Source organism: Schistocerca piceifrons, chromosome 1 (assembly GCF_021461385.2).
Source record: "Schistocerca piceifrons isolate TAMUIC-IGC-003096 chromosome 1, iqSchPice1.1, whole genome shotgun sequence".
In the NCBI taxonomy this organism is placed as follows: domain Eukaryota; kingdom Metazoa; phylum Arthropoda; class Insecta; order Orthoptera; family Acrididae; genus Schistocerca; species Schistocerca piceifrons.
Genome location: NC_060138.1, coordinates 714,108,771 through 714,180,859, shown reverse-complemented (window position 1 = coordinate 714,180,859; position 72,089 = coordinate 714,108,771).

Genomic DNA, 72,089 nt, shown 5'->3' with positions numbered 1-72,089 from the left:
TATCAGTGACGTAAGTAATTTAAGTAAATCAGTGCAATAAAATTTTACTTGTGTGATGTCAAAGACTGCTGTGATGAAACCTGTACTGGCTAATAATACAAAAACGCAATTTCATTTTTAGTCTCATACTCTCGTGTTCGTCGTTCATATATTAAAGAATCCACAGCAGCTTTTTCGTCTAGCGAACATAGCATACTGTAACTTCTGTACGTATAATAAGAGTAATTTTCAGTGCATTTCAGAGATGAAAGTAGCGAAGGACATGTTTAATTTCGTAATTAGTTACAGTAATGATACAGTGTTCCATTTCTAACAAGCCAGGTTAGGGTTACATAAAAATAGTTTGCAAATTAAAGATCATACGTGCACAGCGGGAAATCATTTAGTGTTGTGCGAATCCTCACGTAATAGATCAAGGCGCACGAAGTTAAAATATTTTCAACTGCAGAAACTAATAGTGACAATCGCATTTTATCTGTTGTGCTCGCAGCAATAAGCAATATACAGTTACTTAAAATATCATGCCATATAAACTGCACATAAAGTCAAAACTGCGGTGGGGGTTACGCGACATACGGCATTACGGTGTTTTCCGTGGTTGGGGTCTGCTCCCCTTACTACGCCTGAGAAAGTTCTAAATGCGGGAGGATACGAACACATTTTACAGAACTGTGGGTACAGAAGAGATGATGATTATTTATATCAGCACGAAAATGCATTGTGGCTTAAAACAGCATTTGTGAGGCATTAGCCTGTGGACAGTAACAGTCCTGAAATGGACTGACTTGCCCGGGACAGAAGACCTTTCGGAGGAGTGAGAACGTCGGCTGCGTTCCAGGTCTCAGCGTCCAGTAACACTACATTCTCTCGTTTCGGCTCTTGAGACAGAATGGGCTACCATTTCTCAATAAACTTTCGGACACCTCACCGAAAGTGTCACAAAGGCGTCACAAGGGCGAAGGGTGTACACAACCCACATTAATGTCCACTAATAGGCGTCCAAATACTTTTGACAGAATAGTTTGTACAATAACAGAAACAGAACGTTCCATCAAATATGGGTCGTGAATGTTTTTTCACAGGCCGCGACCTGCTTCTTTGTAAAATATTGTCCAGGTTAGTACACATGTACTTGAAATGTGAACTTTTGACCAAGTTGCCTTCTAACTCCCTACCTTAACAAAAAAAAATACAATCATCGTCCTCGCATGTGGTTGCACTACAGCACTCGTCAATGCAGTCACTTCCGAATTCTTTCAAACACTCCAGATTAACGCGTAAGCATTAATAATAATGGAATTCGCTGCTTCAGTTCTTCAACACATCAACGTCAGTGCTCTACACTTGGCTTCTGCGGTGACCACGGAGAGAAAGATCCTGAGGATTGGTTCGTTAGACAGTCCGCATCAGCAGCAAAATGTAGCGGTGTCCCTTCGTGCGTGTAACATATTCCCCAAAACATAGGGCATGAATGAAATTTGAGTCCAGTTATCTGCGGACGTATTCTAAAAGTTTACGTTTCAAATACGTTCGTACTAACTAGGACAATATTCCATATTTAAGTTAGTGGCAGATCGTAAGAAGACGTTCGGACCCATGTACGCTACAACTTTTTTTCTTCTGTTATCGCACACTTCCACCCGTATCAGTTTTCTATATTAATTATGAGACACTTTGTAGATACAAATTCCATCTTCAGTTACAGAGTTTCTTTGGGTTAAACCACACACAGTTACATTTTCGGCGCCATGGAACACGGCATGGTGTTGAGAGGTACAAGAAAACGCGTAAACGTAGCGAGTGATTCGAAAAGAACTGATTTATTTACTACAGACAAACCATAAAAGAAACATATTCCGCTCGTCATTAGATAGAGGAAAGGACAAAGTTTTCTCACAGATGCGCTATAGTTTATTTGAAGCAATATGGGGACTATACCGCAAGAGAAATCAGTTTGTGTGTTGGAATATGCTCTTCAAATGGCTCTGAGCACTATGGGACTTAACTTCTAAGGTCATCAGTCCCCTAGAACTTAGAACTACTTAAACCTAACTAACCTAAGGACATCACACACGTCCATGCCCGAGGCAGGATTCGAACCTGCGACCGTAGCGGCCACGCGGTTCCAGACTGTAGCGCCTTTAACCGCTTGGCCACACCGGCCGGCGAATATGCTCTAAGTCAGCCCATTGTTCAAGTGCAACATCCATTCCACCGTCGATTCAACGAGAAGCTCCCTTTTCACAAGCTGATTTATGACTGACGTACAAAATTATTAATCATCGGAAGTTGGTAGCATTCGCAAAGGGGAGAGCACTGGTCGGCCACGTAAAACACTCCGTCTTCAGGCCACAAGTAGCCCATCGGAACCATCCAACCGCCGTGTCATCCTTAGATGAGGATGCAGATAGGAGGGGCGTGTGATCAGCACACCGCTCTCCCGGTCGTTATGATAGTTTTCTTTGATCGGAGTCGCTACTATTCGGTCGAGTAGCTCCTCAATTGGCATCACGAGGCTGAGTGCACCCCGAAAAACGGCAACAGCTCATGGCGGCCCGGATGGTCAGCCAACCAAGTGCCGGCCACGCCCGACAGCGCTTAACCTCGGTGACCTGACGGGAACCGGTGTATCCACTGCGGCAAGGCCGTTGTGTCGGCCTCGTACGTTATATGAAAATGACGAGCATATACGAGATGCGTTCACATGGAGCCCTCGAAGTCACAAGACGGGCAGGCAAGGAACTTCAACTTCCTAAAATAGCCGTGTGCATATGAAGCCTTACACCGTGCAGATACTGTAGAAATTGCGTCCCAGCGACCAAAACAGAAACTAATAATTTTGCATTTCAATTTTCGAGGATACAGCAGACGTGACATTTTCCGAACGACTCATCTTTTCGGACGTTTCATCTGTCGAGCAAAGTAAACTGCCATAATTTACGAATTTGGGAGTCATAAAATCCTAGCGTCGTCGTCGAAATTGGAAGAGACGAAACTTAATGTAGCTTGTGCTGTTTCTGTTCACAAACATTGTGGACCTCTCTTTTTTGCGGAAGAAATTGTGACACGGATGCCGTAAACGGACACGCTGCAAAATTGGTTGTGTCAACAACTTCACAGAGATTCCAGTGGTTTAATTTTTATGCATGACGATGTCATGCATCACTTTCACCTTGAGGTGTGGCGTTATCTTGACACCAACATCCCATAAAGTTGGACTGGAACAGGCGAGCAACAAGATCTGGTTCATTGCTTTTGACCTCCCAGGTCACCAGACCTCACACCTTGTGATTTTTTTTCTGCGGGGGTTCATAAAAGAGTTTTGTTACTCCCATGGCAGTTAGACTTCAAGACCTGAAAAATGGAGTTGTTGAAGCTATCTGTTCAGTGCCATGTACAATGTGCTTGTGTCTTTCATAATTCGTCTGTAATAAACAACTGAAATCAGTTGCTTCTTTTTGAAGCACCCTGTATTTTCGAGTCGACAGTACTTCGTGGTGAACCCGTAACGCAAAAAAGAATGTCAGTGTACGCGATTTTAGATTATGATGTCCTGTGACTAAAGGCAACTTTTGTAGCCCATAGTTCAGGTTTTTGAATTGTTTGGCGATTTCCTAGTGGGAACTGTGTCGATTTGTTAAATAGTCTAGCCCAAAAATGTTTAGTAGCTTGTAACCGTTCTATCTAAATCTGCATTTGATGTATGGAAGCAGGTGAAGACATAGTTCTTTGCTTAGGTAAGTCATCAATGTCGTAGAGAAACGTAGCAAAGAAGTGATACACTGTGCGACATGAATGTCACCAGAAATGTACATTCAACCATCTTGTAGCGTCTCATGTTAGACCACAGAAGTTCATTTGCACAGTGACTTATTCGAATTCTGCGACGATGGCTTTACGAATTCTGCCCCGCAGCTGTCCGGGTTGAGCACCTGTCTCGCGTCTGGCTGGCAACGCTACAAAGAAAACATTCCCGACGGGCTCCGCCAGTGTCGGTCGGGCAACAGCCGGCAGAAGCTCAGCACTACCACCACTACCAGCCCAGCTATTTTCGCCAATCAGACACACCGAGTGGCAATGACCCGTCGCAGCCATTTTGTGCGAACTTAAAGACCGAAGGGTTTGGGATTTCTAGTTGGCACTTGCTTGCAGGTGGGTTGCGGGCATTTCTCTCAGCAGTAGGAGGAATCCTAAGTTCAAATGGTTCTAAGCACTATGGGACTTAACATCTGAGGTCATCAGTTCCCTAGACTTAGAAGTACTTCAACCTAACTAACTTAAGGACATCACACACATCCATGCCCGAAGCAGGAGTCGAACCTGAGACCGTAGCAGCAGCGCAGTACCGGACTGAAGCGCCTAGAACCGCGAATCCTAAGTGAAGACCAGATGGGTGACAAACGTAACGTCATTCACATTCTGTTATTAACCACCATCATTCTATCATTCGAACCATCACTCCACATTTCACTTCGACACATTCACCGAATTTCACGGTAGTAACCGAACAAAGACAAAAATATTGAAGAGTAGTAAACTAATGTTAGCGAGAAAACTTCAAAAATGGAAACCATGTAGTAGAACTGAAGGCACTTTACCACCTCAGAATCAAAATAACATACGACATACACAGCAATATTCCCTCATATCGTGCTGGACGTCCTTTATTTGGGCGTAGTCCAGCTACTCAAAGTAGCGTGGACTCAACAATTCATTGGAAGTCCCCTGCAGAAATACTAGGCCATGCTCCCTCTATAGCCGTCCATAACAGCCGAAGTGTTGCAGGTGAAGTATTTTGTGCACGAACTGACCTCTCGATTATGTCCCACAAATGTTTCATGGGATTCATGTCGGGCGAACTTGGTGGCTGGATAGTTCGCTTGACTTGTGCAGAATATTGTTCACACCAACCATGTACAATTATGCCCCCTGACATGGTGTGTTATCAACCAAAAAAATTGCATCGTTGTTTGGGAACAGGAAGTCCATGTGAATGGTTATGGTTAGGTGGTTCCGTGGTTTCTTGTTCTATGACTGAACACAACTCTGTGAGCGATAATGACATTGTTTAATATTGCAATCTTGTCACGGAAATGCACGCATTTACACTGTCTACAAAGTGACAATGTTACAACAGTTGTCAAACGAACGCATCTCGTCCTCAGAAAGTGAAATAATCCTAAACATAACACTGATAAATTTTAACTAGAAGTTCCAAAATTTTTCTTACGACTATGTCACGATGTTAGCCAGTACTACGATAAATCATACAATTCTGCAATTCTGGTTCAAAGTTTGGTACTATTTAGGAAGACAATCAAGTCTACAGAGGATGGTTGGTTTTGTGACAGTTGAGCAAAAGATTACCCAAGGTCACTCGAGTTTACGGTGGACGCAAGCTGGTGAACCAACAAATTTACGTCTCTGCACGTGGTATTTACCTCAGCTGTGATGAGCTGTCGTCTGCATGGCTTCTCTCGCCCTTTGAAACTCCTATAAAATCTAATTAACCCTTTGCTGATTTTATCTTCAGCAGAAATTCTCGTAATGCTAGAAAACATGCACTCATCCATAGTCTTGGAATATGGCGATATGCATGCACATGGCTGGAGCAGCGTGCATATTAAAATTCCCTCTCAGTCCTCGCAAGGGCAATTAACTAACTGGCTGGTTCATTTCTCCACAGTGGGACCTTAATGATGCTACGGCTAATATCTAGCTGAATGTCAGCCGCAGTGAACGCAGGGTTCACTCAAATTTCTCCTCAGCGTCGTACAGAACGTTATGTGCCCCATTCTGCAATTGACGCCAGTTCAGAGAAGAGTCCCCAAAAACTTCGCTCTCATCTTTCTTGTAGCCAAACTCTCTCTCCACCTGGGTTCTTTCATTCTCCATGTCACGGCTTTTTTCGACTAATAGGAACGTTCCTCTTATTTTGTGGAAACTCTATCTACCAATCGCAAGGGCCATACCGTTGAACTTCTTCGAAATCTCGGCACTTTACTCTTTCCTAGTTCGTTTCCACCAATCGGGCGTTTCTTGTCCGCTCACATGCGTACCATTCGCTGTTCACTTGATCAACTGCGTCACTAGTTTTGTTTGTATCCATTTGGAATTCCGAAACGCAGTTCTCTAAAGCTTCTTTCTGTCCTATTTCTGATGGCCCATTACTCACTCTGCAGTATGTGTCATCTGTCTGGTCACTGACTCCCTCCCGGGACGCCCCCCTTAAGAGCTTTCTGTAGTGCCTCTCGGGGTGCGGCCTGTGGGTCTGCCGGCGGTGCCTTCCACACAAAACATTTCCTCTCGAAGCTTGTTTCACATTCTGCTCATTGACATGCATTATACAGGAGTGGTGTGTTAATACCGTCAATTGAGAGTCATTCCTTTTGCATTACATACTTATAGGCGAATCTGCTCATTGCCGCTGAAGTAAGTTAGGTGTCATGTTCACCTTTCCATTACAATGTATAAAACTCTTATTTATTCTGCCACCTCACATATCCTCCTCCTTCCATGTTCAATTTTTGCGCTGGGCAATCAGTGGTTGAGAAACTCATTGAAGTCAGTGCAAAATTGTTTGCAGCTGCTGACTGTAGCAATTGGCCTATTTAGTGACCAACTTCCTATTTTAATATTTTGTATACCTTAGACAGTGGTTTGATCTAGTTTCCTTATCGTTCTATTTCACATTGTACTTGATTTCTTGTCTACAGATTTGAGCTCTTGAATTATGTTCTTTTTTCTTTCAAAATTTAACATTCTTTCTAATTTTCTGCTTTTCATACAGTTCTATTTAACTCATCTAAGCTCATTTTCTTTCAATATAGTTGCTTACATTTTACTTCCAATTTAAATTCAAACAATCTTTAAATTTGTATCATCCTTAAAAATTTTAACTTTGAGACTGATCTGTTTTTTGATTACCTAATTTATGTTAAATGATGATAGATATGTATTGAAGTTGAGGAAACCGTCTCTTAACATTATTCTCCCCTTTTTCAGTATCTCCAGCTTTCATATCAATCATAATCTAAGAGAGTATCATTTCTTATAATAAAGCTTTATGATTCCCGTGACTTTACAGGCATAATCCTATTCATGAACATGTTTATATTCCCCAAACTCTTAAATCTATGCATTATAACTTTACAAAAAGTTTTCAAATTTGACTTTTAAAAACATATTAAATTTCTAATCCTGTTAATTACTTTACAAAACTTAAATAGACATCATGGAATACCTAACCCTATTTATATTTACTTATCCTCTCTTTTTGAAAACCTATCACATACTAGAATCTTAACCTCTCCAAATATGTTAACTTTAGGTTTTCTTAATTAAAACATGTTGAAAGACATGAAATACAGAGAAATGTTATCGTTATGTCAAGATAACAATTATGAAACGCTTCGCCAATAAGGATCTGTTGCTAACACATAAAAGTCTTCAAATGCAAATATTTTTAAACACAATCGCAAAAATTTATCCTTTTTTTCGTTTGTTCGGATACTAATCTGTCACAGACAATTCTTTCTCCTACATCTTTAACATGGTTAATTGAAATCGTCAATTCGTTTTTCGTGTGTTTCGTCGTGCCTCCGTCGAACATGGGATGACGATCGGCCGTGGGCCTCGCCGCGCCTCCGCTGAGCATGGAATGACGGTCGGCAGAGAGAAAGGTTGCTGAAGGTCTGATCGTGTCGTGAATGCGTGGTTGACTTTGTTCCATTTGGCATGTGTCTATGGAGACGTTGTATTGGAGGTCTATTCTTGACAGCATGGACGTATCTTCCTCACTTGACGAATCTTTATTTCGGTTCATCAATGGTCTATTCGTGTCCAGGTTTTCATATGATTAGTCATCTCCTATCTCTCGGTATGATATTTGAAGGTGTTGTCATTTGCCATAAGGACTATCGGATATTCGTACTGCCAGAACAGTTAAAAGCAATAATGGTCTTGTATGGGAAGCGATTCGAAAAAGTTTCTTGATCTCTTCTGGTCCATTTTCTTCTTTCTTCCAAATCTTCTGCGTTGCATCTTCTGTTTTTGGTGCATCTAGCTGTCTTTTCACTTGTGTCTTCGTTGTTCTCTGGACCGCGAACTGGGATTGAAGACCTGCTGAGCCTCGTTATCGTTTGATCCGTTCTTATGGCGTCTTCTTTGAAATTGTTGTGTATTCTTTTACTGATTTCGGTTGTTTATCTAGATAGATTGGACAGCCTTCCATCGTATTCCTGCTTCGTCCCATGAGTATTCAGGGGTTGTTTCGCAGTTGCTGCATCTCGTATGGTCTGATAACCGTTTGAGCAATTCCGCACGTTGCGTTACAGAAAGGCGTCTCTTCTTCTTCCTGTGGTGAATTTAAACACCCGCTCTTCCTCGCTGTACTATGTGCGCCTCCTTTCCGGTTCGATGGATATCCTTCATCTCTCCATGTGCTGCTTTGAACAGTTTGCTACAGAAGTGTCAAGTATCTAACACTTTCACAAAACTATTGGTATAACGCTTATATGTGGCTTTCATCTGAATAAAGCTTACTTCAGGGTACATGTTGATTGTATCCAGGATGCTTTGTAGCTCTCCAACCTTTTCCCCCAGAGGTGTTATCCTCTTGGACCGTTGCTTTCACCAAGGCCTCTTCTTTCGTCATCTCGTAAGGTGGCGTACCAGGTACTCACGCTCAGTGTCCCTTCCTCTCACGCCTAACCGCTCTCCTCAGTCCTGCCGTCGATCTGGCCGCAGTGATGGTGCACCTTGTCTCCTGACTTCATATGTAATACAATGTTTGTCCCTGCTTTGCGTATCTTACTCCTCTTACGTCCACACCTATTCTCTATTTTACATGATATAATTACCTATTTTATTCTGACCCTTACTCCCTTATACTACGTTACAACTTTAAATACATAAAAATTTTCTTGCTAAATTTTACACAACTTATTATTTTCTATAAAAAATACTTTTCTTATCACTCGCTTTATTATTCATCTTTCCTCCCCATTGTATTTGCTTTTCTTAATCTACTGTTCATGGTTTCCCCATCTTCATCACAATGGATAGTAAGAGAGAAACTGATGGTAATGACGGTTAGTAAGTTAGTGAATTCCTGCCATCATTTTATTATTCTAACTACATATTTCATATTATATTTGGAAACTTCGCACCTTGACTCTGACTCCCGCGTCTTTTTCTCTGCAATCTCGTCTTTTTAGCAGTAGCTGTAACAGAACTTCAAAATACAATAAATCTCTTCTCTTTTCTTTTTCCTTTCCAAAAATTTTCTCTATTGTCCTGTTGTATTGTTTTAAAGTTAAAAAAAATTCTTTCTCTGTTGTACTTATCCCTTTCTCCTTTTTTCTCGATAGCAAACTTTTATGTTCCTTCCTTTCCCCAACATACTCTTCCTTATTGAAATCTTTTCTGGGTCAGTCTTACTTCCGACTGTTAACCTCCTTCCACGAAGTAACGTGTTACTTGTTAGCTTAATAATTCAATTCTCTTTCCTAATTATTACCTCCTAACAACTTCTTATATTTATTTCCGTCATATCTTTATTTCAATATCAGTTTGTGGTACCGTCCACAAATCATCCGTGCTTCACAAATTCCCCCCCCCCCCCCCCCCCCTCAAAAGTCTCCTCAATTGTTTGTTCACCGTCATCGACGGAACAAATTAGAAATGACTGTCTCCTTCTTACCTAATCCTTTATATCCTTCCTACTTCTTTACATCCTTTCGCCCACAAAAATCAACTTCATCCTCCTTTACACTACGTCTTTAAGAGAGAATCTACTACTATTTCGTCAAACTATCCACATACTGATTTGTATCTTCCTCCTTGCTTTCTACTCTTTCCCCAGAACACATTTCGTTTGCAGAAGGTTTACTTTAGTTGTTATTTTCCTGTCTTTTCTTCATAATATGCTACTACCTTCCTACGCAATTTGTTTTATTTAGCTAACTGAGATGAGTACAAGTTAAAAGTTTTATCTGTGTGCATTTTGTTATCTTTATTTAATTTCTGGACATTTAATACAACTAAATTCTCGTGTGGAGTTACTCTTTTTTCTTCTGTCTAGCCTTCATATAATTTTAAATGACTCACATGGTGCAAACCTATGGTACATTATCCTCTTGGCATACTATTTCTCTATCCGTTTTGTATAACTGAGCTACATCTTTTACAATCTGATCCTCATCAGTTTTTGTATTACTGTCTATATTCTCCGTTAATAATTCCTGTTCCTCATCATCGGTCGACTCCCAGTCAAATGAATTCCAGTGCGCTGGTTTTGTATTCGATCTCCCTCCAAACCTGCTTCAGAAACTTGCTTATCAAAACTAAGTCTATTTACATGTTTAATTATACAATTAACTTCATTTTGTGATTGAATCACTTGTGACTGGTCTTCGTACCGTTCATCTCGTCAATTCTGTCTTTTACCTGGATTTGGTGGCCTCAACTCGATTTCCCGTACCGGTTCATTTCGATTAATCTTTATTTTCCCAACTTTTCTGCGTTCTGGCCATTCCATTTCCACCTGAGTAACCTGTATTTTGTTATTGAAAACCTCTAAACCTTCCTGCCTCGTTTGCACGGTGATTATATGTCGGATCAGAATTACTATCGTAGTTTCTAGGACCAAATCCGCTATTATAGTTCCTCGGCCCGCCATAACCATAATTATTATTAGACCTCTGTGAGTTTCCAAAACCATAGTTATTATTGTTATCCCCTGGGCGATTACCATTCTTTCGAAAACGATTACCTCTTCCTACGTTATTATTGCCATTGTAACTATTATTAAAGCCTATTCGGTTGTTAATATTCTCTCTGTCATTATTTTCTCTCACTTTACGTTGTTTCTTCACGTCTCTTCACTGAAGATGAATTCAAGTTCTCTTAATATCCCTTTAAATGACTGTATATTATCTCCTGCTCTACCAACCAATGTGGCTACAAATGAAGTCAAGTTTATGTCTAAGTGGCCAATGCTCTGGTAAACCGATGTGGAATTGATTTATAAACTTGCGTGGGTGTAAGCCGTTCCCGCTTTCTTTGTGATGTTTGAATTTTCTGTCAGAAAGTAATCATTATCAAATTTTTCTATTCCACCATACAGCGTTTGTTTTTTCTCAACATTATCCGTTCCCTTCAACTGTGTCATGTTTTCTCCTGTTCCTTCTACCGTATTTGGGTCCTGAGACGACAGATTTGCGTACCATTTCGCATCGTACCTACGCAGTGTTGTTCAGTTATCTAAATCGTATCGTTCCTCGTGTATCGGAGTGAACGATTCGGTTACCTTACCGTTACTGGATCAGTGTTTTATCTTGCTATTTGATTCATATTGACTTGCGGTCTATAAACTGTTGTACTATCACTTGGAAACTGAGAAATTGCTACACGTGTCGTCGCAACTTGCTCTGTTCTCTCGTCACTAGCATACTTTCGGAGGGTCGGCTGCCGCTCTGCTGGAATGCGCGCGTTTACCGTTTCTCGCTCCATTGTCTGTTGTGACCGCACAATACCTGCTTCAAATGGTTCAAATGGATCTGAGCACTATGGGACTCAACTGCTGTGGTCATAAGTCCCCTAGAACTTAGAACTACTTAAACCTAACTAACCTAAGGACATCACACACACCAATGCCCGAGGCAGGATTCGAACCTGCGACCGTAGCGATCGTGCGGTTCCAGACTGTAGCGCCTTTAACCGCTCGCCCACTCCGGCCGGCCATTACCTGCTTCGCTCACCTGTGTTAACTGTTCTCTTCCCATCTGCTTCAGTCTGGTTTCGGTAATCTTTGACGCAACCTCGTGTGGATATACGTCTGGAATCTCATGCATCGGAATATTGAATTCCCTATCCATTTACGAAATGAAATGTCGATGCGTCTAGCTGAAGCTACCATTCCGCATTCAAAGTCTGCTAATTATCGTCGTGCGGCCATAATAACGTCGGAAACGTTTTCATGTGAATTACCTGAGCACAACTGACAATTCTACCAATGCATTGCCCTTCTATACCTCGTGAACGTGATATCATCTGTACATGTGCATATCGGTATCCAATGACTTCTGTCACTCGTTGTAAGAAGCAAACTGATAGGTAAAGAGTGTATCCCTATGCAAAAGAAATCCGCTACTGTCAGATATAGAGTTTCATCAGATGAAGAAATTTCCGTGAAAGTACATGTAGAGAGGGCGCTGTATGGCAGCGAATAACGGAATGTGAGAAGTGTTTGTAATTGGATGTTTGAGAAGAACTCTGAAAATGAAATGGAATCGCAAGAGAAACTGTGAAAAACAGTGTCCAGAAGAATGAACAGCATGATAGGACATGTGCGAAGAGATCTGGTGCACTGTGCATGGTGCTACAGGAAGCTGTGGTAGGTAAACACTAAAGAGTGGGATAGAGACTGGAATATATCGAAAAAATAATTGACAACGTCGGAAGGAGATATTGGCAGAGAACAGGATAGCAAATCTTGGTCGGTCCCATTGAACCGGTTGGTGAACAAAAAACAAATAAAAAAACATAAGGGGAATATCTCCTCTACAGAAACAAAACGGTTAATCATGGATGTGGTTACTTCTGTCTATGTTAAGTGCTTGGCATAAATATGGTATGCAACTTAAGCCAGTACAACAGTTGCAGTGGCATTGAATAGGTGTAAAACAGCCGTGCAGAGGATGAAGGTATCCTTGGTAGCCAAACACTTCCTGGACGTGCTGTGTAGCATTTAGATTTTGGGACACCACTAACAGTCGGCGTGGTTTCCTTAATGTTTCAGGTATTCTGCATCCACGTAGATAATACATGTATCAACTGCACCTCAGAAGACACGCACACACAGTATTACTCCGATCAACAATCACTATAAAGATTTTAAGAGCCCTTCTAATACACCACTACCGTTGAATGTTTATCTTCCCAACACGATCACTGCCCTTGGTGCCGCTACCTTCCAGGTGAACGTCAACGACAATCATCCTGCAGTGTCCCCGTTTATTCATGGTCCAGTCTTGATGATGCTAATTCTACAATAAACGAGCTCTTCATTCTTCTCTATCCGTCTGGCGTATGCACTGCTTTGAGACTCTGATACAAGGTTTGTCGGGAAACTAGAACGCTTCCTGCAGCTGCAAATCCCGTAAACTTATTTTTATATAAGCGTCAGTGGACGTCTTCGTGCAATTAAGACCAGAAATCGGTCCTGTTTCCACTATTTGTCGACTTTGTAATAGCTTACACAGAATATCTGCCGTGTCTTAGACCCGTCATGAAAACCTTGATATGCTTCTGTGACATATAGTTTACTGGAACTGTGGTCTGGGTTTGTCGTGCTAAATATGGCCGAGGATTCTGGGCTGAAAATTAGCGTCATTGTGGAATTTCATTATAAACTTCTCCAAGGACGATTACTCTCTGGTCGCAACGAAATTTTGAAGTCCACTGCGACATCACAGGTCTATGGACGTTTTCGTTGAACACTGATTATCCTTTTAGAAGTTTCCGGTTCGCTCAAGATTTATTGTTGCAACAGTGCATATGGATTACAGATCAACAGCACAAGCGGTTCTGAGGCACTAGATATCGACCCACGCTGAAACGTCCGTCTTACTATGTGTTGTAGCCTCGAAGGGTAGTAACGGTGGTGCTGACTCTGACATCCAGTAGATCGTACAGATGGCGCATACTGCCCTGGGATACGTTATATCACGCCTGCTCGACCTGTTCATGTTGTTCTGTAAGAGTTGTTGGTTCGCGAGTTGCATGAGTCACTTCTCGTCCCGTCATATCTTACATGTTCTCGATTGGAAACAAGTCCAAAGATCTTGCTGGCCATGGAAGTTGCCGCAAGTCTTGCACAGCACGTTGAATTTTATTGGCAGTGGGTGGGCGAGCGTTATCCTGTTGAAGCAACACATCACCTTCGTGTTGCAAGAAGAACAAAAGAATCTGTCTCACAACATTTTGTACATACCAAGCTCCGGTTAATGGCCCCTCCAGAAACACCAAAGGTGAACGGGAGTTGTAGCTCATCACACCCCAAACCATAATCTCTGGGGTGGGGCCAGTGTGTCTTGGACGAATGCTCTCTACGAGACAGTTCTCACCAGGTCTACGTCGTACGCGCAAACAATTATCACTTCGAAGGAGGAAGACCACGGCGCGGCATCCCTGCCGCGCGGTTAGAGGCGTCATGTCACTGACTGCGGGGCCCCTCCCGCCGGCGGTTCAAGTCATCCCTCGGGCATGGGTGTGTGTGTTGTTCTTGGCATAGGTTAGTTTAAGTAGTGTGTATGTCTAGGGACCAATGACCTCTGCAGTTTGGTTCCTTAAGAAATCACTCACACACACACACACACACACACACACACACACACTAAGGGCATCCCATCTTCCAAACGATGCTCTGACGGCACCAGACGAGCCTTACACGAGGATGCTGTGACTTGAGTGGAGGACGGGCGAGAGACATGCGTGCCTGCTAACAGCCAGTTCGCAACAGTTCGTGTAAAACTGTATCGAATACCTTCCGGAAGTCAAGGAAGACGGTATCATCCTGGGCGCTTTTGTCTACGGCGCTCTGGATGTGATGGACTAACAGAGCGAACGTTGCCCTGCAGGAGCTCTGTTGGCGGAAACCATGTTGGTTTTCATGCAGGAGATTTTCGGTCTCCAGAAACGTCTTTATGTGTAAGCCCAGAACATCTTCCGTAATTTTACAACAGAGTGACGCCAGTTGTAGAGATCTACAATAATGTGCATAGGCCCGACGACTCTTCTTGAAAACGATAGCGGCTTGTATTTTCCTATTTTTCCACGCGAGAGGCAGCCACCGTTGTTCCAGCGACCTGTGACAAATAACTGCTAGAAGGGGAGCAAGTTCTTCCGCATAATCTCTGTGAAGTCTCACTGGAGTCTCATCCGGTACTTTCCACTGTAGAGCGGTTTTAGTTGATTTTTCTATTTTGCGATCGCCATTTGTACGATGACTGAAAAGAGGAAGCGTATCACAGTCTTCCGCTGTGAAGCAGTTTCATAATACTGAATTCAGTATTTTGACCTTCCCGCTGTGATCTTCTGTTGCGGTGCCGTTATGGTCACTAAGCGTCTAAGTAGATGATTTCGACCCCCGCTTACTGACTTATGTAGGATAGAAACTTCTTACCGTTTTCAATCAGATCGGTTGGCAAAACTTTATTTTCTTATTCATTGAACGATTACCGTACTTTTCTCCTTGAGCTCATTTTCGCTTCGCTAAGCTATTTCCTGTGAACTGCTCTTTGATTTCGCCTAAATCTATGAGGAAGTTGTCTTTGTTTTGGTATCAGCATTCTGAAGCAACTGTTGTACCACAACGGAACTTTACTATAGTTGACCAACTTGCTAGGCATTTACACTACTGGCCATTAAAATTGCTACACCACCAAGATGAAGTGCTACAGACGCGAAATTTAACCGACAGGAAGAAGATGCTGTGATATGCAAATGATTAGCTTTTCAGAGCATTCACACAAGGTTGGCACCGATGGCGACACCTACAACGTGCTGACATGAGGAAAATTTCCAACCCATTTCTCATACACAAACAGCAATTGACCGCCGTTGCCTGTCGAAACGTTGTTGTGATGCCTCGAATAAGGAGGAGAAATGAGTACCATCACGTTTCCGACTTTGATAAAGGTTCGATTGTAGCCCTTCGCTATGGCGGTTTATCGTATCGCAACATTGCTACTCGCGTTGGTCGAGATCCAATGACTGTTAGCAGAATATGGAATCGGTGGATGCAGGAGGGTAATACGGAATGCCGTGTGGATCCCAACGGCCTCTTATCACTAGCAGTCGAGAAGACAGGCATCTTATCCGCACGGCTGTAACGGATCGTGCAGGCACGTCTCGATCCCTGAGTCAACAGATGGGGACGTTTGCAAGACAACAACCATCTGCACGAACAGTTCGATGTCGTTTGCAATAGCATGGACTATCAGGTCGGAGACCATGGCTGCGGTTACCCTTGACGCTGCATCACAGACAGGAGCGCCTGCGATGCTGTACTCAACGACGAACCTGGGTGCACAAATGGCAAGACGTCATTTTTTCGGATGAATCCAGGTTCTGTTTACAGCATCATGATGGTCGCATCCGTGTTTGGCTATATCGCGGTGAACGCAAAGTGGAAGCGTGTATTCGCCATCGCCATACTGGCGTATCACCCGACGTGATGGTATGAGGTGCCATTGGTTACACGTCTCGGTCACCTCTTGTTCGCATTGACGGCACTTTGAACAGTGGACGTTACATTTCAGATGTGTTACGACCCGTGGCTCTAGCCTTTATTCGATTCCTGCGAAATCTTACATTTCAGCAGGATAATGCACGACCGCATGTTGGAGGTCCTGTAAGGGCCTTTCTGGATATAGAAAATGTTCTACTGCTGCCCTGGCCAGCACATTCTCCAGATCTCTCACCAATTGTAAACGGCTGGTCAACGGTGGCCGAGCAACTGGCTCGTCACAATACGCCAGTCACTACTCTTGATGAACTGTGGTATCATGTTGAAGCTGCATGGGCAGCTGTACCTGTACACGCCATCCAAGCTCTGTTTAACTCAATGCCCAGGCTTATCAAGGCCTTTATTACGGTCGGAGGTGGTTGTTCTGGGTACTGTTTTTTGAGGATCTATACACCCAAATTGCGTGAAAATGTAATCACATGTCAGTTCTAGTATAATATATTTGTCCAATGAATAGCCGTTTATCATCTGCATTTCTTCTTGGTGTAGCAGTTTTAATGGCCAGTAGTGTATTACCCTTAAACGTTTTGCAAAATGCTTCTGAATATCGATTATTTTTGCTCCACATCTTCCCCCTCAAAAATGAATATTTCATGTTGCCTACTCAGGTACTTTGGAATTGCTTTATTATCACTCTTGCTAAACAAAATGTTTACCCACTTTAACGTTTCTTGTAACAGCGATGCACTAACAGCATCATGATCACTGATATCCTCGTCTACATCAACTGATTGGAAAAGCTCATCAACTGATTAGAAAAGCTCAGGTCTGTTAGTTACTAGGAGGTGTAAGACACAATCCTCACGAGTCTATTCTCAATCGCCTCTAAGTAATCTTCACATACTACAATCACAACAACCTGACACGAATCCATGTCTCTGTCGCCAGTTTTAATCGTATGACGCTCCCATTCTCTAGATAGCAAACTGAAGTCTCCCCCTATTGCAATGGCATGATCGGGAAACTTACTCTCAATATTATCCAAGTCCTCTCTGAACTGCTCTGGCACTGTAGCTCCTGATGCAGGTGGTCCATATAGGCATGCGATTACCATGTCTGATCCACATTTACCGAAATTATTTCACATGCTGATTCTGTTATAGCCGCACTAGATACTATCAAGTTCTTTACAGCAATAAACACGCCATCGCCGTATGGCAGGTGACACACAGGCTGGTACCCCACCGCGGTCCAGGGCGTCTCCAGACAAGCCTTCGGCCTAGAGTCTCGTTGATTGGAGTAGAACTGTCTTCAGTGATGAGTCCCGCTTTGAAGTGAATCCTGATGCCAATGAAGACGTGTCTTGAGATGCCCCAGACAGCGCTGGGATACCAACCTCACTGACTCTGTCATATAGACCGACAACTAGGAGTGATGGACTGGTGTACCATTCCACTTCATAGCAGGACTTGGCTGTCATCCGCAGCACCCTTACAGCACAGCAGTACGTCAACGACATTCTACGCCCCGTTTTGTGGCCTTTCGTGACAAGCCATCCTGTGCTCACATTCCAGCAAGATAATGCCCGCCCGCAGACAGAGAGGGTTTCCACTGCTTGCCTTCGTGCTTGCCACACACTACCTTGGCCAGCAACGTAACTGATCTGTCCCCAACCGCGAACGTTTGGAACGTCATGGGCAAGGTCCTCCAACCAGCTCGGGATTTTGACTGAATCTGACACAATGTCCCCCAGCACAACATTCAACAACTTACTTAAACAATTCCAAGCCGAGTAATTGCTCGCATGAGGGTCAGAGTTGGACCAAAGCGTTATTGACTTGTTCAGTTTGTGAAGCTCTTTCTCTTGAATAAACCATCCAATTTTTTTGTAATTTTAATAATTTATTTGTCTGACATGTACATCACGTCCACCGACTTCCGTCCCATTCGGATAACTCCTTCGTGATGCGTCTTTTTTTATATCTTAATATGTATATTCCAATCCGAATTTAGAATTTCGTTGTTATTCATTTCCGATTTCAGCTATTTTTCTTTCGCTAATGCCATGTGGGTATTACTGCCTTTTATATGCAATACTAATCTGCGAGCTTAACATGGATACTGCTGCAAGAATGAAAATGTATTATGGTTAATTCAGTAGGCAACTCACCATTGCCCCAAAGAGGGGTACTTCTAACTTATAAAAGAAGAAAACCACATGCGCGCCACACGCACTCTTCCACCCGAGTAGCCGTTTCCTACACGTAGTAAAGTCTGATCGATTGAGAAGGGCCCTCCAATTTTTCTGACAATAGCAGAGATTAGTCGAGTTTTCTCTTTGCATTATCCTCTCTTCCTGATTATGCTTTATTACTGGATACAACGAGGAAGGAAGATTAAGTTTTAAAGTCCCGTCGACGACAGTGTCATTAGAGGCGGAGCACAAGTTCCGACTGTGGATAATCAGTGATGAGAAAAGGGCGTATTGTATTCAGTGGAACCATTACGGCATTTGCTTCACACTGCTGAGCAAAACCGTGGGTAAACAGATCTGGAAGACGTACTGGGATTTGAAACGCAGACTTCTCAAATGCGAGTCCCGTGTCTCAGGCACTGGGCCACCTCTCTCAGTTTGAACACTACAATATTTCAAGGGATGAATTTCTTCTACGTCAGTCTGTGGTCACAAATTTTTATGTCATCATACTTCCGATTTCGGTCTATAATGACCACCTTCAGATCTATTTTACAAAAACATGTCCTAGTATACTGGATCCATAGTGACATCTTCAAGTGCTAAACACAAAATCAGCGCCAGCATCGTCAAACATATATAAATGACGTTGATTTTGTAAATAGCATTTGACGACGCCACTATGGCTACAGTATATGAGGACATGTTTTTATAAAACAGATCTGAAGGTAGTCATTATAGACCGAAACCGGTAGTTTCATGACATAAAATTTTGTGACCATAGACATGAAGTAAAAGGAATTTATTCTACTTTCGGGTCAATGTTCAATTCGCGACCATGTCGCAGCTTGTGTATTTTCATGATTTACAAAGTGAGTATTCCCATCGCTTGTAAAATGAGCATCAAGTTGATCGCCTTACAGCTAATGAAATAGAGCTGATTCAGTCATAAATCAGTATGTGCTCGATGAGAAGCATAAGTTCTATATCTGAAGTATTCAGCAGCACAGACAGATGTACGAACACCTATTTTCCTTTTACTTTTACTGTGAAAGCAGGTGCCAAATTCGTCAATTTCTTCCTCAGAGGGGCTCAAAATATGGAATGTCAGTGTAGCGATCTAATTCTGGATACTAAGAATTTTTTGCAAGAGTTGGTATAACCAAGAAGGTGCACTTTAGCGATTACTAATGTGTTTCAGCTAAATCGGTCAACTGACAGCAGTCAATGTAGAATGTGCGTTGTGCGTTAAAACTGAGCATGCTAGCGAAAAATCGAAGTTAGCAAAACTGCTGAAATCATCCTAAGTGCTGTGACGTAAGGGGTTAATTTTCTTATAGATCCTAATAAGCACTCGTAAAATAAACCTGTTTCCTTAATCAGCAGCCGTTTTTAAAGATTTTTTTAATTTAATTTATTAACACAGTAAACGAGTGTAGCATGAGCCTGTTCATTTAGGTAATCAACAGCGTCGAAGTTAAACCGTTAAAGCAATCGCAGTTTCTGCATCTACATCTACATTGTGGTCTGCAAGTTACTGAGTAACATACCTGACAGCGGATCTTATCATAGGGTGAGTTTGCTTGCGGTTTGTAACAAGAAAGATGTTTCAATGCCACTTTGTCGTCTCTACAGGAACAAAATACAGGGTGACCAAAATATCCGATAACATCTGACAGTGCACTAATTCACGGAAGAATGGAAGTAGCGAGCTAAAAATGGAAATGACCGTATGGTATTGTTGGTCGGTAGGTCCCATTCGGGGGAGTTCGGCGGCCGTATTGCAAGTCTTTAGGTGAAGCCACATCGGCGACTTGCGAGTCAATGGCGATGAAAACGCCGAGTCTCTTGCTGGGAATCAAACCCAGGCTCCTGCGTGGTAGGCAGTAACGCTACCGCTACGCTACGGAGGCGGACAGTAGAAGAGTACAATTGGCACACATGCTTGAAATGACATGACGTTTTATTGAAACCAAAAAAGCCAGTACAGGAACTGGGCTACAGGTGGTGCTGGACAGCAACACGTCAGTCACGTCGCATGAGACTCGTGTATAAAATGAGCTGTAGTTAAATAGAGAGTCAGATCGTCCCTAACCTGAATGACGAACACCTGCTAGAAGGTACGACTTTTATGCAGGACGGCGCTCCGCCTCGTATTGGTACAGGTGTGAAACGTCTCTTTCGCACATCGTTTGGTGAAGATCGCATGCTGAGCCGCCACGTCCGACGGGCTTGGCCTTCCAGGCCCCCAGGCCTCAATTGTGTGACTATTGGTTCATCTAAATCTACATCTACATGGTTACTCTGCAATTCACACTTAAGTACCTGGCAGAGGGTTCATCGATCCATTTTCGTACTACTTCTCTACCATTCCACTCTCGAATGTGGCGTGGGAAAAAGGAACACTAAATCGCTCAGTTCGAGCTCTGATTACTCTTATTTTATTATGATGATAATTTTCCCCTAAGTAAGTGGGTGTCAACAAAGTATTTTCGCATTCCGAAGAGAAAGCTGGTGATTGAAATTTCGTAAATAGATCTCGCCGCAAAGAAGACCGCCTCTGTTTCAGTGACTGCCACCCCCAACTCGCGTATCATATCAGTGACACTCTCACCACTATTGCGCGATAACACGAAACGAGCTGCCCTTCTTTGCACTTTTTCGATGTCCTCCGTCAATCCTACCTGGTAACGATCCCACACCGCGCAGCAATATCCCAGCAGAGGACGGACAAGTGTAATGTAAGCTGTCTCTTTAGTGGGTTTGTCGCATCTTCTAAGTGTTCAGTCAACAAAGCGCAGTCTTTATTTCGCCTTCCCCACAATATTAACTATGTGGTCTTTCCAATTTAAGTTGCTCGTAATTGTAATTGCTAGGTATTTAATCGAATTGACAGCCCTTAGATTTGTGCGCTTTATCGCATACCCAAAATTTATTGGATTTCTTTTAGTACCCATGTGGATGACCTCGCACTTTTCTTTGTTTAAAGTCAATTGCCACTTTTCGCATCATGCAGAAATTCTCTATAGATGATTTTGTAAGTAGAATTGATCGTCTGATTATTTTATTAGTCGGTAAATTACAGTGTCATCTGCAAACAATCTAAGGGGACTGCTCAGATTATCATCTAGATCATTTATGTAAATCAGGAACAGCAGAGGGCCTATGACACTACCTTGAGGAACGCCAGATATCACTTCTGTTCTACTCGATGATTTACCGTCTATCACTACGAACTGTGACCTCTCTAAGAGGAAATCACGAATCCAGTCACACAACTAAACTCGGAAGTCTGACGCCATCGTCCGACCTCATTAGGGTTGCTAAAAGACAACATCCGACGCCAATTTCTGACCGTACTTACCGATATTCTGTACAGCGCTGTTCATGACATTTTCTCTCGACTACAGGTATTGCTGATGAATGATGGCCGTCATGCTGAGCATTTGTTATAAAGAGCATCATCTTTGCTAAATATCAGTTGTTAGGCTAATAATTGCATTTGTCTCATATGACACGCCACTTGTTGGTCATTCTGAGCACTTTTATTGGTATTAATAAAACCCCGTGCTATTTCAAGCACGCGAATTAATTTTCACCTCTCTTCCCCCGTTACTCCGTGAAGTATTCAATTTTCAAATGCTACTCTTTACAGGCGACTGATGAATGCTGGTGAAGTTCACTCTGAAAATCTCATCTCGGAATTATTTTCGTAGGTTCCCGCAATGAATTTCTGATTTTGCAGCATCTATCTTATACTCTTGCACATATCATAGAAGTCTATGTCAATTCACGCTGTCCTCCTTTGTGTATGCTTGATTTCCATTGTTAGTCCAGCGTGATTTGGCTCACGCAAACTTGTGCAGTATACCATTATGGGCTGCGGCTTTTTGTAACTAATTTGTTTCTTAGACTAACTGTCGCTTCTCGATATTCTACAAAAATTAAATCACACGATTTGTAGAATTGGACCTATTCGATTTTCCTGCTTCATATCCCGAGGTATTTACATGATATGATAAACACGAGCTATGATCTACTAATAATGCAGTCGTTTCTCCATGTTAATAGCTGATTGATGTAATCACAAACGCTGGCCAAGAGGGTCGTCGAATAGTTCCACATTGATTTGAGTGCCAGATAGTTAGTAATGAATATACGTTGGTATGTTAAAAGAGATTGGACGGTTATGCAGTCTCGTGTTGTTTTGAGAGTATCTCTCGCGAAGTTCAATGCGCAAAACTTTTGCAGTGGTTCGTCTTAGTGAAGACGCTGCATTGTTTCTGACAGTTCTTAAGACAGAAATGTAACTATTTCAAGAGGGTAAAGGAAATACTGACAGAAGCAAGGTAGTAGTAGTCTTCAAAACGCGTGAGAAACTATAGACAGACGGCGCTGTGAAGTGGTTAGTTAGTTAGTGCGTGACGCGACGGCGCCTTGTGAGTCACTCGGCCGATTACTGCCGTTTCCTGTCCTTCATCCTCATCACTGTCGATGACGTGAACATAACTGCCCAGTGTCCGCTAGCGCCTTCGTAACGGTGCTGCAGCAACATCGAAGCTTGAACTCCAAGCATCTGTTTGAGTGACGTCCTTAGATATTCCAGAATGACTGATGACGCTGAGAAACTTTGAGTAGAAATGTCTCGACTGTTATTAGTGAAACTGTTTGCAAAGTAAGCCGCTGGCACAAAACGCTGAGCTGTGAAAATAAAGAGTTGTTGTGCGGTGCGAATTTTTCGGATGTAACGAAAGAGTGTGGAGCGCAATGTGAGAAGTAGTGTAACTGGAGTATAACCACCAAAGTCAGAGTTTAGTTAGGAAAATTATCTCAAGCAGTTACTCTGTCGCGGAAACAGTAGACAACCAGTAAACCCCCAATTCTTTAAAGAATCGAACTCTCAGTACACTCTGAGGAATTATCCGAGTGTGACGAAAATCAGTAGATATGATGTACATGTACTGGCAAACAAATGACTACAAAACTTCCTGGCAGATTAAAACTCTGTGCTGGACCGAGACTCGAACTCGGGACCTTTGCCTTTCGCAGGGAAGTGCTCTACCAACTGAGCTACCCAAGCACGACTCACGACCTGTCCTCACAGAACGGCCGGCTATTGTGGTGTCGTTTGATGTTATTGGTTTGCTGTTTGTCGCGCGGTAAGTCGTTTAATTCAATTTGTGGCTTCTTTTATTAGGTATTGATATGACGTCTAGGTTTAATAGTGCGCGTCTGCGGGCTGAAATGGGGGACGACAAGTTGTCCGTCATTAAGTTTTTGCAACGTTTTGGGCTTGTGGCGTTGATAGTGAAATATGGCGTATGCAAGCAGAATATGCGAGTTGGTTTGTGTGTGTGTGTGTGTGTCTGATTGGGGTGGCTGACCTAGTGTGTAGCGCAGGAACTTTTTTGTGGTAAGTAGTCGTTTTTTAGGGTCTATTGTTCGCGTGGTATGATGTTCGGTGGGTTTTTTGTGTGTTGTTGTGTCGGTGCTATATACTGCAAGTGTTTGTGGTTGATGTTTTGGCACTTGTGTTTGAATACGTATGTTAGGGGAAGTACTCGGTTTCAATTTTTTTTTTTTATCATCAGTTGTATTTGAGCCATATAGGTCATGGTAAGTGACCGATTCCAATTTGTGAGCTGTTGTTGACCTATATAGGTCAAGGGAAGTGTCCGATTCAAATGTATCGTAGCTATGTGTCTTTTGGTATCACGAGCTGCTGTTGACCTATATAGGTCAAGGGAAGTGTCCGATTCCAATTTTTGTTGTTTTAGGTGTTGGTTTTGTGGTAGTTGCGATGTGATTATAATTTTCGGAGTAGTTGGTTTTTATTTTGTATTATTGACAACTGCGGTTGAGCTGTCTAGGTGAAGGGAAGTGATCGATTCCTGTCGATATTGTAAGTGTAGCGGAATTTGGGGATTTTATGGTGTTTCTATGTTGCCGTTTTGTGTGGTTTGGATTCGTTATGTGTGTCTGTACGTGTTTATACTTAGTTTTTCCCCACCCAAAAACCCACAATTTCCCGCGCTGGACCCGTTAGTTTGATTATAATTTTGGAGGGAGATACGTTTGCTGGTTTTATAAGTATTTTTGCGTTTGTTGTCGTGTTTATGTAATGACGTCATAGGACCATATTGGAGACATTGAGAATGGTCGTTTCCGCTATATTGATGACGTCATGGGTCCAAGCAGGCGGGTGGAATCGGACGCTTCTGTAATCCCAATTTATGTCCGAACTTGACAAAAGCAAGGAATATGTTGATAGGACAGACCCTAAGGCATCAATAAATAGTTGTTTCATGGTAGCTACAGTGGCTTCTCTTGGCAAACCGAAGAGCTGAAATAACTGGGAAACTTAATTATTATTAGGGGTGTTCAAAAATGTTTGATACAAATTTTTTGCGTTCATAGGAACCATTTACTGAACAAACGACCACAGATTATATTACAAGTATTCCCCGCCCATCTTGTGCACTTTTGACATAGTTCTGCAACTTCCATATTTGCGTAACAGACCATTCTTTGTGGTATGCCTGTGCCATTGGTGGACAATTGCATGAAGTTCGTAATTGGTGGTGAAGTTCTTACCTTGCGTGACCTCATTCAAAGCGTCAAACAGGGCATAGGCGCTAGGAGCTAGATCCGGCGATTATGGAGGACGTGGCAGTAGAGTATACCGCAGTTCACGCACAGTGGCAATGGTCTGGCGACTGCCATGTGGCTTCGCATTGTAATGTCGGAGCAGAACTCCGCGGTCCCATTTTCCGTTGCGGCGTTGATGGATACGTTGACGAAGTTGGTGCATTGAACTGCAGTGTCGATCACTGTATACGGTCGTATTGGGAGGTAACCAACCCATCAGCAGTATTCCTTCCAGACCCCCAGAACACAATCACCATTGGTTTCTGTATGAATACACGTGGCCGTGACTTCTTATGACGAGGGCTCCAAGTATGCTTCCATTCCAAACACCGGCGTTTCTTTTCTGAATTCTCGTGGAAGAACCATGACTCGTCGATGGTGGCCACACGCTCGAGGAACTCCGCTGGAAGTGCACCGTACTGTTGGCGTATCACAACACGCTCCGGTTTCTGCATAACGACGAGGGAATAGGGCGCCCATTGTGCACATACCTTCTTCATCGTGAAATCCGCATGTATGATTGTATGAAGAGTTCCACATGGCAGACCTTCTCTATATCGCCAAATGTGATTCGCCGATGTCCCACTATCAAGTCACTGACACGCTGAGCATTGTTTAGTTTGCGTGCAGCTGCTGGGCGTCCAGTGCTCCTGCGGATTTATGCACTGAACTCTGACACTCAGCGAAACACGTATCTGCAGCCTGGTGTTGTTTTGTTACATCAGGCTGCCAATCTCGAGGATGTCTGAAGCATCACTTCAACCTTCTAGAGTAACCAGTGCCACCCCTCCTTGTCTGCTTCGATCTTGTCTTATCGATGTTCCCCAATGTGCTCGCAAGCGAGAACAAGTGTTGCTACAGTACGCCACCTACTGGACGCAGCAACACCATCTGGCAGCAGTCTACCTTAATCTACCATAGTCTATCTTCACGCATGTATCGGCACGCATTTCAAGCCGCTACCTTATAGGAGTTAAAGGGGGAGTGCCAATCGACACCGAACGAACAAAATAAATCAGCCTATAGCCTTTTTAGCAATTTTTCTGTGCCAATATTCATTTCGAGGTCACAGCTTCATCATCAGGGCTTCTGTTGTTATGTAACGACCTTCATGCTTCTGTTGTTATGCAACGACCTTCATTCGCATGTCTACACGCCAGAAACGCGTATCTGTGTGTTTCGTTAATTTCTTACGTCTTTTGTATGTTGTTGTTGTTATGGTCTTCATTCCAAACACTGGTTTGATGTAGCCCTCCACACTAGTCTATTGGATGCACTACTCTTTAGTCGCCTCTTTAAGGTGTGGTGCATGTGTGGTGATGTCGTAGGTGGTGGTGAACCAGTGGAAACGCTGTGGGCAATTTAACAATGTAACTCCATTATATCTTCAATTCTACGTGTGGCCAGAACACCTCTCCTCTGGATGGTGCAGCTGGCGTCAGCTGCCAGGACGGCGTCCGGCAATACTGCGTCAGGACTCCAGCCCAGCGGCAAAGAGGAGGCCATGGCCGGCTGCTAGTGGGGTGCTTCCCTGTGGAGCGACGTTCCGGGCGGTGGCCCCATTGCTCTTCGCTCTGCAGTGGCACAGGCGGAGGGTGGCTGCTGGCCCTGTGATGCCTGGTCCCTCACTGGGCCTCAGCGTCGGCGGCAGTAGGCCCTGACAGAAGGCCGATGGGGCTGTGGCTCCAAGTCCCGCGAAGGACTCAGTGCGACGACAGACGCAGCGTGGTCTCAAACCAAAAGCTGCTGCTGGTGCTACCCAGTTGCCTCGCAGTCCAGCGGTGCTCCGGCATCATGGTACAGCTACTCAGCTGTTACGAAGTACCCAAATCGAATGACATCCTGTCCTCAAATTCAGCCTTATTTACACTCCGTTACTGCCCATGTTTTCGTCTAAAACCTGGTGCCTAGCTGAGACACTCGTTCTAGTGTGGTGGCTACAACCCACTTACTATATCGTTCTTTGGTGGATGGGGCAGTTTACCACTGCACTCAGCTATCCTCGCTTCACATCTCACTTGCGCATCTGTTGTGGCCTGCGTATCGTCATAGTGTGACTAACAGTGGAGCCCTGATCTCCGAAAATGTTTTGGTTGAATCACCTTCTTTGGGCATAGATGTTCCCCTGTTTTCCCCCTAAATAGTTGCAGGATGTGTGTGTCCCTACTCATTATACCCATGCGAGTTGGGAATATGGTGACCACCCCGCTCTGACATTACTGGAGCTCACTTGCGCTCACCTCCACCTGTCGATAGGAGTCTTCTGCTAGTAGTAACACCTCTTCTTCCCTTACTTGCATAAATTTCCCAACTTCCGCTAGCTTCGCCAGATACAATTCCTTCATCAGGTCTGACATGAAGTTCGTCCACTGGTGCTTAGCTTCATCTGTGGCACTCCGAACTTCAATATCCACACATTAACTAACGCCTGACCGACTGTGATTGCCTGTTGTCCTACACTGGCAGCATTTTGAAGTAACGAGAAAAACACTCTATTACGGTCAGCACAAAACGATTACTCTCCCTGGTGTTCGGTTGAATGGCCCTAGCACGTCCATCCCAATGAAACTACAAGGTTCTGATGCTTCTGGCAATTTTTGTAACAGTACCTGCCTCTCAAATTGGCCCTCCGTGCACAATCCACACAATTCTTGACATATTGATTCACTTCATCGTTTCTTCCTTTCCACCAATGCTTCTCTGCCACCTTTCTATTTGTCGCACTGCACCCACAATGGACTGACAAAACGTGACCATGCATCTCACTTAACACTTCCAGTTTTAACTTGACTGCCATCAAAACCCACGGTCCTAATTTTGTCTCTCCGCACAACAGTCCGCCATGCATACCAAATTGCTACTGTTTCTTATACTGCCTTCATTCCTCGTCGGTGTTCTGTGCTGCTCGCCATTCCGAAAGATTGTGGCCCAGAGCTTGTATTACAGTTATCTTTCTGCTTAGCCTGTCCACATTTCCGTGTTTCCTTCCCGGCTTGTGGATTACTTCGTTCTCTAATGCACTGAGTTTCGTACTCTAATGCACTGAGTGACAATGAGCATCTCGTTAATCTAGTAGATGGGCTCTTCAAGCTTAATAACCACTTTAAAGCTGCATGTTCCGTTACACATCCCACACAAATAACATCGAAGCCGGCCGCGGTGGCCGAGCGGTTCTAGGCGCTTCAGTCCGGAACCGCGCGACTGCTACGGTCGCAGGTTCGAATCCTGCCTCGGGCATGGATGTGTGTGACGTCCTTAGGTTAGTTAGGTTTAAGTAGTTCTAAGTTCTAGGGGACCGATGACCTCAGATGATAAGTCCCATAGTGGTCAGAGCCATTTGAACGAAATAACATCGAAAGAACCATATATCAGAGGAAGCATCTCTCTCTCTCTCCCTCTGTTGTAGAGCAATTTCTTCCTGTGGCGTTCAGTTGTCTTGAACGTCGACCCCCTGGCTCAAAACACATACAAGGGCGTAGTCTGATGTATCATATGACAATATAAATTCTTTCTGAACGTCTTGAAACACCAAAACTGGACTGGAAGTCAACACCTCCTTTAACTTATTAGTCAAGATTACAATTCCTGCCCCCCTCTCTCCGCCTATGTACTATTACTTTCTTCTATTATTCCGTCAGCTAACTGAATTTTTATGAAACTGGTTGCAACGATCGTCGTATTCTATATGGTATTTGGTATACCGGTACTGTGTTTAATCTTGGAATCGTTCGTTGTGTTACTGGCATGGCAGGAAACAGCTCTCTCAGAAAAAAAACAGATCCTGGATTTCTAACAACAGGTCCTCCAGCTGTGCTCTTTCCGATCCTTTCAGATGCTTCAGCTTCTCACGAAATGCAGTCCTAGCAGCGTTCTGTGCCCCTTATAGCTCTTACCTCCCGGAAATCTTCCTCATCCGGACTCTCTAGTGTAGCTAATAGCGTTCCATTCAACAATAATACACCTTAGGCGCCAAGGTTGTCCACATTGATGGGTATCACTTTTCCTCGAACCCGGTCCCTTAGGATTGACATTCTGTCGCGCTGCCGACTCAGCTACCGGGGACAGACTCTTCACTGGTGACGCCTTGTGTCTCTAATTTTGCCTCTGCGTCCATTATCCACGTTCAAAATTACACTACATCAGAGCAACAGCACACAACAGCTAGTCCCGAAGTGTTCCAGCAATTCAATTCTTTTCTCTAATCACAAGCCACCTGTACTCTCTACATTATATAGCCCTGTGCACAAAATGGTTGCAAGTGAAGCAATTCTGCTACTGATTCAGCACATGGCGCAGAATGCCTAAGTAAATTACACTGAGTGCAACGTACAGGTACTAACCACTCATACTGCGACAGATCCACAGGATACTCTGGTTTCGTAAATCTAACTTTCGTAAAATCACGTCCTCTGAATTTCGACCCCATGATTACCGCCACACAAGAACAAAATAGTCTCACTCACGCGAATGACGACACTGTGGGCTGTAGCTCGAGGATAGTGCTCCTGGGGTGACACACCGTCAACTGTTGATTGCTGCTGCGTCGCCCCCCCCCCCCCCTGACATCACTCTGTACGGACCGCTCTGTAGTGGCTCCTCTGTTGGTGATAGAAAGTGTGTGGTGATGTCGTAGGTGGTGGCTAACGAAACGCTGTTGACAGTTTAACAATATCACTCTATAATATCTTCAATTCTACATGAGGCAAGCACACCTCTCCTCGTGAGCTCTGGATGGTGCAGGTGGCGTCGGCTGCCAGGACGACTTCCGGCGATGCTGCGTCGGGACTCCGGCCCAGCGGCGAAGACAAGGCCACGGTCAGCTACGACAGTGGCGCTTCCCAGCGGAGTGACCGCCAGGCGGAGGCCCTACTGTCCTTCGCTCCGTGGTGACGGAGGCGACGGTGTGCGGGTCCTCAACCCACACCCCTCAGACAGGTAGAAAATGGCGGCTGTTGCTGTGACGCCTAGTCCGTCCGCGGGCTTCAGCGTCGATGGCAGCAGGCCCGGACAGCAGGCCGGCGAGGCTGTGACACCGAGTCCCGTGAAGGACTCAGTGCGACGGCAGACGCAGCCTGGTTTCGAACTGGAGGCTGGTGCTGGTGCTGCCCAGTTGTCCGGCAGTCCGGCGGTGCTTCAGCGTTACCCGAAGGCAGTTCACGGTAAAGCAGAATCCAGGACCTCAAGAGGTAACGACCGCGCAGCTGTCCACTCCAGCAACAGCAGGCAGAGGTAAAGAATAATTACTTGATTCGCGCAGCTGTCCACTCCAGCAACAGCAGGCAGAGGTAAAGAATAATTACTTGATTGTTAAAGGCGGCGGCGTGAGGCATATAGACAGTACAGTCTCGACTCGACTCGAGCGAAGAGTGGTACAGCTTTGACTCAATCAAAGTGCAGTATACGTCTGATTTAAGAGTCGATGTTGCAAGTAGTAATGCACAGTTGGGAGTTTGCCGTCACACGTATGGTAGCGCGCGAACGATCTGTTGACAGTTACAGCTTATAGATATTAACGGTTTTGGGTAAGATTCTTTACGATGATGTGTGTCGGGCGTTTAAGTGTCGAATCTGTCTCTATTGAAAGTTAATGTGACAGTAAATCGGAGTGTTTTAACTTCGTGATACTAAGCGTATCGCTCAGACTTCAAGAAGAATATAATAATTCCAATCCCAAACAAAGCAGGTGTTGACAGATGTGAAAATTATCTATCAGTTTAATAAGCCACGGCTGCAAAATACTAACACGAATTCTTTACAGACGAATGGAAAAACTGGTAGAAGCTGACCTCGGGAAAGGTAAGTTTGGATTCCGTAGAAATGTTGGAACACGTGAGGCAGTACTGACCGTACGACTTATCTTAGAAAATAGAGAAGGGCCTGAGTGGCCGAGCGGTTCTAGGCGCTACAGTCTGGAACCGCGCGACCGCTACGGTCGCAGGTGTGAATCCTGCCTCCGGAATGGATGTGTGTGATGTTCTTATGTTAGTTAGGTTTAAGTAGTTCTAAGTTCTAGCGGACTGATGACCTCAGAAGTTAAGTCCCATAGTGCTCAGAGCCATTTGAACCATTTCTTAGAAAATAGATTAAGGAAAGGCAAACCTACGTATCTAGCGTTTGTAGACTTAGAGAAAGCTTTTCACACTGTGACTCTAATACTCTCTTTCAAATTCCGAAGGTGGCAGGGGTAAAATACAGAGAACGAAAGGCTATTTACAATTTGTACAGAAACCAGATGGCAGCTATAAGAGTCGAGGGGAATGAAAGGGAATCAGTGTATGAAGCAGTGGTTGGGAAGGGAGTGAGACAGGGTTGTAGCCTATCTCCAATGTTATTCGATCTGTATATTGAGCAAGCAGTAAGGGAAACAAAATAGAAAAATTCGGAGTAGGAATTAAAATTCATGGAGAAGAAATAAAAACCTTGAGGTTCGCCGATGACAGTGTACTCCTGTCAGAGACAGCAAAGGACCTGGAAGAGCAGCTGAACGGAATGGACAGTGTCTTGAAAGGAGGATATAAGATGAACATCAACAAAAGCAAACGAGGATAATGGAATGTAGTCGAATTAAATCGGGTGATGCTGCGGGAATTAGATTAGGAAATGAGACGCTTAAAGTAGTAAATGAGTTTTGCTATTTGAGGAGCAACATAACTGATGATGGTTGAAGTAGAGAGGATATAAAATATACACTGGCAATAGCAGGGGAAGCGTTTCTAAAGAAGAGAAGTTTGTTTACATCGAGTATAGACTTAAGTGTCGGGAAGTCGTTTCTGAAAGTATTTGTATGGAGTGTGGACATGTATGGAAGTGAAACGTGGACGATAAATATCTTAGACAAGAAGAGAATAGAAGCTTTCGAAATGTGGTGCTACAGAAGAATGCTGAAGATTAGATGGGTAGATCACATAACTAATGAGAGGGTATTGAATAGAATTGGAGAGAAGAGAAGTTTGTGGCACAACTTGACTAGAAGAAGCGATCGGTTGGTGCGGCATATTCTGAGGCATCAGGGGATCACCAGTTTAGTATTGGAGGGCAGCGTGGAGGGTAAAAATCGAAGAGGGAGACCAAGAGATGAATACACTAAACAGATTCAGATGGATGTAGGTTGCAGTAGGTACCGGAAGATAAAGAACCTTGCACAGGATAGGAGTTGCATCAAACCAGTCTCTGGACTGAAGACCACAACAACAAGCGTATCGCAACTCCTGTTGATCTTGCGTCTTACACTGAGAAGAGATTGAGTTGGTTTGGTTGTTGATATTGGGCTCATATCGGAGACCCGACTCTTCCACAGGTTAAAAAGATAGTGCGTCCGTCTGGCTCGCTCATTGTTAATTGAGTGGAAGCTTTTGTAAATTGTTGTCTGTTTTGAGAAGTAGTAGCTCCATTGCATGTTTAGGATATTTTTGGGAGACACTACATACTAGTGGGCGTAACAGTCTCTGGTAACAGCAGATAGTAATTGATTTAAGTGTACGACTCAGATTTAGAAGTATAATTTTGGTCCACATTGGAGTTTAACCATTTACCACAAACCCATTTGACTGAGGAAGTACAACTGACTCACCCCTTTGAATAGAAAATGGCGAGTGGCTTTAATTAGCGTCTTTAGAGCACACTATTGGCTCAACGTCTGAAGCAACTCTGTAGCGTATGATGTTAAATGTCAGAGTTTAAATGGAGGTGGCCCTTAGCGGTTTATTGTTGATGTATTTTATTAATATTCATTCCGTTCAGTAGGGAATTGCCGGCTCTAGTAACATGTTAGCTTAGACTGTAAAGTAAAAGTAAAATAAAATATTGTTGCTCGAACTGAAAAGGATACTGTGCTGTCTTGTTAATAAAAGAAACTCCATGTACTGGAAATGGAATAATTAAAGAAATTGATCGATTTGAAGAACAGAAATATTAAAGAAAGAAACTACAGAAATTTCATCTAAGTAGAAGCTTTAACGCTTGTCGAAAAGGGCAAAGGTATTTAGAATTTCTTATTCACGAAGAAAAAGGAAAGAGTTGCTAAAAAGAGTCAAAACGGTAACAGGAAATATTAACGAAAAAATGATCAGGAGAATTTGAGTTTTTATGAAAAGGATATGAGGTTCTTAAATAGTTACTATTACGCAGCATTCTGTTTTGGTAACAGAGAAAGAAATTGTCAAACGTCAGTCAGGTAAGGGCTATATCGCTGACGTGCTGCTACGTTTATCGTTTGACTGTGGTATCTTACGAGAGGCGCTCAAAAAGTTCCCGGAACTTCACTGTAACTGTTTCGCTGTCCCTCGTATTAGTATGAATTTATTGCTCTCATTTAACTAATTATTCTTTATTACTCTGCAAAGTAATGCGCCGTTTGCGAGTGGTTTTCGAGATTTCGAGAGGGACAGGAATCGCTGGAAGACGATTACCCCTGTGGAAGATCATCATCACCCAGAAGCGAAGAAATAGTAGAGGAAATGTAACAGTTATTCAGTATTCGGATCAGACCGTCGACTGACCATCGACGAGTGGCATAAGAATTGAAGTCCTGAATATCATAACTGCGTCTTGATGCTATATAAGTTATACAGCATGGGGCAAATAAAAGTGGCTAGGAGAACAGTGTTTCAGGGTACGTAGGAACACAACACAGGAACAACCTGACTGTAGCAGATGTCGAAAGTGACCACCATTCACCTCTTGGCACTTCGAGCACCGGTCAGTAAGATGCTGAAGTTGAATCAAAGTTGGACAGTTGGAATTGCTGCAGTCTCATCCGAAATGTTCTGCTGCAGTTCTTGAAGACCATGAGGGTTTTTGCGATATACCTAAGACTTGGGGGCTCCCCACACAAAGCACTCGCACATTGTCACGTCAGATGACCTGGGGGGGGGGGGGGGGGGTGTTAGACAGACTGACCTCTACTATCAACTGCATTCATCTCGCTGAACTCTTAACTAATGATGATCTAATCAGCACAAGTTTTTAACATTTAGCCTATGTTATGGTGTTATAAAACTCACAAGTGCAGGACTTGTGTTCTTAGAAGAGTGCAGCGTTGAACGGCAGTCGTCAGGGGCGGGAAGCAAAGACCTTGGTCACTATGGCAGGAACCAGTACCAAGCAGTCGCATTTGTTTGCTGGCAGCTAATCAGATGGCTCACTGTCGCGTGTTATGAAGCTGCGAAAGCTGTATATTGTAACTGATAGTGGAAGATTCAGACGAGAGTTACAAGCGCCGCAAAAGAAGTCACGACCGAGTGAATGGAAGGCAAATATTCTGAAGAAGAATATTACCTGTGGTGAACGAGTAACGATCACAGTAGGCAAGGAAATAACAAATAACTTACGAAACCACACTGCAAGTGAGTAACTTTAACTAACATAATAACATGCTGAGTTCAATTTCCGGACCAGTCAGAAATGTAAATCATGATCATTGGGCTGTAATTCTGTTTAGTATGAGATAAATATTAGGCTGCTTGTAGTAATGGGTAATTTTCTCTGCTTTTCAATGTAGACGTGCATGTATGGCAACATTCTCTGACGCTTTTAAAATAGATGTATTACTGAAATTCAGTGCCATGTCTACGAAACATCTTCGGGATACATTCCCAGCCGGTATGATTTCTGCATCAGTTCCACAAAGGGGCTGAAACAGAAAAGTCGAAGCAACAAAGACTCATTCTGCTGTGTTTCATTACCGGTTAAGTAATGTTATGTTTTACTTCTGTGATAATTTTACATTGTTTTATATTCACTACTCTGTATTTCCACTATAATATAAAAAAATGTAACCTTATAAATGTTATGTTTGTACTTTGTTTCAGATTAAGTGTGGTGATACTGAAAACATTATTTGCAAACAAGCTTTTCTCTCTCTACATGACGTTGGTTACGAAGAGCACGGTGCATTACTGACTTCCTTCTGCAAGTAACATCATCCCTGCACGATAGACACGGAGGTCGACGGCAAGCGAGATGCTTATCTGCTGAACCGAAAATTCAATTGCTGAATCACACTAAATCATTCCCCTGCAGAGTCGCCCTTTATGGGGAAACAAAGAGAAAGCGATGTACCTTAGTTCGGAACTGAATGTGCAAAAGATGTGGCAGGTATGTCTTCAAAAGTATGAGCCGCAAACCTATCTAGCTTTCAAAGGGAACAATGTAATTTCGACACGAAAAGTGAAGTACCAACTTTTTTTTAAATTTTACACGGGAAATCGTAAATATCCATTTGCAAGGAAACGAGCTGATGTCATGCGCAGATTAATGAAGTTTTGTGGGTGGGAGCAGTTGCCTAGAAGAGAAAGAAGACCTCCTTGAAAGTTGAGGGAAAAAAACCTTAAAAAATTACGTTTTAAGCTGTTTTGATACTTAAAAACATCAAACAATTGCAAAAGTGTGTTTTATTTTATACACTAAAGTTTTAAATTTCTTTAAATGTGTTGCATTCACAACTTTTTCTGAGTAACTTCTCATGTATAATTGTTGACATACAGCAACAAGCTCTTAAGCAAAACAAATGAACTGAAATTAGATTAAAATACTTTTCAAACTGTAGCTCTTAATTTGTTGACAGTCATATTTTTGCCAGTTTAGTTCATAAATAAATTTTACTTATACTATAGTCCGCCCCTGGTAGCTGAGTGGTCAGCGCGACGCAATGTCACGCCTAACGCCCCGGGTTCGATTCCCGGCCGGGTCGGAGATTTTCTCCGCTCAGGGACTGGGTGTTGTGTTGTCCTTATCATCATCATTTCATCCCCATCGTCACGCAAGTCGCCGAAGTAGCGTCAACTCGAAAGACTTGCATCAGGCAAACGATCTATCCGACGGGAGGCCCTAGCCACACGGAATTTCCATTTTACTTATGCTATATATATTATAACAGTAAAGCGCGCTGCTGTGGCGGATCGGGAAGCCTTGCTAACATTTGGCGCCCACAATGTGAACAGGAGGGGGGAACGCGAGTCACTGGTACAGGTAGTAAGTACATTCTCTCTTGGGAATACTGAATTAAATCACTAAATCCACTGACCAAGACTCTAAAACTAGCGTGCTTAACTGTGGCGCATATTACAAAAATTGCCATTTGATTTTAATTTACTTTCAGTTGTGGGAGAGGCGATCGCCCCTCCGGCCCCGCCCCCATTAATCCGCTCTTTGCTGACGTATTTTCTCTGCGTGAAAAACGTCACTTCGGAATTCAGTGCAAGAAAATATCAGCAGTGAGGCAGAAACTAAGAAGATAACTTCATGTACATAAAGCAAAGGCTAAGCATTTTTGTAACGCAATGAAGGAATGTGAAATGTCAGTAAGGGAAGGACAGAATGGACACTTTATGTCAGAAGCTATAGCCATTGACTTTATGCAGAATGCTCCTTATCCTCACATCCCTATTACGGAGATGTTCTACGCAAGACTGTTGTGGCTCTTCAATTTTGGAATACTCTATTTTCCTGGTGGGACCACTACAATGTTCCCAATACACACAGAGTTAGTTGGAAAGAAAGGTCCCAATGAAGTTATCTCCTTCTTGGATCATTTCATAAAGAACTTCGTTGGCATCAGTATGAAAAGACTCCATATGTGGCACGAAACAGAAATATCACTACGGTATATTGATAATTTTTACTTTTTAGACCGCCTAACTACAACTAAATGAAACACAATTTTCGTGCCATACGCGTTTCGCCTTTATTTTCTGCAAGGCATCTTCAGTGGCCTGGAATATGTACATACTTTTACTATTTAGTTTACATTTTGGGTCAATGTACTTACAGGTCATAAACAGTTCTGGTGGTTGGTTTTTGCTGTGATGTAGTAATATTTTTTAAGTTCTACTTACAGGTTGCGTGGACGATTTTCTACATATTACTTTTCTCTTTCATTTCTGGTGCCGTTCCTCTTACAATTGCCACTTGTGTTTTTTTCAACATTTCACAGCACTAGGAACTGAACACTTGTTTTGATATAATGTTTTGGTTCGTGTTGCCGACTGTCGGATATTATTGCCAAAATGTTATTGCCAACTTTTGAGTGTAATTTTTGAAGTATCTGTGATCTGTTTGTGTGTGTGTTTTGGTGTGAAATCATAATTATTTTGGTGAGTTTTCTTTGTGTATGTGTGTGTGTGTGTGTGTGTCAAGAGGGTGAAGGGAGGGGGACATGATTTTTTTTTTGTGGCTACTTGTGTGAGAGGAACGTTTTTTATCTTATCATTTCTTTTATTAAATGTGGTAGGGAGCCTGTACTGATGTGTGTTTGCTCATTTATAACATGTTCGTATTCAGCGATGACTTTCTGAATGTGGAAGTTTTCTTGCTTTTGTATAAGATATTTGTAATGGTTACTTATTCTCGTTATTCTCGCTTCTTGTTCCATGTTTGGAGGATGGTGGTTACGTCGTTTTAAAGGTTCTGAAAATGTGGAATAGTTTCTTTCGTACTTCCAACACCTGATATGTTCTTTTAAAATTCCTGCATGTCGTACTTATATATACTGTATCACAACTTTGTCATTCAAGTTTATATATTCCTGATCGCTGGAATTTATCCCTCTTGGTAGTTGGTTGGGTTAGGTGTGATTGGAGGGTTTGCCCAGTCTTATATGCTATTTGGAAGTCCTGTCTCTTTAGGATGTTTGAAACTCTGTATGTTAATTTATGTGTGTAAATCACAGTGTACCCTCTGGTTCTCTTCTCTGTCATTGTCTGCGTTTGTTGAGTGTGTTTATAAGTTTGAAGCTTTTGAGTTATATTGCATTCAGGAAGTGTTGTGTTCTTTTGTATTAGTGTTTTTATTTTTTGATTGAGCCTGGTTGTTACACGTGTAGCGCACCCATTGTACCAAGCTATTTGCATGATTGTACTCATTTCTTTTTCGAAGCTTCTCTTGTTGAGTGGGATCCTGTTTAATCTATGTAACATATGTCTCAGTGCTACGTTTCCCTTGTCGGCTCTTGTTATTAGTGTGTTGTTGTTTATTGACTTTTGTACTGTTGTGAAATATTTCAGCCATTTGACACAAAAGAGTAGATTCAACAACGTTCGTCTGATGTATACAACAAGAGGGTATTTTTACATGGCACGTGATAGATCTTTTGTGCAAATTGAGCACAAGAAGCGAAAACAGGACGTTATTTAGACTGCAAAGGAATGGATTTCGATGAACTTATTAATAGCTTACTCGCGCAGCTTCGAGCGCCTCGGACACTAGGACCGAACTACACTGAAGAACCAAAGGAACTGGTACACCTGCCTAAAATCGTGTAGGCCCCCCGCGACCACGCAAAAGTGGCGCAACACGACATGACATGGACTCGACTAATGTCTGAAGTTGTGCTGGAGGGAAGTGACACCATGAATCCAGCAGGGCTGTCCATAAATACGTAAGAGTACGACGGGGTGGAGATCTCTTCTGAACAGCACTTTGCAACGCATCCCAGGCATGTTCAATAATGTTCACGTCTGGGGAGTTTGGTGGCCAGTGGTAGCGTTTAAACTTAGAAGAGTCTTCCTGGAGCCACTCTAGCAATTCTGGCCGTGTGGGGAGTCGCACTGACCTGCTGGAATTGCCCAAGTCGGTCGGAATGTACAATGGGTATTAATGAATGCGGGTGACCAGACAGGATGCTTACGCACGTGTCACCTGTCAGAGTAGTATCTAGACGTATCAGGAATCCCATATCACTCCAATTGCACATTCCCCAAACCATTACAGAGCCTCCACCAGCTTGAACAGTCCCCTGATGACATGCAAGTTCCATGGATTCATAAGGTTGTCTCCATATCCATAGACGACCGTCCACTCGATACAATCTGAAACGAGACTCGTCCGACAAGGCTACAAGTTTCCAGTCATGTCGGTGTTGACGGGCCCAGGCGAGGCGTAAAGCTTTGTGTCGTGCAGTCATCAAAGGTACACGAGTGGACCTTCGGCTCCGAAAGCTCATATCGATGGTGTTTCGTTGAATGGTTCGCTTGGTGACACTCGCCGAGGGCCCAGCATTGAAATCTGCAGCAATTTGCAGAAGCATTGCACTTCCGTCACGCTGAACAATTCTCTTCAGTCCTCGTTGGTCCAGTTCGTGCAGGATCTTTTTCCGGCCGCATCGATGTCGGAGATTTGATGTGTTACCGGATTCCTGATATTCATGGTACACTCGTACAATGGTCGTACGGGATAATCCCCACTTCATCGCTATCTCGGAGATGCTTGTGTCGCATCGCTCGTGCGCCGACTGTTAACACCACATACAAACCGATTTAAATCTTGATGTCCTGCCATTGTAGCAGCAGTAACCGATCTAACAACTGCGCCAGACACCTGTTGTCTGATGTAGGCGTCGGCAACAGCAGCGCCGTATTCTGCCTTTTTACATGTCTCTGTATTTGAACGCGCATGCTTAAACCAGTTTCTTTGGCGTTTCAATGTATGTGTATAAGCACACGTAGAATTTTCAAACTCGATTTTACCAAAAATGATTGAGAGTTGAGTTTTCCTGTTTTCAAATGTTAATGTCCTAGTCGTGCTCTGCATCCCTGTGAAACTAAATCAGATCGGTGATGGGAAGTTCGTTCGGTCCCCCTGCGAGTACAGAACTGCATCAAACCATTCGTCGTCTTGGACCACAACAAATTATGGACTTGGCTTACGTGACGATGCCCACGATTCAGCGTAAAGAGCAGTTTGGAAGAGTTTCTGGTGTTACAGCTATATCCCGTTCCGTTCGCCGGCGCCGCAGCGCCTCCCGCAAAGTGGGCCAGCTGTTAGCCGAGTGGCTACAGTAGCTGAGGTGGCTGGCTAGGTGTGCTGTCCGGGCCGAGCGGCAGCTAACGACCCCGGCACGTGGAGCCCGCGGCCTTCGCACCGCACCAGCCGTGACTCAGCCAGCTTCCGGCCCGGACAGCGGCTCGCCGCTCATTTTTCTGCCCCTCTCTCTCTCTCTCTCTCTCTCTCACGGACGTTGCTCTCGCGTGTCTCTGCACCGCACAGCGCAGTGCCGCGCTGTGCCGCATTCCTTCGCGTTAGCCGCGGGCCTCGGCTCGCTTCCTGCCGCCGGCTGACCTCGCGGAGACCGTCTTCTGCCGAGCGGCGAAGCTTTTTACGTTTCAGCGCGTCCCGCGAAGCTGGTATTCAGCTGTCCTCATTGTCGCAGTTGTTTCGTCAGCACCCAGCACCACTCACTTCCTGCTGCACCGTTCTTGTCTCCGCCGTAAAACGCCCGCTACTCCTGCGCAGGGTAATTCCGTGATGATGTTACAACCTTTCAGGGATGACGGTGAGCAGTGGAGTACCGGATTCCTGATATTCATGGTACACTCTTGCAATGGTGGGGGGCAACCACACCCATTTACTGATTTCGTCTTTCAAGCGAAACCGTCAAGAATACAGGCATAGCGATCAGCTCTTGTTGTGCCACAGAGAAACAACTCATTAATACTAATATGGACCCAATTTCACAGGTCGTGCTCTTGGAAACAATTTCGTTGCTTTATCTTTCAAAAAGATATCATTTATCTGGAAATACATGGGTCCTACTTTGTTTTGAGATCATTTACGAAAGGGAGTTCATATTTACTGTAAACTGCAATATCAATCGGCCAGAGAGAAACCTTTTGTTGTTATTATTACTTTGTATTGTATGTTAACCGGGGGCCTAGATACGACGGAGATGCTCCGTCCCCGCCGCAGCCGCAGTGGTCCACAACCTCACGACGACTACCGTAGTCCACTTCACCATTCCGCCGCCCGACACCGAACCACTCTTTCAGGGTTACATCTACATCTACATTTATACTCCGCAAGCCACCCAACGGAGTGTGGCGGAGGGCACTTTACGTGCCACTGTCATTACCTCCCTTTCCCGTTCCACTCGCGTATGGTTGGCGGGAAGAACGACTGTCAGAAAGCCTCCGTGCGCGCTCGAATCTCTCTAATTTTACATTCGTGATCTCCTCGGGAGGCATAAGTAGGGGGAAGCAATATATTCGATACCTCATCCAGAAACGCACCCTCTCGAAACCTGGACAGCGAGCTACACCGCGATGCAGAGCGCCTCTCTTGTAGAGTCTGCCACTTGAGTTTGCTAAACATCTCCGTAACGCTGTCACGCTTACCAAATAACCCTGTGACGTATCGCGCCGCTCTTCTTTGGATCTTCTCTATCTCCTCTGTCAACCCGACCTGGTACGGATCCCACACTGATGAGCAATACTCAGGTATAGGCCGAACGAGTGTTTTGTAAGCCACCTTCTTTGTTGATGGACTACATTTTCTAAGGACTCTCCCAATGAATTATTGTGCGGTTCGGCCGCCGGTGGACACGACCCCCCCCCCCCCCCCCCCTACCCCAGGGAACGTTTCACCCCATACGAATGTAGCCCCTATGTTTGCGTGGTAATGGTGGTGTACGCGTACATGGAGAACTTGTTTGCGCAGCAATCGCCGATATAGTGTAGCTGAGGCGGAATAAGGGGAACCAGCCAGCATTCGCCGAGACAGATGGAAAACCGCCTGAAAACCATCCACACACTGGCCGGCTCACAGGACCTCGACACAAGTCCGCCGGGCGAATTCGTGCCGAGGACCAGGCGCTCCTTCCCAATCTGGAAAGCCGTGCGTTAGACCGAACGGCTAACCGGGCGGGCTATTATTACATTACAAACACTGTGCATCACGTCTTAATGAAAAAAAGAAAAACATAACTTGTTTGAAAGAAAGAATGCATTCATTTTATATGTTTTTCGACTAAAAAAATTTACCTACACGTTCTAAATATAGTTTTCTTTTCGACAATTCGTAAAATAAATTGTTTCATGACATCGATAAAATTAATTTTTCCAGCCCTGTCTTGATGAATATGGAGCAGGAGTAGCTGGGTGAGTCTCGACTGAGTCGTTGTTGATCTGAGGCAGTGGCGGATACATCTGAGGAGGGCGCGGGGCGCCCCCCCCCCCCCCCCCCACCTCCTTTGCAGGGCCACCCGCATTGCCATCCACGCCGCCCCCGCCAGTCAGCCCGCACGCTATTCGATCGTTTCTTTCGTCAGTCAACTCGACTGCATCGAGTTATCGAGTAGTTTCCATCATAAGATTTTATTGTCTTGTATATGTGTATATTCAATTTAAATAAAACTTTCTTAAAATTTACATGTGACTTGATTATGCTTTATTACGGTAAAAGCAAAGGTTAGCTCAAGATACCCTTAGCGCCGCCTCCTTGAGGTTTTTCTGTATCTGCCACTGATCTGAGGCAAGTTTTAAGTCGTCTCAAGGTGCTGAATGACCTCTCAGAGGATGCTTACGGTACTGGAACTGTCAGAATCAGAATGATTCAGCAATAAGTTTTCTTCCAATAGAGGATATGTTACACGGTTGTATACCAGTAGTAATGGTTCGCAGCATTTCAAGCTGTGCATTCAAGAAAGGAAATAGGAGTAACCCACTGAATTACAGACCCATATCACTGACCTCAATTTGCAGTAGAATTTTGGAGCATATACTGTACTCGAACATTATGAGTCACCTTGAAGAAAATGACTTATTGATACATAACCAATACGGATTCAGAAAATCTTCTGCAGCACAGCAAGCTCTTTATTCCCATAAAGTAATGAGTACTGTCGATAAGGAATCTCAGATCGATTCCATATTCCTAGATTCCCAGAACGCTTTTGATACCTTTCCTCACAAGTGACTATTAATCAAATTGCGTGCATATGGAGTATCGTCTCAGTTGTGTGACTGGATTCATGATTTCCTCCCAGAGAGGTCACAGTTCATAGTGATAGACGGTAAATCATCGAGTAAAACAGAAGTAATATCTGGCGATCCGCAAGGTAGTGTCATAGGCCCTCTGCTGTTCCTGATTTACATAAATGATTCTGGTGATAATGTGAGCAGCCCCCTTAGATTGTTTGCAGGTGACTCTGTAATTTACCTTCTAGTAAAATCATCGGACGATCAATTCCAATTACAAAATGATCTAGAGAGAATTTCTGTATAGTGTGAAAAGTGGAAATTGGCACTAAATAATGAAAAGTGCGAGGTCATCCACATTGGTACTAAAAGAAATCTGATAAATTTTGGGTATACGATAAATCGCATAAATCTAAGGGCTGTCAATTCGACTAAATACCTAGGAATTACAATTACGAGAAACTTAAATTGGAAAGACAACATAGATAATATTATGGGGAAGGCGAAACAAAGACTGTGCTTCGTTGCCAGAACACTAAGAAGATGCGACGAACACACTTAAGAGACAGCCTACATTACACATGTCCGTCCTCTGCTGGAATAGTGCTGCGCGGTGTGGGATCCTTACCAGGTAGGATTGACAGAGGACATCGAAAAGGTGCAAAGAATGGCAGCTCTTTTCGTGTTATCGCGAGATAGGGGTAAGAATGTCATTGATATGATACGCGAGTTGGGGTGGCAGTCACTGAAACAAAGGCGGTTTTCTTGGCGGCGGGATCTATTTACGAAATTTCAATCTCCAACTTTCTATTCCGAATGCGAAATTATTTTGCTGACACCCACCTACGTAGGGAGAAATGATCATCACAATAAAATAAGAGAAATCAGAGCTCGAACGGAAAGATTTAGGTGTTCCTTTTTCCCACGCGCCATTCGAGAGTGGAATGGTAGGGTAGTAGTATGAAAAAGGTTTGATAAAACTTCTGCGAGGCACTTAAGTGTGAATTGCACAGTAACCATGTAGATGTAGATGTAGAAGAAACCCGTCAAGATTAAAGACTATTGTATGTACTCCAAGCAATTCTTCCTAACGTCGTGTAGATGGAGGAATGTTTGGGAGGACGTAATAAGTACTCGTATCTGTTCAAGATGGGACAGTCGCTTTAGATCTTTTTGGTTGAACCTTGGATCGGTCTCATCAGAAGGAGATCAAGAACTTCAAACCAATCTTTCCTGAATTTTCGTTCTTGAGACAATTCTTTGGGAACAAACTGCGTTTCTGTGTATTGCAATTTCGCTGGTATTTTTATTGGCAGTGAGCTATTTGGGTCTTTCATATATAGGTTTTTAGAATAATCTTTGGGTTTCTCTAACAGCATATCAAATGCTTCTGTAGTCCTAAGATTTGCAAGAGCTACTTCTAGAACCTCTACAGAAAATATCACTCCATATGCATTAAAATTTGGATTCTGTAGGGATCTGGCCAGTTCCTCACACAGTCTAAACACTTCAGTTGTTACTGTTACATAAAAAATAGTTTCAAACTTTTCGAGCTGCTCGCATAGACCCGCAGGACTGACCTTCATTCGTCTCTAACTGAGCTCGGTACATTCAGTATTTCGGTCATCGTTTTCTGGACTCACTCATGGTTTTCCCTGAAACGTGTCAAAGATTTTACTCTTACAGCCCATCGTGTGGTACACATTGGAATCAGTCGTTGAGGTTTTTGGTTTGGATTCATCTCATCGACACCAAACTGTTGCACAATATCTGCATACGCGGATTTCAGATTTATGTTTGAGGCGTCTTTCACAGTTACCAGTAGGCTACATCGCACAATGGATCACATCTTCTTGAAACTTCCTGCAGTGCCAGATCTAATCAATGATTGCAGCAGTAGATGTAACAACTCTTTGGCTGGTCTTGAAGAAGGATTTCCTTCACACCATTGTTCCGTCCAAGAACATTTGCTGCACCATCGCAACAGTGAGCGCATAGAAATTAAGTTTCAAATGTCATTCTTAGAAGTATGTTTTTGATGGTAGTTGTTGGCCTCTGCGCCTTGGATACCGGCGAGACCCAGATTAAATTCTTTTATTTCGAGCGTCTCAGGGTCAACACAATGTACACAAAGAGTGAACTGCTCCAGGCCGGCTACGTCCGTCGTTGAATCTCCCATAATTCCGTAAAATGCGGAATTTTTTTATTTGCTGCACAATTTCTCGCTGGATCATGTGAGCCATAATTTCCAGTACTTCGTTTGGTATCGCTGGCGCCAACCAAATGTCTCAGCGTTTCAGTCATATCTTCAGTTCTGGCACATCATTCTTCCTCTCATCGAGAAGTCTCATGACGTTCCCAGACACCGTTTCATGACATCTCTGTGCGTTTACTGTTCGGCCCAGGAATCTGAGTTAACCGATAATTACTAGTAAAGCGGTTCTAGCCCTCTCCTGATCGGTCAGCAGATGTCGAGCAACTAGAGCAATCAAAGGTGTGCTGTTTTCACGCTGCTGTATAATTGCGAAAGACTCTCGATGAAAAAGTCTCTTCTCGTGTACGTTTTGTCCAGTTATAGAAATTTCGTTAAGAAAAGCCGTCTTCTGTTGTTCACTAAGTGGATGTACCGAATACAGTCATGGCAGAAAATACTGCCACTCTTTTTTTTCCGGAATGTAGCCACGGGTAAGCCACAAACCATTCCGATTAACAAGATCTTACATTCCTTCGTGGAAACTTACGCTTCTCTGATGCTTGAAATTTTGTTTCACAGACAGGTATGCTTGAAGTAGAGCCCACTGTGTTTTCATGTGAGAAGGGGATGTCTGCATGCTTTGACAGTCCTATGCCTCAACTTTTATGTCCATCGCCTCTACCTGAAATCGTTAAGGATAAAAACGTCAACATGACGGATCTCGCGTATCTCGCACAGATCACACTAACATAAAAATAGCTTTCAACAAGCAAAGTATGTTAATGATGAGTACATAGTACAACAGCACAAACATAGGAAGAAACACTCATAGTTTACCATAAAAGTTTAGCTTACCAGTATCAATGCTTGTGCTTTCTTGTGTCTTCTACTAATATTACTACTATCAGACTGAGGCTGCCACTGTCATGGCAACACTTATAAAACTATCAGATATTTTTAGTGCTACTACCACCTCCAAAAAAATCCTTATAGATTTTTGTGACATTGTGCAGTACCATACCTAAAATAATAAATATCTGCCATGACCCATGGATCGATGTACACATAAAAAGGGAACGAAAAGTTAGATACTGAAATTTCAAAAAGGAGCTGTAACTCTCTAACTGTATATGTGGCAAGCAAGAGGAATCACTGTAAACATTACTGAATGTCTACATAGTGAATTACAAAAGGGGACGCAAATCAGACCTTAAAGCAATACTGCAGTGTAAATGGAAGAACATTACCATCAGACATAACAAACTTGCACAATTCATACCAAAACGATTGCGACTGATGATTTATTAGAAGGAAACTCACGTGGTAAATAATATATTTTCAGCTCTAAAGATATTGTGAACTATTAATTTTGTTCGATTATGAACTGTTGTGTAAAGTATTGTGTTTTTGTCTTTATTTGACATCCAACTTTCAGTTGTTAAATCAGTTTAAGTAAACTGAACAATGTTTGCACCGTTACATGTAACATTTGTGATGATACTGATATGAAATTCAGAGAACTCAAATCTCGTTTTCTGTGTACGAATGACTTTCTCAATGGCTGTATAACAGGCAAGAATGATCCCGAACTCGCAGCATATTAATACTTCTTTCCAGAAGCGACTGTATATTTTTACATGCTGCTGTTTTTGCGACGAGTTTTATTGTAAACATTGACTTGAATTGCGGCACTGTACTTTTCCTTTCATAAGCTAACGAATGGCATTAATATAGTTCCACATTACCGTCATCATCATCACATCATCATCATTTATTGTATTAACGGGCCCTTGAGGCGTACAGCAGAAGAACAATAGGAAAAAAACATTACAAAAACAAAAACCCCAATAGAAGGAGGTATTTACTACAGATGGTACTCCATCTTTTTCGGTCTCTAGCATCATCCTCCACGGCCGCCCGTTCCACTTCTTCAAGGATCGTCCTCATCCGACCCTTCCATCGCGTTCTTGGGCGTCCTCTCGGGCGTTTTCCCGTGCGTTGAGAGTGGAGGGCTCTCCCAGGAAGGGGTCCGACCGCTCGTTAAGATGTGGTCAAACTATTGTAGTATCCTCTGTCCCTATATTCGTCCAATGTGTGGCTTTCCAAACCTCTGGTACAGATCTTTTTCTCTTCTTTCCCATTTACCTTCCATGTTATTATAGACGGGTCCATAGATCTTCCGAAGTACCTTTCTTTCATACTCACATATTGAATCTTCTGTCGTTTCTGATGTCGCCCAAGTTTCACAACCGTATAAAAATACTGGCCTCACCACTGTCGTGTACAGATGGACTTTGTTCTTCTGATATATCAGACGAGATTTAAAAAGATTGTTCAGACTAAAGAACTCGGAATTAACACTTGTTATGCGTTGATGTACTTCTCCCGTCACTTCACTTTTGTTGGTTCATATTGAGCCCAGGCACTTGAACTCTTCAACTCGTTCGAAGTTATGCCCGTCTACAACAGTGGAAGGAGGGAGAACTCGACGACGTGATACTCCAAGGTATTTAGTTTTGTCCTCGTTCACCTCTAACCCTATTTCCTTTGCGTTTTGGAGGAATCGGGAAGTATCACCACACATTTGCTCTAGAGTGTCGCCAAGGATCACAACATCTTCGCCGGCCCGGGTGACCAAGCGGTTCTAGGCGCTTCAGTCTGGAACCGCGCGACCGCTACGGTCGCAGGTTCGAATGCTGCCTCGGGCATGGATGTGTGTGATGTTCTTAGGTCAGTTAGGTTTAAGTAGTTCTAAGTTCTAGCGGACTGATGACCTTAGAAGTTAAGTCTCATAGTGCTCAGAGCCATTTGAACAACATCTTCAACAAATGCCAGAATTGTGTCTGCTCCCACCATCTCCATTTCTCTGGTTCGGCAAGTGTCACGGCTTACTTTTTCCAAGGCCAAGGTGAATAATATTGACGCCAATTGATCTCCTTGTCTCAATCCATTTTGGATAGTGAAAGGTGGTGATAGCTGGTTGCCAAACCGTACTTTAGAAGTTGGCTTAGAGTAGCAAGCTGCAATTAGACGGATGTATTTCGATGGGATGCCAAGTTCCTCTAACGTTTCCCATAATGTGACGCGGTCAGTGCTGTCGTAAGTTTGCCGAAAATCTATAAAGATGTTGTGTACTTCCTGACTGAACTCAAAGAATTTTTCTATCAGCTGCCTCAAAGTAAATATGTGGTTAATGGTAGACTGTCCGGGGATACAATTAAGACTGTCTTCCTCTACTTGCTGGTTTCCCTTACTAGGTGTAGTTTCGGCGAACATCCGGCTGAGGACATCCGAACAATATTTTCAAAACCTCTTACATGTTTAACTTCAAACTGAAATGCCGAAATACGTACCACCCACCCGGCAATACGGCCAGTTTTACGCGGGCTAGTCAACACCCAGCTCAAAGCCTGATTGTCGGTTTCTAACTGGAAAACCCGATGTTCAGTGTAGAAGCAGTACTTCTGTAATGCAAATAATGGGCATTAATGGATGCAGGTGATCAGACAGGATGCTTACGTACGTGTCACCTGTCAGAGTCGTATCTAGACATATCAGGAATCCCATATCACTCCAACTGCACATTCCTCAAACCATTACAGAGCCTCCACCAATTTGAAAAGTCACCTGCTGACAGGCAGGTTCCATGGATTCATAAGGTCGTCTCCATATCCGTACACGTCCGTCCACTCAATACAATTTGAAACGAGACTCGTCCGACAAGGCTACAAGTTTCCAGTCCTCAACAGTCCAGTGTCAGTGTTGACGGTCCCAGACGAGGGGTAAAGCTTTGTGTCATGCAGTCATCAAGGGTACGCGAGTGGGCCTTCGGCTCTGAAATCACACATCAATTATGTTTGTTTGAATGGTTCGCACGCTGACACTTGTTGATGATCCACCTTTGAAATCTGCAGCACTTTGCAGAAGCATTGCACTTCCGTCACGCTGAACGATTCTCTTGAGTCCTCGTTGGTCCAGTTCGTGCAGGATCTTTTTCCGGCCGCAGCGCTGTCGGAGACTTGATGTTTTACCGGATTCCTGATATTCACGGTACACTCGTGTAATGGTCGTAGGGGAAAATCCCCACTTCCTCGCTATCTCGGGGATGCTGTGTCCCATCGCTCGCGAGCCGACTATTAACACCACGTACAAACTCTCTAAAATCTTGATAACCTGCCGTTATAGCTGCAGTAACCGATCTAACACTTGCGCTAGACACTTGTCTTACGTAGGCGTTGCCGACCGCAGCTCCGTACTCTGCCTGTTTACATACCTCTATATTTGAATACCCATGCTTATACCAGTTTCTTCGGCGCTTCAGTGTACATCGCTGGTTTTCCTGGAACAATGTTCCAATTTTTTTTTGTTATTATAGCATTCGACTGTTGTCGCTATTACTTCCGTAGTACCGAAGTCTATATCGCTACCGCGTTTAAAATTCGATCTACACTAATGAGGTTCAGCTATACTGCATAGTACGACTACAGAGTTTCCGACTATTTCATAACGTCGTATCTTCTACAATACTGAAATAAATATAAGTTGATATAACTATCCTCTCAAAGGCGAAGGCTGAAGGTTTTACAGCGTCTTCAGATACTGCCTGTGCGAGTCCCACAATGACGGAGGGGGCCCACTGGACTTGTATTAGGAAGTAGCAGAGTTCAAACCGCGGTCTGCTCCTCTAAATTTAGGTTTTCCGTGGTTTTGCCTAAATCAATTCAGCCTTAGCTTCTTGGATAGGTTCCTTTGAAAAGCAAATGTCCGATTTCTTTCCCAATCCTCGTCTTGAATGTATTACACTCATGGAACTGTTGAGTGTTACTCCCTGAAGTACCAGTACGAAATTTCTTGAATATTATGGAGATGTTCATTACACAGTGGGTGTTAAGCGATTAAAGTTTCATTTAGTACGTAACTCATGTCCATCAGCAACATGTGCTTTGTGAGGTATAACACCATGGGTACGAATACTCTCTTACATTCCGTGATGTTGTAAGCGTAGCACGCACCACCGGGCAGCATCATAGGCGTCGACAGGTCGACAACCCCCACCAGAGACGGCGTATTAGCCCAGCGATTGCCGCACAAGGAACTCGCAGCCGTGGCGCAGCCAGAGAAGTGATACGCGCCGGTGCCACAGCACAGCAGGCAGTTCCAAGTCAGTTCGACTACCGAGAAGACCGCCCTATACCAATGTGCTTCGTGCTGCATCGACTGCTTCTAGCGAGCCCGCACCAACCCGTCTTCAGTGAACATTTTAAAGGGGCGAGAACTATTGACTGGCCAACCATAGCTTCTGGAATAGTAGTTGAAATAAAAACTTTGAGGTTCGCCGATGACATTGTAATTCTATCAGAGACAGCAAAGGACTTGGAAGAGCAGTTGAACGGAATGGACAGTGTCTTGAAAGGAGGATATAAGATGAACGTCAACTAAAGCAAAACGAGGGTAATGGAATGTAGTCGAATTAAGTCTGGTGATACTGAGGGAATTAGGTTAGGAAATGAGACACTTAAAGTAGTGAAGGAGTTATACTATTTGGGGAGCAGAATAACTGATGATGGTCGAAGTAGACAGGATATAAAATGTAGACTGGCAATGGCAAGGAAAGCGTTTCTGAAGAAGAGAAATTTGTTAACATCGAGTATAGATTAAAGTGTCAGGAAGTCGTTTCTGAAAGTATTTGTATGGAGTGTAGCCATGTATGGAAGTGAAACATGGACGATAAAAAGTTTAGACAAGAAGAGAATAGAAGCTTTCGAAATGTGGTGCTACAGAAGAATGCTGAAGATTAGACGGGTAGATCACATAACTAATGAGTTGTTGAAGAGGATTGGGGAGAAGAGAAGTTTGTGGCCCAACTTGAGTAGAAGAAGGGATCGGTTGGTAGGACATGTTCTGAGGCATCAAGTGATCTCCAATTTAGTATTGGAGGGCAGCGTGGAGGGTAAAAATCGTAGAGGGAGACTAAGAGATGAGTACACTAAGCAGATTCAGAAGGATGTAGGTTGCAGTAGGTACTGGGAGATGAAGCTTGTACAGGATAGAGTAGCATGGAGATCTGCATCAAACCAGTCTCAGGACTGAAGACCACAACAATAACAACAGTTGAACTTCAGGATCTGCTGCCTGAGCCGGTTTGTACAAAGTTGAGTATTTGTCAATAAATGTGTGTTTTCTTGTCACTAATCATTGTTTCAGTGTTCTCCTCGTTCTCTTCTCACACTGTTTCTCTCAGCGCACTATAAGTAGTTGAGGGTGGCGACTAGTGAATTCTCCTTCTGTGGTTGTATCAAAAGTACGATTCAACACATCCATTGTGGCCTTAAGCAAACAAACACCCAATATCATTCTCAGGAACATCTTACAGTGCATGAAACACATGCTGCGCCAATTCATCTCGATTACTTGCTGGAGGTTGATATGAAATAATACACCTTCCCACCGCATCCAAGACGTTCAATGCGTAGCAGATCAGGGCACCAAGAGACCAATCAAGGATAGGTGAATTCCTCAAGACGTTTACTGAGTGAAAAGAAGCCTCGAGTTTTGTGTTATCCTGCAGTTTTGTACCATGGTCATGAAGGAAGCCCGCATCTCGTGGTCGTGCGGTAGCGTTCTTGCTTCCCACGCCCGGGTTCCCGGGTTCGATTCCCGGCGGGGTCAGGGATTTTCTCTGCCTCGTGATGGCTGGGTGTTGTGTGCTGTCCTTAGGTTAGTTAGGTTTAAGTAGTTCTAAGTTCTAGGGGACTGATGACCACAGCAGTTGAGTCCCATAGTGCTCAGAGCCATTTGAACCATTTCATGAAGGAAAATTTTCCTCTTTTTCTTGTGCCTTTCTCGCGCATCGGTGCACGGTCGGATGGTTACTAACGGACTTGGCATAGTTAATTTAAAGAGGTTGCAACATGCCTTTCCTGCCTCCACCCTATTACCCGCCGTGACGGAATACAGTGTATGTACCCGAACTGCTTACGTGTAGTGTTATTCATGTGAATCTGAGCGAAAGTTTTCTAAATGTTTTCGAATCGTGTAATCGAGGTGGGGCTTGGAAATTAGCTTTGTCTTCATCCAGTGGCATGTAGGAAACCGAAAAACCAAGCCTCGTTGTTTATTCGCCGCGAGTACCTCCCAGTCCCCGACGCACCGCATTAACACGCACGGTTAACTGAGCGAGTAGTTACGGAAGGTATAGCAACACAATTTATCGTACTTTCGACACTATGACGAGGATTTAGCTCCCTTCAAGAATTATCACATCAGCTTTGTTGTCATATCCAATCCGTTCGCACATTATCTTTCCAGGAGATGGTGAACTTGTAAGTAGTCTGTTTAGGTTTTTATATTGGCAACGCCACGTAGCGCTCTGTATGAAAATCACTGACTGTGCTGTGTGCAGTCTGTGGCTGGTTGGCATTGTTGGAATATTTGCTATTGTAGTGTTGGGCAGCTGGATGCGAACAGCGCGTAGGGTTGCGCGGTTGGAGTTGAGCCGCCAGCAGTGGTGGATGTGGGGAGAGAGATGGCGGAGTTTTGAGAGCCGATGATCTGGACGTGTGTCCTTCAGAGACAGTAAATTTGTAACACTCATATATATATATATATATATATATATATATATATATATATATATATATGACTTTTGAACACTATTAAGGCAAATACATTGTTCGTTCCCTATCGCTAACTATGCCTATCAGCAGTTAGTGCCTTCAGTAGTTAGAATCTTTTATTTAGCTGGCAGTATTGGCGCTCGCTGTATTGCAGTAGGCCGAGTAACGAAGTTTTCTGTGAGGTAAGTAATTCATGAAAGGTATAGGTTATTGTTAGTCAGGGCCATTCTTTTGTAGGCATTATTGAAAGTCAGATTGCGTTGCGCTAAAAATATTGTGTGTCAGTTTAGTGATGATAAGAATATGTAAAGACAGAAATGTCTGAGTACGTTCAGTTTTGCTCAGCTGTTTGAAAATCAAATAACGTAAGGGATTTACCAGCACAGTAATTCATTAATTTTTGTAAGGGGACGTTTCAAATTGTGGGTCTCGAGAATAACGTTTCTGTGAGCTTTCACCGGCTCGCCTTCCAGGTGTTGCCTGACCACCAAAAGCAGAAGCTAGACTCATCCATAACACCAGAGAAAGGCATTCAGTGTCCCAGTTGACTCTGACTTTACGCCATTTGGTCTCTCTTGTCTGTAGTATGGCGTAAGCGGCAAAGGATGCGTGTCAACTCGAGATCTCAACCTAGCCTCCAATTATCTGTTCCAGACGGTTTGTAAGATCACTCTGCGTGTGACCTCTACCCGAAATTCGGCTATTGCTATCCATCTATTCGTCAGAACCAGTCGAACAATATTACAATTTTCTCGCTTTAGAAGTCCTGGACGGACCCATACGTACAAGTACACACGGTTGTCCTGAATCCTGGTCGCCGCACGTTCCGCATTCGTTGCACTATAGCCAACTGTCTGTGCGATTTGTCGGTATCATCTCACATGTCCTTCGTTCCAATGATTCGACCTTTCTCTGAGTTCATAAGCTGCATGAGCACATCATCTGGGAATATTGTGTTGCGATCTCTACATGAGAAGTCCCAGTAAAGTTACAAGCGCGTAATAGCCGTCTCGACCCACACCGTTCTTCATGTGTATAAATGCCTTGTATTTGTACTGAAATTACACTGATGGAAAAAAATTCGCAACGCCAAGAAGGTGTCGTGCGGCATAGACAAAAGTTGGTATGTGTTTCTATACCCGAAATATATTGTCTATTCAGATTTCGCGCCAGTCGTATAAGAGCAGCGTTAGTAGTGCCACTATAGGGATGCAAATCAGGTTTTGCTTTAAACACTCGCTGTAATGGTGGTGATCCTTAGTCACCCTTGAGATTGGAGGTGGTGAGTTGATGTTAGTGGGGAATGACTCTAAGGCGACAAAGACGTCATCATCAATACGTCATTGAATGTCAATGAGGTCTTGTGATAGGATAACGAGAAGCTGGATGTTCCTCCTGCGATACTGCATAAAAACTTGGCAAGAAAGTGGCCACTGTGCGTGACTGCTGGCAGCGGAGGTCATGAGAACGTACAGTCGCAAGAATACCGGGATCCGATGGCCACGTGGCACTACCAATAGGGAAGACCATCGTGGTCGGTGTATGGCTCTGGCGCATCGTACTGCATCTGCAGCAGCAATTTGAGCAGCAGACGGCATCACATGACGTAACGGTTACTTCCAGGACAGTTCCGAGCCAGACACCCTGTAGCGTGCATTCCATTGACACCACACCACCGCCATTTGCGACTTCAGTGATGTTAAGCGAGTGCCCATTGGATGGCAGGGTGGATGCCTCACGTGTTTTCTGATAATAGCTAGTTCTGCCTCTGTGTCAGTGATGGCTAGGTGTTGGTTAGAAGGAGGTTGAAAGGTGGCTACACTGAGCCACTGCGCCAAAGAGTATTATTAAGCCGCCTACACAGTGCTTGGGGAGAGCTCGTAGTAGGGAGTGCCTGTTAAGGACTCGTGGCAGTCTGTGCTGAGATGTCGTAGTGAAGAGTGTTTGTTGAGATGAGCTAGTAGGCAGTGCTTGCTGAGATGTGATATTGGAGAGTGTTGTTGAGATGTGGTAGTAGAGAATCGGTGTAGAGATATATTGTAAGGATTAGAGTGATTTTCATCAATATAAATGAGGTAACAAACTCCTTTTCTTTTTTTCTCATTATTTCAATGTCCTGAATAATGCATCATTACAGGTTCAGTCAACAAAGCATCTGGCTTGTGTTCTTGTATGAGAGTGTAATTCTGCTTTCCTTACGCAATTATAGTACTTCTAATTTTCTTTTATCGCGTCAGTATAATTGGTATTTAAAAATTCTTGTCTTGTTGGAGAAGAACCGTGCCAGATGTGTACGTTGAGTCACACTCCCACACACAGAACAATTACACTTGTGCTTTGGTTTAGTAGGTTTTATAGTTGCTGGGGACTTAATTAATTAATTGTGTTAACGAAAATTTTCATTTTATTCTTTGTTGTTGTTCTATGCAGTCAGATAGCGTAATAATACTAGTCAGGGCCAACCGTTTACGAGACACAGCGTAATCGGACATACAGCTACCAAAAATATTTGCATTTTATTTAATTAAGCCCCCATGCACGTGGCGACTGCTGCTTCGGATCGTCCCTTGGAATTCTTCTGATTGTAAAAATAGTAGACAGTAGTATTGTTGTAGTAATTTGTAGTTTAGTAATTGTAGTTTATATTGCATGTGTAGATTTGGTAATTGGCATTCTTCTAATGGTATTTTTCAAAATTTAATTTTTATTGTCTTGTCTATGGGTTTGACAATTTAGTGCAATTATTTCAATTGTTCGATTAATCGTGTTTGAGGGAAACCTTTCATGTAAATGGTATTGTTGGAGATAAAGAGTCATTGTGTGTAATTTTCGTACAGCGACGAGTTTTGTATGTTTTGTAAATGATTACGCGATCGATGAAGAAGGCAAAAATGATGGATAGTGAGAATGACGAAATTGTTAACATGGCGAACTCGCCAACAGAGGAAAACAGTGTGATGAATAATGAAGTGGAAAACAATGTAATAAGTCGGGAAAATAGTCCGGAACCATTTCAAAATTTTTCTCAATCAGAAAATTCACAGAATACGAGATTAACGATAGAAGATTCTGGAATAGTATCGAACACAGATAGCTTTACAGCTATGACGAAGGAAACTGGTTTTGCGGGAAATGTTAGGGGCGAAAAGAATTTAGAACAAGTTAGTACGGAGCAGTTGATGAGTGCAATATTAAATTTGGGAACACGGTTAGACTCACAAATAGGAACAATTAAAACTGAGATGTGAACAATGGGATCACAAATAAGAACAATTAAAACAGAGATAGGAACAATTAAAACCGAGATGGGAACTTTGGGATCTGAATTAAAAACTGATATGGGAACAATGGAAGCACAGTTTCGATCTGAATTAAAAACACAGATGGAAACAATGGAAACACGGTTAGACTCACGAATAGGGACATGTTTCAAAAATATGAAAGATGAGTTAAAGAAAGAAATCAGAGAAGAAGTACAACCGATTTTGAATTCTCACAATAATAGACTAATTGCAGTAGAGATTAGACAAAGGGAACAGGATAGAGAACAGGAAGAAGGAGATCGCGTGATAGTACAAAAATTTTCAGAGTTAAATTTACAACGTGCACACGATAAGAAAGAAATATTTGAAAGAATCGAGGAATCCGTACCAAATGACAGAATAAATAATCTAACACAACAATATGAACAGTTAACTACCAAATGTGTCAATACTGAAACCCGAGTCGCGACACTTACGGAAGACGTAAATAAACAGAAAGAAAAAATAGGTGATTTAGCGGAAAGAGTTGAGGAGATATCAGATAAATTGACAAATCTTAGTTTACATGGGGACAGAGATTCGGATGATACAGCTCCATTACCATTCGCAGAAACCGAAGAGTACCAGAACATAAATAAACATGTTGAAAATCAGGGAAAATTTAATGAACGCGTTAAAAGGGAAGTTGAGGCATTACGAAAGCAAGTCAAACAGATCGAAGGCGAAATTGTAGGAAAAGACAGCAAAAGAAATTTGGAATCACAGATATCAGAGGGGTTTGAAGAAAATAATTTGTTTCATTTACGGGATGCGACAAGAGAGCGCCAGGCGCGCGAACTTGACAATAATCGACATTGGGACTGGGACAGACGCGTTAGGTCTTTGTCGCCACGAGGCGAAAACTTTGACTATAAACACCTTTTGACTGTTCGGAAATTTAAGATCTTTCGTAATTCTAAGAATGAGACACATCCATTTTCATGGTTAGATCAATTTACGTACGCACTTCCGCCAGATGTGCCACAAGGTCACAAACTAGAAATTATGTGCAGCTATTTAAAGTCCTCAGGGGATTCACTACTCTAAGTGAATATGTGTCGTAGCGAGCATAGGGCCCCGAGCTGTAGTGGTGCTATTTCTCTTTTAGTTTTCTGTACCGCTGCCTACTCTTTTACTATTCTTTGCATCTGTCAAAAACAACTCTTCTACTATCAATCTATCTAGAGATTAAGTAAACAATAACCTGATATGACGATTTTATCCTAAAGAGATTTCGAAAATTACCGTTTGGACTTACTGTACCTTCAGCAGCATTCATTCCTAGATTAAACGAAATTTTACCTGTTTATCTTCGTGCCAATATTACCTCATATGTTGACGATATTCTTATTGCTAAACGTTCTTGGAGTGAGCATAACAAAATTTTGGATTCATTATTACGTATTTTTGCACGAGTTCGCATTACAGTGAACTTAGAAATATCTGAATTTGGTCGTTCTCAGGTAAAATTTCTCGGTCACATTATTTCTGCAGAAGGTATTCTTCCTGATCCAGAAAAACTTGACGCTATTCGTAATTATGCTGTTCCTACCACAAAACGTGATGTTCGTAGTTTCCTTGGTGTCTGTAATTTTCTTAGACGCTTTGTTAGATTGGACGATTTGGCCACACCTCGTTTTTGCGATCTATCTGGAAAATTCTTTTTAAACGAAAATCGGTCGACAACTGTGTTTGGTTAGTTTGTATTCCTGATGAGTGGGTTAATAAGCTGATTTGGTATACGCATTTCAGTTATGCACACTTTTGTCCCAGAAAATGCTTTCATAAATTATGAGAAAATTGCTACTTCAGTAATATGGAAAAACGCATTCGATCTGTTCTGGCCAAATGCAAATTATGTCAAAAGGCTAAGCCGCCAACAGTTTCTCACAGAGCACCGTTGTTTCCTATCATTCCAGCGAAATTAAAGGAGATGGCTGCAGTTGATTTGTTCGGTCCAGTGGTTCGTTCTACTAATGGTTTTGCGTACAGTTTCGTAGCACTGGAGTTGACGTCAAAATATGTGTGTTTTACACCTTTACGCAAAGCAACAGCTCGTTCAGTATCTAACGCTTTCATCAAACATTTTCTTAAAGAAGTTGGTCATGTTGATAAGGTTATATCAGATAATGGATCACAGTTTCGTTCTAAAATTTGGCTTCGTACTCTACAGCGTCGTAAAATTAAACCAATCTTCATTTCACTTTTTCACCCTCAATCTAACGCTTCAGAGAGATGGATGAAGGAAATCAATAAATTGTGTCGTCTTTATTGTCATCAGAATCACAGAACGTGGGATCAGTATCTTCATATTTTTCAAAACATTCTGAATGAACTTCCTAATGATTCAACTTCTTTACCGCCTATATTGATATTAAAAAACAAAGCACCGACAAATCGCATTTCTGAAATCGTTCCTTTTCCGCCTACACGGAAACTGCGGCATTCTGAAGTTGTCAACCTGGCTCTACAAAATATTGCATCTGCGGCTGCGAGAAGAGAGAAATCAGCTAAACATCCTGGTCGTTTAAAAATCTTGTAAGTTGGTCAGAAGGTGTTAATTAAGTCTCATCGTTTGTCGCACAAAGGAAAAGGCTTGTGTCGCAAATTTTTTCTGCTTTATAACGGTCCATATAGAGTTCGCAAAATTATACATGATAACACTGTTGAAGTAGAAACTCTTAAATCACGACGCTCTAAGGGAATACATCATATATCTAACGTAAAAATTTTTGTGGAATGACATACTTGTGAGAAACTAACAGCTACATGTAAACACGCAGAGAGTACAAGGATACCGCCCTGTGTTTTGGCGGCGGCACATACTCAAAGCAACAGTCAAGTCTGCGCGCCGCACAAGGCAGTCGTTGACCGCAAACAATTGCTTCCTACGTCACGCGCCTACAGCTGATCGAGCGCTCAGTGCGAATGTACTGACAGCCGTAAACAAATACACAGTCTAATTTCTCCGATTAAATTCAGTATAAAGCTAGAGTGAGTTGATGAATTATGTTATTAACATTCAGTATTTTTCAGGATACGGTTCTATAAAATATTTAAGAACTTCAGGTAAATTCTGTGCGTGCCCGACGTTAAGACGACTTGCTATCGAGAAATTTTCAGGAAGAATGTAATTTCCAAGAAGAAACTAATAAACTAAAAAAAGGGTAACTGTTAATTGAGTTCATTTTTCAGGTAACATATTTCCACTTAGGTACGTACTTTAGACGTAATTTGCTGCTCGCGATTACGTGATTCATACTTTGTGCTAATTTCATGTTCTATGAATTTATTTGTGAAGCGACGTGCTTGCGTACGTTAACTGATTTTGACAATGATTATTAATGAACTGGGTTGTAACTTGTGTATATTATGCATCGCTTGGCTGCACTGCTTTTTCACTGATGTCATATTTTTTAATTATGTGCCTGCTGTGCTTATTTATTTAAATTATAATTGTAACCTGATTAATTGTGCTGATGTGGTTAGGTATGTAAGTTATACTTTGTGATTTATCTGCTTGCGCTTTCATGTTTACTTATTAAGATTACATATGAACATTTATTTGCTTATGCTGATATGATGCTAATGACCTGTTTGCTGCTATGAGTATGGATTGCATATTTATACATTTCTGTTTGTTGTCATAACTACTCTTTAATTTGGTATATAGCAATGCTGATGTACAGTGTACGAACATAGAGTTTAGGTTACACTATGGTATAGGTTACAGATTGTTTGCTTGGCAGAGCCTCGTTGTAAGAATTGTGCTGCATCCACTTGTTGACATTCTGTTCTCTACTGGTATATTTACTCGCTATTGCATGTTTTGCTTACGCTCAGTGCCTTATATTTTTTAAGATAAGAAAATGAACTGCTATAATTCGACGAACAACATTAGTACAAGAAACTTCATAGAAGTCACATGAGCTGGAGGTTTTATGGAAGCTGTATAAATGTATGCTAATAGGAAGGAAGCTAACGACATGACATACCAAAACTAGGTTTAGACCATTGACAGTTATTACACTGCATTTTTCGTGAGCAATTGAAATAGGAAGTGACACTTGACACAAGAAATACTCCACATGTTTGCTTCTGTTTGCCATAATTCTTGAACTGGTGTACACACTGTGAAATATTATGATCATTCACACTCCGTAATCGTACTTAATTACTGAGAGTTATTCGAACTAAGTCTGTTAGAGGTCATGTATGCATTTCTTTTGTTTATAATTCATAATGAGTAGAAGATTTGGGTCAGATGGACTACACAGAGGTTGTGTGTTGACAGTGTGTCTTCGGATTGTATGGGATGATGAGGTTTGCATTAGGATTTTATCTGTACTTGTTCGAGGAGACTGACTAGAGGAAAGAGTTGTTATGGAAGTGAAATGATATTGGTAATAAGGTTTATATGTATCGACGCATTGAAGAGGTATTATTGACGTATTATTGAGATTATGTGAAGTTGATGATTATTGGAGTTTTGGTGGACAAGAGGTAAGGTAAATGCTATTAATGATAAGGATTATATGTATCGACGTAAGAGGTATTATTGAAGTATTGAGATTATGTGATGCTGATGATTATTGGAGTTTTGGTGTATAAGAGGTAAAGTAAGTGAGGTGCATTTTTTTTTGTTTTTCTATATGGAACAAGGAGGATGAAGATAGCGGACTAGAACACTAAAGTGGAAGGAAGATTGTCTACACACACTTTGTTAAATCAATAAGCAGTACATATTTTTTTTTTTTGGAGAGAGGAAGTATTTGCATATCTTGGCACACTGACAGTTGTTCAGCAACTGTACATTTTGATCTGGCTTGGCAAACATTGGTCTTGACATGATGACTATGACGTTGACTTAACTATTATTGACTGTTATACATTGCTGCCACTACTACTTGATACACATGATGAACATCAAATTTTGACAGAATTGCATTTACACAGTTTACACTATTCAATTACACAGTAGTACTTAATGTGGATGAAAGATGAGTGAGTCTGTTTTGTGTGTTTTCCTTTCCTAATCCTACCCACCTATCTCCTAAATATTATTTTATTTGTTTGTTGTGGCTTGCACTGACACCCATAAATATTATAGGTTCACTGATATTTGAGTATTTGTAATAGTTAATATCACAATTATCTGATATCATTTGTGTGTTTATTAGAATTTATATGTCTAGTGTGTAAAAGCATTTGTATGTGTATTCAAACTATTGTTCATGCCTGAACTGTCTGATCAGTGATGGTGAATATTATGAACTGTTACCTGCACCTCTTCAACATAATGGGTACCACTTAGAAACGTTTAATTTCTGCTGATGAACTGTGTGATCAGTGATGGTGAATATTATGGACTGTTACTTGTACTTTTTCTACATGATTGGTGCCACTAGGACATGTTTAATTACTGCTTATAAACTTTGATGAACAGTGTGATCAGTGATAGTGAATATTATGGACTGCTCTCTGGACCTATTCAACGTTGCTGAGTGCCACTAATGGAACTGATTCTATTGAAATGATGTCACTTGTTGCTGTCTGCACCTGCTCAACATTACTGGGTGCACAGATGGAGCTACTTCTATGGAAATGATGTCACTTGTCGGTGTCTGGACCTCCTCAACATTGCTGGGTGCCACTAATGGAACTGCTTCTACTGAAATAATGTCACTTGTTGCTGTGTGTACCTGCTCAACTTTAGTGGGTGCAACGGATGAACTGCTTCTACTGAACTAATGTGACTTGTTGCTGTGTGTACCTCTTCAACATTGCTGGGTGCCACTAATGGAACTGCTTCTACTGAACTAATGTGACTTGTTGCTGTGTGTACCTCTTCAACATTGCTGGGTGCCACAGATGGAACTGCTTCTACTGAAATAATGTCACTTGTTGCTGTCTGCACCTACTCAGCATTGCTGGGTGCCACTAATGGAACTGCTTCTACTGAAATAATGTCACTTGTTGGTGTCTGCACCTGCTCAACATTACTGGGTGCACAGATGAAGCTGCTTCTATGGAAATGATGTCACTTGCCGGTGTCTGCACCTACTCAACATTGCTGGGTGCCACTGTTAGAACTGTTTCTACTGAAATGATGTTACTTCTTGCGGTCTGCACCTACTCAACATTGCTGGGTGCCACTGATGGATTGCTTCTACTGAAATGATGTCACTTGTTGGTGTCTACACCTGTTGACCATCGCTGGGTGCTACTACTGGAACTAATCATTGAAAGCATTTTATGTGAACATTTGTACAAACTGATTTTTTGTGTATTGTGTGAACTATTACGTAAAGTCACATGTATGAAAAGAATTTGTATTGCTTACTGTATTTTATATATTAGGTTATTGAAAGGTCAGTGCAAAGCCAAAATTTTAACTAATTATGTGATATTTAGGTATTAATATTATCTTTTATTTTTGTCTGTATTTTTGTGGACGAATTTGGTGGTATTTTCACCACCAATGCTGGCAAAAATACCATCAGATTCTGGCCTGTGGAGGAGAGGCATATGAAAGGTGGCTACACTGAGCCACTGCGCCAAAGAGTATTATTAAGCCGCCTACACAGTGCTTGGGGAGAGCTCGTAGTAGGGAGTGCCTGTTAAAAACTCGTGGCAGTCTGTGCTGAGATGTCGTAGTGAAGAGTGTTTGTTGAGATGAGCTAGTAGGCAGTGCTTGCTGAGATGTGATATTGGAGAGTCTTGTTGAGATGTGGTAGTAGAGAATCGGTGTAGAGATATATTGTAAGGATTAGAGTGATTTTCATCAATATAAATGAGGTAACAAACTCCTTTTCTTTTTTTTCTCATTATTTCAATGTCCTGAATAATGCATCATTACAGGTTCAGTCAACAAAGCATCTGGCTTGTGTTCTTGTATTAGAGTGTAATTCTGCTTTCCTTACGCAATTATAGTATTTCTAATTTTCTTTTATCACGTCAGTATAATTGGTATTTAAAAATTCTTGTCTTGTTGGAGAAGAACCGTGCCAGATGTGTACGTTGAGTCACACTCCCACACACAGAACAATTACACTTGTGCTTTGGTTTAGTAGGTTTTATAGTTGCTGGGGACTTAATTAATTAATTGTGTTAACGAAAATTTTCATTTTATTCTTTGTTGTTGTTCTATGCAGTCAGATAGCGTAATAATACTAGTCAGGGCCAACCGTTTACGAGACACAGCGTAATCGGACATACAGCTACCAAAAATATTTGCATTTTATTTAATGAAGCCCCCATGCAAGGTCAGTTGAGGGCTTACAACCAACCTGTCAGCATGCTAGACACACTGGACCTAAACCTGGAGCTACAGTCTGGGGGCGATTCCGGATGACCGTAGGAGCACTCTCGTGGTTATCCCATTTACCCTGATTGCAAATTTCTACGTTAGTCTCGTGATTCGACTTGTGTTTTCCACCAGCATAACTCTCGTCCTCATGCCACTGTTGTAACTCAACAGAGTGTCGACATGTTGCCTTGGCTTGGTTCAAATGGCTCTGAGTACTATGGGACTTAACATCTGAGGTCATCATTCCACTAGAACTTAGAACTACTTAAACCTAACTAACCTAAGGACATCACACACATCCATACCCGAGGCAGGATTCGAACCTGCGACCGTAGCAGTCGCACGGTTCCAGACTGTAGCGCCTTGAACCACTCGGCCACCCCGGCCGGCTGCCTTGGCTTGATCGATCACTAAATATGTCTCCAATCGAGCACTTATTGGACATCATCGGACGACAACTCCAAGATCATCCATAACCAGCATTAACCGTCCCTGTATTGACCAACCACATGCAACAGGCATGGAACTGTATCCTACAAACTGATATCCAGCACCTGTATAATACAATGCATGCACATATGCATGCCTGCATGCAACATTCCGGTTAATAACGCACCATCATTTCATACTTGTAATGGCTTATCTCGTGCTTACCTTAACCTGTGATCTTGCAGTGTTAATCGCTTACATATGTCTCCTCTAGTCTAATCAAATTCACTTGATGATCATGATGTTGGGTTTGTGGAGCGCTCAATAGCTGTTCTGCAAGGTTCGCAGGAGAGCTTCTGTGAAGTTGGGAAGGTGGGAGACAAGGTACAGGGAGGACTGAAGCTGTGAGGACAGCTTGTATGTCGCGCTCGGGTAGCTCAGATGGTAGAGCATCTGCTCGCGAAAGGCAACGGTCCCGAGTTCGAGTCTCGGTCCGGCACACAGTTTTAATCTTCCAGGAAGTTTATATCAGCGCACACTCCGCTGCAGAGTGAAAATCTCATTCTGGAAACGAAGTTCGAGGTTTCGACGTTCAAATTTGATTGTACGTGCCATGTACTGGAAAAAGGTATGGTTTTTGTTGTTGGAGACCGTAGATGCGCTCCAACCCTGGTATTTTCCCGAACATGAGAGGCTCTGTTGTCGAATTTAGACGGCTCTTCACGTCATGGTACAAACAGTTTCACGAGAGAGGAAACTTCAATTAGGAGGCCACAAAAGTCAGTGGGGCGACCTAATTAACAGTTCTACTTGTCATCTCTAATAATGCAAACTACGACTGATAGAAAAGCAGCAGTTCAAATGTTGCGGTAAAGAAACAGCACTCGTATCACAATTTTTTGTCCTTCATCCATCAAAAGGGATGAATTTTTGATAAAACGAAGGATTATATGTTACGGATGTCCATCAATAGTGATCCTAGAAGAAATACATCCCCACTGATGTTGAACATTAAAGCCAAAAGTTCAACGAGTTTTGAACTTTGTTTCAACTTTTTGCAGCGTAATGAATAGTCCATTAAATTTCGGGTATGTAGCCGTGCTAATAAAATTTCTTCCACTGATATTGTCTTGCGACTCTCTCTGAGGATGGCCGGACGATACGCGGCCGGTATATCAGTGGAAGAAGTTTTATTTGCGCGGCTGCATGCCCCAAATTTAATGGAGTTTTGTACTGTTTCCTAATGGCTTTTCATTCGACTTCCTTTCCGATGAGAAGCACGTAGTATTGAGATATTGGCAAACTTCACGACTGGTTGTCGAGGATGGGATTCAGAGGTTCGTTTCTCAATATGCCATGACGCCGGCAAGCTAAAGTCCAATAAGAATCAAACCGGAGATTGCCAAATCGGAGTGCGCAACAAACACTGCTCACGGCATCTCCTAGTCTTCCCCCGGTTGTAGCGAGTTTGTGAGAACTAAGAAGACATCAACTGAAAATATCACCTACTTGAGAGAGCTTATTGAGAGTAATATTAACATTTTGCAATGGGGCCCAAAGGAAATAAGTTAAGACTGGGCTTTAACCCTCGAGCGGACGCGCCTGTGTATAAAGTGCGCCAATCAAAAATAAAATGATTTTCTGCGGTTCCATTTTTGTTTCACAACCGTAAACTTATACATATTCCTTCATTATTGCTTCAGGTAACACAGCGATAAAATGTGTTGTCGTACGTCCAAGTGAGCAGCAGTAATATAAAATACAAAGCGACCTAGGCGAGAAGAAATTTACGATCAGTTGAAAAAAATGACCCCAGTTACGAACTAGCAACATAATCCCACCTTGAGGCATTGGTCTACGAGATAATTAGTGATCGAATAAGCAGCTGACCGAGATCTGATCCAACTGCACTGCTTAATGCTTCGAATGCGAATGTCTCTTTTACACCTGTCCTTGGCGAAAGGGAGTTATAGTGAAAATGTATTTCATTATTGTTTAATAAAACAGTTGTTTAGCTCATTACGTAAGTTTATTTTATCCTTGTTTAAATAAACTAAGGTTAAACTGTGTTTTGATCATACTTGACTTACCTTGGTAACATAAAGAAATCTATTCTTTTCATGTGTACAAAGTTCGCAGCGTGTCCGCTCGTGTTATGAAAAACGGCGCGCCGGCTCTAGGGTTAACGAACCGTCGGTGACGACTTTATTCGAGGCGGAGCTCAAGCTAAGACGGGGGAATGAGGTGAGGGAAATCGGTTGTGCCCTTCACAGAGAAACCTCCCCAGCATAATCATTAAGTGGACGAGGGAAACCACGGGAAAACTTATGCTGGATGAACGGACGGGGATTTGAGTCGCTGTCCTTCGGAATGCGAGTCTCGTGCCTTAGCGCTGCAACGCCTGACTCCTTATACTAAACTCGAAGTTATCTGGCAGCTATGTCAGTAAAATGGAGTAGGCCTACTAGGTGGCCACCAGTAACCAGTGAATGCTTTGTGAACGACTACGCAGATGATAGTGAAAGTGAGGCGTATTCATTATTAGAAACATGTTACGTATTCTGTGAGAAGCCTAAGAATTTAAGGTTTGGGCCCTTGACATGTCAGTGGATGTGAAGTTTGAAGCAGTAAAAAGCAAGTAGGCGAGGTCAACTAATAAAACTGTTCGACTAATTAATAGACGCTTGCAACTAATATTCTCTCGCAGGTTTTTCTCCAATAGGCATAGTTATAAGTAGCCGTTTATGCTAACGGAGTAACGTTCAGTGGTATATTTTATGTCAATTAATTTTCGCAAAGTAAAATTATTTTGTGTTGTTATTAGTTTCGATCGCTGGTGAATATCACCATATCGGTATCGGCTTATAAATAACGTTAGAATTTTATTCAAGAGTGGCAGCGTTAGAAAATGTAAAACGAGGTGAAAATGAACAGCAAACAGTTTAAATAAGGCTAGTGCCAGCATACTTCAACAAATGTGATTAAATTAGTCTCATTAAAATGTACCATATGGACTGGTGCAAACTTTCAACATAGACATTAAAACTCAGGTGAAACTTAAACAATCCACAGAACGTGCCACAATAGAAAGGCAGAAAACTACACTGAGGTGACGAATCTCGTAGGATAGCGACATGCACATACGAAGGTGGCGGTATTATCGCGTAAACAAGGTATAACAGCGCAGTGCATTGGCGGAGCTGTCATTTGTACTCACGTGATTCGTGTGAAAAGCTTTCAGACGTGATCACGGCCGCACGACGGGAATTAATACACTCCTGGAAATGGAAAAAAGAACACATTGACACCGGTGTGTCAGACCCACCATACTTGCTCCGGACACTGCGAGAGGGCTGTACAAGCAATGATCACACGCACGGCACAGCGGACACACCAGGAACCGCAGTGTTGGCCGTCGAATGACGCTAGCTGCGCAGCATTTGTGCACCGCCGCCGTCAGTGTCAGCCAGTTTGCCGTGGCATACGGAGCTCCATCGCAGTCTTTAACACTGGTAGCATGCCGCGACAGCGTGGACGTGAACCGTATGTGCAGTTGACGGACTTTGAGCGAGGGCGTATAGTGGGCATGCGGGGGGCCGGGTGGACGTACCGCCGAATTGCTCAACACGTGGGGCGTGAGGTCTCCACAGTACATCGATGTTGTCGCCAGTGGTCGGCGGAAGGTGCACGTGCCCGTCGACCTGGGACCGGACCGCAGCGACGCACGGATGCACGCCAAGACCGTAGGATCCTACGCAGTGCCGTAGGGGACCGCACCGCCACTTCCCAGCAAATTAGGGACACTGTTGCTCCTGGGGTATCGGCGAGGACCATTCGCAACCGTCTCCATGAAGCTGGGCTACAGTCCCGCACACCGTTAGGCCGTCTTCCGCTCACGCCCCAACATCGTGCAGCCCGCCTCCAGTGGTGTCGCGACAGGCGTGAATGGAGGGACGAATGGAGACGTGTCGTCTTCAGCGATGAGAGTCGCTTCTGCCTTGGTGCCAATGATGGTCGTATGCGTATTTGACGCCGTGCAGGTGAGCGCCACAATCAGGACTGCATACGACCGAGGCACACAGGGCCAACACCCGGCATCATGGTGCGTGGAGCGATCTCCTACATTGGCCGTACACCACTGGTGATCGTCGAGGGGACACTGAATAGTGCACGGTACATCCAAACCGTCATCGAACCCATCGTTCTACCATTCCTAGACCGGCAAGGGAACTTGCTGTTCCAACAGGACAATGCACGTCCGCATGTATCCCGTGCCACCCAACGTGCTCTAGAAGGTGAAGTCAACTACCCTGGCCAGCAAGATCTCCGGATCTGTCCCCCATTGAGCATGTTTGGGACTGGATGAAGCGTCGTCTCACGCGGTCTGCACGTCCAGCACGAACGCTGGTCCAACTGAGGCGCCAGGTGGAAATGGCATGGCAAGCCGTTCCACAGGACTACATCCAGCATCTCTACGATCGTCTCCATGGGAGAATAGCAGCCTGCATTGCTGCGAAAGGTGGATATACACTGTACTAGTGCCGACATTGTGCATGCTCTGTTGCCTGTGTCTATGTGCCTGTGGTTCTGTCAGTGTGATCATGTGATGTATCTGACCCCAGGAATGTGCAATAAAGTTTCCCCTTCCTGGGACAATGAATTCACGGTGTTCTTATTTCAATTTCCAGGAGTGTAGATGGAATGGTAGCTGGAGCTAGACGCGTGGGACATTCCACTTCGGAAATCGTGGGGAATTCAATATGCCATGGGCCACAATGTCAAGAATACTGAGAATACATTTCAGGCGTTACCTCTCGCCACGGACAACGCAGGACCCGACGGCCTTTAATTAACGACCGACAGCAGCGGGATTTGCATAGAGTTGTCAGTGCTGAAAGACAAAACACGATGCGAGAAATAACCGCAGAAATCAATATGGGACTTACGATGAACGTATCCGTTAGGACAATGCGGCGAAATTTGGTGTTAATGGGCTATGGCAGCAGACGACCGACACGACTGCCTTTGCTAACAGCACGAAATCGCCCACAGCTCCTCTACTGGTCTCGTGACCGTATCAGTTGGATCCCATACGACTGGAAAACCGTGGCCTGGTCAGATGAGTCCCTATTTCAGGCGGTAAGAGCTGATGGTAGGGTTCGAGTGCGATGGAGAGCGCAAGAAGCTATGGATCCAAACTGTTAACAGGGCACTGTGCAAGTTGGTGGTGGATCCATAATGGTGTTGGCTACGCTTACATGGAAAAGACCGGTCCTCAGGATGTCCGGCTACTTGGATACCGTTTGTAGACATTCGTGGACGTCGTGTTTTTCCAAACAACGATGAAATTTTTCGTGATGACAATGCACCAGGCTACAGTTGTTCACGACTTGTTTGAAGAACATTCTGGGCAGTTCTAGCGAATGATTTGGCAACCCCTAGACACGTACCCCATCGAACAATTATGAGACATCATCGAGAAGTCAGTTCGTGCACAAAACTTCCGTAATTATGGAGGGCTGCAGAGGCGGCGTAACTCAGTATTCCTGTAGGGACTTCCAGTGGCTTGTTGAGTCCTTGTCACGTCGAGTTGCCGCACTACGCCGAGCAAAAGGAGGCCTGACGCTATAGTAGAAGGTATCCCATGACTTTTGTCATCTCAGTGTACCATGAACAGCAAAAAAGGAAGATTCATTACACGAGGATACTCGAAATAATCAAAAACTGCTTAAAGAGATGGGCAGACTATTGAACATCTGTGGCACTGCCCATCTTCCTATTTGCTGATAACAGTGCAACGTGAAGTGGCCGCAACTTGGAAAAGACTACCTCACATTTTCTGTTATGTACGTGTGTTAACATAATAGTTATTCAGCTCATTTTATATGTAGTCCAAACGAGATCATTTACCAGTCTTCGTAATTATCATACTACATGATTATTACATTCATTGGTAGGTTTTTGATCCGCGTAATAATTTTATCACAAGGACCACATAAATTATGATAAGATTTTTAATGTTTTGTTTCAGAATAAATGCAAAAAAAATGTTCAAATGTGTGTGAATTCCTAAGGGACCAAACTGCTGAGGTCATCGGTCCCTAGACTTTCACACTACTTAAACTAACTTATGCTAAGAACAATACACACACCCATGCCTGAGGGAGGACTCGAAACCCCGGCGGGAGGGGCCGCGCAATCCGTGACATGGCGCCTTAAACCACGCGGCCACTCCGCGCGGCTGAATAAATCCAGACCACACACGTTTCGTGTGCTTATCATTGGAAGGGCAGACTCTGGTACGACTTTTTTCCTTTTCTGTTAGTTTGTTAAACCTCTAACTGACAACAGTTGGAGACATAACGAAGTTAGCACGTTTTCTGCTTCTTCTCATGCCTTACGAAGCATACTCTGCTGTCTATGGACGTCTGTTTTAGTGTTATGATTGACTGTCGCTGTATCTCGGTACAGTGATGGTGCGCCTCATCTTCCTTGGGCGTCCTAGAAAAAAATTTAAAAATAAAAGTCACTCTGAATCAATGTATTGAACGTCGGGGCCACTACATAAAACATTTGTCTCCTTTGCGGCAATTTCTTCTCTGGCCCCAACTTACTGGGAGAAGGATGACCATATTTGTTGTGGATACTGAGCATTAGTCATTCAATGGTTAAGAACAAGTTTCGGAAAAGATGTTCGTATTGCGTTCGTGTAAACTCAAGAACTGCACTAAACATGGTTTCGTAATGAGTTTTTACGTAGAATTTTTCAGACTACCGCTTGTACAAATTAATATTCATGGAGCAGTCGTCCGCAAAGATTTATTGTTACTTCTTATAACTCGCAATGTTCATGTTCCCTTCGCTAGGACGGAAGGGGACAACAAATTAATCTGAACCACACGTGTCGTATGTCAGTCATTAGATGGCTTCCTTATTGGCAAGTTGCAGCACTTATCGCTACATTCTCCTCAGATACTGTTTTCACAGTTTCTTGTATCAAACTGCATTGCGTAGAAGGGCTTCCAGTACTTAAAATCGCAATGGTTATTACCAGCGCGGACTATCGACAAAATTATGCATCTATGTGGAAACATCTAGTTCTTAAGCAATCCTACGTTATTCTCTATATTCTGTACGAATAGAACAACTATATACACGGTGTAAATTTTAATTTGACAAACCAAAATAACTAGAAAAATAAACTTCACACGAAAAAATGTGTAGATTCCAAAGTTGATTATTTTCGAGGGGGAACGTCTGCTGGTGCTAAAATTAGCCCGCCACCCCGTGGAGGTTGGGTGGGAGACAACTTTAAAATTTCATGTGGAAACCCCCATTTTTTATTGCAAACTCAGGTTGTACATAAAAAACTACGTTCATTTTGTCTTAGACATTTGTTTTGATTCTTGGTAGTTGGCACTGTAATTCAAGAAAATCCATGTTCTCATTTTTGCGTGGAAAATGGTTACGGATAAATAAAAAATACTGTGAACTCATTTACTAACATTACGCCTGCAAGGGCTGGATAAGAGCATCGATTATCGATCAGAGCTGAGTGGGATATCGATTATCGTACATAATTCTAAAAATGTAAACGATGTAACAGCCGCGATATTCCGAAATAAAATAAAGGTGTGAACAATGTGATTTAAGTCAATAAAATTATGAATGTCGTTTCCTACGTTTTTTCCACCTGAAAGTAAGAGACTCAAATTAAGCAAGCCCCCCAGTTGTGAGACTTCTTGACAAACAAGAGTGATTACTCCGAATCCAATAAAAAATAGGTCTGTGAGTCAGTTAGTTTTTTAGTTAATGAATTCATTCGTTAATAAGCAGGATGTTTGGTTAGTTAGTTAGCTAGTCAGATAATCTGTTTGACAATTAAAAGTTGTGTGGCCTCATGACTACGAAACAAACAAAACTTATCCGAATCTGCGGAAAAAGCTAATATATGGGTCAACATTTGTAAAACTCTTAATTCCTCTCTCTCAAACCCCGTCCTATAGGGAGAAATGGAGAGTTTTAGTTTTAGCGAATCAAAATTTGCGAAGTAAATAAGTATTTTTTATTTATCCGTAACCAATTTCCACGCAAAAATGAGAACATGGATTTTCTTGAATTACAGCGCCAACTACCAAGAATAAAAGCAAATCTTTAAGACAAAATGTTCATAGTTTTTTACGTACAATCTGATTCTGCAATAAAAAATGGGGGTTCCCGTTTGAAATTTTTAAAGTTGCCTCTCGCCCCACCCGCAGGGGGCTGGGGTGGCGGGCTAATTTCAGCACCAGCAGATGTCCCCCTCGAAAATTCTTTGGATTCTACACATTTTTTCGTGTGATGCTTGTGTTTTAGTTATTCTGGTTTGTCAACTTGAAATTTACACGCTGTATATACGAACAGAAATGGTATGTAAGAGTTATTAAACGGACTGAAGAGCAGTGATCATAAAATCATG